General features: G+C 35.7%; 3 pseudogenes; all 3 read right to left on the bottom strand.

Moving 5' to 3' along the window:
* Positions 1 to 29445: 29445 nt before the first annotated feature.
* Positions 29446 to 30376, bottom strand: LOC149176679 (antifungal protein ginkbilobin-like protein pseudogene; annotated as a pseudogene).
* A 12905-nt stretch (positions 30377 to 43281) lies between these two features.
* LOC149176678 (antifungal protein ginkbilobin-like protein pseudogene) lies at positions 43282 to 43789 on the bottom strand (annotated as a pseudogene).
* A 6733-nt stretch (positions 43790 to 50522) lies between these two features.
* LOC149176677 (antifungal protein ginkbilobin-like protein pseudogene) lies at positions 50523 to 51023 on the bottom strand (annotated as a pseudogene).
* Between the last annotated feature and the right edge of the window lie 21066 nt (positions 51024 to 72089).

Below are 72089 nucleotides of genomic sequence, written 5' to 3'. Positions count from 1 at the left end.
AATAGGCTACATTCCACGTAAATACCATGGGTCAATACCATGTGCCATTTTTATTTTTATTAATACTAATATTAGGGTTAATAATTCTTTTTTTCATGGTATTAATAATAATCTAGCACATGGTATTTGGCCCATAGCATTTTTCCCATAGGTTTCACCTAAATATAACACATTTTTTGAGTGTTCATAAATATAAGGTGACTTATGGAGTAAATATAAAAAAATGTTTTATTTTTTACCATACCTCTCGTTTATTTATATTTTTATTAATTTACCATACCTCTTTTACAAATATGGTATTTGGCCCATAGGATTCACTTAAATAAAAACTCTTTTTTGAGCCTTCATAAATAGAAAGAGGGTTATGGACTAAATATAAAAAAAAGTTTTATTTATTTACCATACGTCTAGCTTATTTATATATTTATTTATTTACCATTCCTTTTGACTAAGTATAAAAAAGGTTTTATTTATTTACCATACCTCCACTTTATTTATATTTTTATTTGTTTAGACCCTTGCATGTATATAAGGTGACTTATGGATAAATATAAAAAATGTTCTATTTATTTACCATACCTCTTATTTATTTATATTTTTATTAATTTACCATACCTCTTTTATAAATATGGTATTTGGTCCATAGGATTCACTTAAATAAAACCTATTCTTGAAAATTAGGGTGAATGGAAGGTTGTAACTCCTAATTTCAAGGGCTAAATTTACCTTTTTTACCCTCTCCCTTAAAATAAAGTGGGCTATTTGAGGCGATTTGTAAAAATATACTGTGATACAAATATTCGCCCACTAAAAATTTAAAACCACTTAATTTCGCCTAAGGGCGAACATTCACCCGTAAAATGTTCCATGTTTTCACCATTACTGTCCGTCGATCTGAAATATGTGATGGTTCCCATTCCTTTCTATCTACGCTATTTATCTTCTTCTTATCAATGGATTTACGCTTAAACCCCAGTTTCTCTGCCATACTCTATCTTTACACAGAACACTAGTCAGCTGTCTGCTTGTTTCTCATGGTTTGAAAGTACTCCCTATCTTTGGTAGCTTGTCTCTGACAGTCTTTGTGCAATCTCCCTTGGGTAGTCGAAATCCAATCATATCTTCTATTACTTTTTGAATAGAGTACTCCTTCATTCTCCAAACGATCTGCTAACCTGTTGGTTGTTTTGCGCACATGAACAAAATTGAGGGTTCTCAGGGCTCTCAGGTGGGATTGTATACATTGATAGACCTGCAATAACCTCCAGTGTTTCGACACTCTTTCTTATGCTGTGCCATTGCATATTTTCTTGACAGAATTAATTATCAATTCAGATTCGGCTTCAATGATAGTATTATGTAAATTTGATTCACTAAAGATTTCTAGGCATTGCTATAGGACCATGAGTTCTACCATATTATTAGTGGCCTTCCCCAAATGACTATGAAAGATGAATTTTATGTATCCCTTATCATCTCTTATGACTCCACCATAATGAGCCACCCCAGGGTTTCCTTTAGAGGCTCCATCTATATTGAATTTCAAAAAACCATGAGGAGGAGGTTGCCAGAAGTCCTTATCTGTTGTTACATGACTTACAGTGCTGCTTATGCCCTAGGGGAAGGCACCTGTAGACCCAAATTTAATAGTATTTGTGCATCGTGGTCTTGAGGTGGGTTCTTGGGGGGTTTCTTTAGAAGGTTTCCTACAGTCTCTTTGAGCTATCTAATGATCTGAGCTATGATGCTCTAGGATGAGCCAATTTTGTTCTTGAAAATCCTATTATTGTGTTCTTTCTAGACATCCCAGATTAGAAAGCCTGGAACCAGAGTCCAAGCTTTGTTGATTATTTCATTTTCAGATAAGTTTGTCCTCCAATTCTTCAAAGTGCCAGTAATGCTGAAATTTTCCCTATCCGTTTGTCTGAATATTGAAGCCACCCAATTCCACAAGGTGGAGGTGAATGGGCAGAGGTTGAGTAGATGTTCCATTGTTTCTTCTTGTAATTCGCATAACTGGCATCTAGATGGACCGGCTACACCTCTTTTTCGAAGGTTTTCCCAAGTCAGAATTTTTTTATGTTGCACCAACCACATGAATAGTTTGATTTTCATCCAGTGTTGGTTCTGCCATAGGTCCTTCCATACTTTATCAGGGTTTGGAAAGTCAAGCCCTAGGGCCATTCTCTTGTCTTCTTTGATGTTGAAGTTGCCTCCCTTATTTCTTCCCCATCTGAGTTGGTCTGATGGAGTTGATATAAAAATCTTTCTCTATTCCAAGATCACTGCAAGAGCTTCTGCCTGGGCCTTCAAAGGGGTTTCTTCAGTATATACCACGTCCTTCCATATTTTCCATTTTCCCTTGTTCCTAACCTGATCCAGGAATTCATTTACCCTTAGTAAACCTTTGTTTTTAGTGTCATTCTTGAGATTGGCGAGTTCTTCTCTTAATAGGTTAGGTTCCTGTTGCCAGTTGTCCTCCCAAAACCAACCTAGTTTTCCATCTCTGATCTCCTAGAAACTGTGTTTCTGAACTATGGCTCTATTCTCCCATCCTTTGATCGAAATGTGGGAGCCTTATATGAGCCCATACATTCGAATGTGATCCCTTTCTTGCTAATTATTTGCATACTTCTATTTCCAGACCTTGGCCCAAGGGGTTACCGATTCCTTTAGCCATCTCCACCATAGTTCTGCCTCCAAAACTTTTCTTAGGGTTTCAGGGTCGTGAAGTCCGAAACCTCTATGTGTCTTAGGTTTACAGATCTTATCCCATGCTACCAAATCCCATTTATTTTTCTCTTCCCCTTTTCCCCAAAGAAAGTCTCTTTGGATATTTTTGATGTGTTGCACAACTTGTTTAGGATCAGGAAGGGCTGAAAACATAAACATGGGAACAGTTTGTAGGACAACTTTTGTTAGCACTAGCCATCCTGTGAAATTCAAAGACCTTCTTGTCCTTTCTAGACTTCGTCCTAGAGTTTATTAGTGACTGGCTCCTAGACTGCCTTGTTCAGAGGTTTGTCTATTGGAGGTATTCCTAGATATTTGGCGGGTAGCTATTCTCTTTGAAAGTCAAGAATTCTGGTGAGGTTCCTCTGAATAGCAATGTTAAAATTAAAAAAGAAAATATTTGATTTGGTAAGGCTTACCTCTATACGAGTAGCCATAGCAAAGTCACTCAAGATTTCCTTGAAAGCTTTAGCTTCCTTGACCATGGGTGTGCCCTGTAGCATAGTTTCATCCACAAATTGTTGATGAGTCAAGGCATCCCCATTCAAGGTGAGTTTGAGACCCTGTATTTTTCCTTCTTCTATGGATGGTTTGACTGCATTGCCTAAACCTTCCATCATGAGAATAAAGAGGAAGGGGGAGAGAAAATCTCCTTGTCTAATGCCTCTTGAAGGCCTAAAGGTTTTGGATGGTGAGCCATTAAGCAGGATTGAAAAACTAGCTGTGGTGACAAGGGCCATTACCCATCTTATCCAATTATGGTCAAAGCCATACGCTTTTAGTACTTCCCTGATGTATGCCCAGCTTAGCTTATCATAAGCTTTCACTAGGTCAAGTTGTATGATCATACCTACTTTCTTATTGCTCTTGAGAGAATGAACCACCTCGTGAGCTTGAATGATGTTATTTAGAATTTTCCTTCCTTCCACATATCCAGTTTGCTCCTCAGACACAAGAGTTGGAAGAAGGGGCTTGAACCTGTTTTCAATTACTTTGGATATAATTTTGTACACCACGTTGCATAAATCTATGGGTCTAAATCTATCTAGTGTCATAGCTTTTTCTTGCTTTGGAATCAAAGTTTTGAAAGAGGAATTAAGTGCACTCAAAATAGTTTTGTTTTTCCTCGAGTCCTCCACCACATCAAGGATATCTTGTTTGACTATTTCCCAACACACTTTGAAGAAGTCTACATTGAACCCATCTAGGCCTGGAGCTTTCCAATTTTTCATCTCTTTGACTACTTCATTGACCTCCTCTTCAGTCACTGGCCTGTTAAGATTGTAATTGCCTCTCTTGTTACAAGCTTAGGAATGTGCTTTGTGAAGTTGTTGATATATTGTGATCTATCTATGAGAGTTTCCTCTGCTATGCTTTGGAAATGTTGTACCAGAGTAGATTCTATTTCTTTGTGCATGTTGAGTTGTTTTTCTTGAGTATCCCTAAGTTTTAAAATCCTGTTATGAGACCTGTGATCCATGGTTGACTTGTGAAAAAACTTTTTGTTTCTTTCTCCTTCCTTTATCCATTGCACTCTCGATTTTTGTCTCCAGAAGACCTCATCTTGCTTGAATTTTTCTTCCCATTCCTGTTGAAGAGAGTCCACTTGTATTTTCATTTGCTCGGTAAATCCATCTGTGATGAGGACCTGGTTAATTCCCTGTAGCTTCTGTTGAGCTTATTTTTTGGCTTTGAAGATATTACCAAACTCATTTTTGGTCCACTCTTTAAGCCTGAGTTGGATATGTTTTAGTCTTTGATGCAGAAGGAACATATTATTTCCCTAAACGGGCATATCTTCTGCGCACCATTTTCTAATATTGCTGATGAAGTCAGGCTGGGTGAGCCAAATATTTTCAAACCTAAAAGGTCTATTTTTCAGAGTGCTTATAAAAGAAGCTTCAAGTTGGATAGGTTAGTGATCCGAGCCTCCAAAAGGGAGGATTAAAGCAGACAAGTCAAGGCCTATGAGAATGAGGTCCTCAGAGATTATGAATCTATCTAGTTTAGAGGCAACTTGAGAAGTCCCTCCCCGCTTATTATTCCAGGTGAAGGTACCATTTTTTGTCTCTGTATCCACTAGCCTCATGTCATTTAGGAAGTTCTGAAAGGCTATGGAGTCTCTGCCTAGTGTTCTGGTCCCACCTTTTTTTCTGAAAGAGATCTGATCATATTAAAGTCCCCTCCCAGAATCCAGGGCATAACATGATATCTTTCTCTTAGCTCCTCTAGTAATCTAAGAAGCCTAAGTTTGTCTTAAAGTTTTTGAGGACCATAGACATTTCTGATCAAATAGACTTACTTATCACCCAACGGTTGGATCACCATCGATAGGTAGTTCCTGGATTCTTTAGCATCTAGGATTCCAAGTTTTAGGGGGTTTCAAATTGTGAGAATCCCTCCTGCTATGTTGTTTGCTTCATTTTCTAGATATTCATACATGATGAGCCATTTGCTGTGTATCTCTCTTATTTTATCTATTGAACATTTTGTTTCCTGGATAAACGCCATATTTGGTTTTTCTTACTTTATTCCATTACTAAGATTTATTTGTTTCCTTTTGCTTCCTAGACCCCTAATATTCTAGGTTGTAAGCTTCATTAAGAAAGGTTTGTAAATGAGTAACTAGTAAGGTCTCTCATCTTACCTGAGTTGATCATGACTTTCCCATTCTCTATTAGCAGCTCATTTTGTCTTTTTCTTCCTCTTTTCCTGCCTGGGTTCTTGGGAGCATGTCCCAAAATACAATTAATCTGCCATGAGCCACGTGAGCCCCAAGCAATTTACCCGACAAATTGATAAGTCAGGCATTACCGACCCACCGATGTTGCCTCCATCGTTTTTACCCCTGTGTTTTCATGGCTATCATGGTTTCTTTTGAATCAAGAACCCTTTGCTTGAGATATCGAAAGGAAGAGATTTTTTACTCTGTGAAACTCCTCTTGTGGTAGAGAATCAACACCTTTGGTGGTTCCCTGCTCTAGGAAATTTTCTAGATCGAGATTCTCCCTTTCAAGAATTTCCTGCAGATCATGGTCCTCTATTCCAACCTCGCTTGGGGTCATCTCATGGTCCCTTTCAAGTTCCATAGTGCTTGGCATATCCTTCTTTAGTTTGTTGTTTTCAGGTATATCCTCCATGTTGTCATTTTTTCCTTCTCTGCAGGACTATACTCCAGTACTTGGTTCATTCCATTGTTCCCATCTTCTTCTTCTAATATCTTGAATCTGTTATGACTTGGTTGCTTCTCCTCATTGATTTTCTTCTAGTTCTTTTTCCCTCCTTTCCCTCTGCCTCCCACCTTAGTAAACCCTTTAGTATCTTTTCCTGTGTTGGTCTTAATACTGTTCTCAATTTCATTTAATGGGCAGTCTCTGAAGAGGTGCTCATTTTCATGACATTTGTGACATCTGAATGGGACATGTTCATAGTCCACCACTTGCACCCATTCTTCATCATATATTTCTAGAATGATTTCGTCTAGAAGACCTCTAGATAGGTCCATTTCTACGCATATTCGGGCAAAGGAGTTGTATTTTCCTCGCAGAGTCACATCTGATATTTTTCAAAAATGACCTAGTTTATTTCCTATGGCTTTTAAGGATTTTGGCAGCCAATATTCTAAAGGTAGGGAGTAGAGTCTTATCCATACTAGCACTGATGTGAATGTCTCTTATTCAGGGAAAAGATTCATCACCCATGGTCGCATGTAGAGTCCTGCAACAACATAAAAATATGGTCCTCCTTCAAACACTTTGTCTTTGTCCTCTAAGTTTGTGAACACTACTATGAAGAAGCCCTTGGATCCAAGGTGAAGATTTATTTCTCCCTTAGGTTTCCATTGGTTTTTTATCCATGCATGAAAAGCCTTCCGTTGGCCATATCCCCATAAATTTGCATATTACTGCATACGTCGCCATGTGATCCCTATGCACCTGTAGCACTAGATCACTTAATAAAACCCGGGGTGTGATGACTAACCTAGGTTTACAGAGTCCTGTAATATTGTTGTGCTCAGCTGTCTCACTGCCTCCTCCTGTTCTCTTCTCTCTCCTAACATCCTCTTGATTCTCTTCATGTTCCTATGATCTGATGTTTTTATGTTTTTCTATGTTGATACTCCTCGTTTCTGCCTCCATTGGTTTCTTGAAGCGGTTCAAAACTACATGACTGTAGGAGGGAGTGGAACTCCCCCATCCTCACCCCTCCATGGTAACCAACACTAATGCCCTGTTGCAAACCCTAGTTCGGCTCGCTTCCCCCATAGTCGCCTTCCGTCGCTTACTCCAGTTCCAAATTCAAGACGCAATCATTATCCATATATCACTTTTCAATTGGTCATGTTCTCTTGAAAAATAAGTAATACCCATGTTAAAAATTGTAGTATTATTGTTTAAAAAACATTGTGCATTTGGGGAAATAGCACATTGTAATCTGAATATTCATATGAATGGGAAACAATACCTACTCCAAGTACAGATGAATACTTCAATGAAATCATATATTGCAGCTAGAAAATGTGCCAAAATAGGAAACTAAAGAAGCGAAGGCTTGTTGGTATCCATATATTTGACCATGGAGTTTATATAGAAGAGCTACATTATAATTAACAAATTGTTATTCTTATAATAAATTAATATGAACATTATTTAATACATTAATATTGATCATTTCATTTTATTTTTTTATTTATGAAAAGTTGTTTCTGGTTCCAAATATTCTTTAAGAACCAACGGATGATATTTATAATAGTGACTCTCAAGATGACGGATAAGACACATTTATGGATGAATCCACTTCACAAATAAATGAGTCTAGTGTCAATGAATTTATCGAAGACTTCTACACATCTTTTGAAGAAGTTGTTGATTCACCCCTAGCTCATCTGGCTAGGACACCTCTTTATGCAAATGTTGAATCTTCTATATTGGTGACACTTATGTTTTTGTTGAACTTGAAGGTTACACATGGATTGACAAACACATGCTTTACTGAAATATTAAGGTTGGATTGATATTCCTATAAATTAATGCTCTAGATGTCTTAAAAATTTTGAATATTGTGTATACTTATAAAAATAATTTGTTGCACTATGTAGACTTTTGGCAAACAAAATACTTCCAAAGGACAATAAGTTTCCTCATTCTCATAGAGAAGTATCTTCAATAATGAAAGACATTGGAATGGAGTACAAGAAATATGATGCATGTCCAAATGACCATATATCGTACTATGTAAATAATGCAAGTTTACAACAATGCCCAATGTGTTACACAAATAGGTATCGTCAAGATCAATTATCCAAGAAGGTTCCTTATAAAGTATTACGACACATTCCACTAAAGCCAAGGTTTGAGAGAATGTTCAAATGCAAGGAGTTGGAAAAATATATGGATCATCATGCACAAGGGAGGAGCCAATATGGTGTCATGCGTATGGTTGCAGATAGTAAATATTGGAAAGATATTGAGGTAAAATGGCCACATTTAAGAAATGAGCAAAGGAATGCAAGAATTTCTCTAGCAATGGATGGCGTAAATCCTTTTGGAGATCTTAGAACAACATATTCTGTTTTGCCAGTGTTAATTATAAACAACAATCTTTTCCCCTTGGTTGGTAATGAAAAAGGAACATGCAATGTTAACTCTTATCATACAGGGTACTAGAACATGTGAATGCAATGATTTCTTGAAGATTATATAAAAATATTTCAATTCAAATAATCCTAATAAAGAACTCTTTGTTCACTTAGGGAAATATCAGGTAAAGGATATGAATGTAAACAGGGAGCCCCTCATTGATGAGCTTTGTGAAATATGGGATGGTGTAAATATGTTTGATGTATCAAGACCTATCAATGATAGAAACTTCCTATTTCATGTGATTCTTATCAGGACAATTCATGATGCCCCAGGGCTCTCTATTTGTTGTGGTAATGTAAGATAAATTACATTTATAATTATTATTTTCATTTTAGAATTTAATAAATATGGGTTCCAATCTTATTTTAGGACTGCAAAGAAAGGGGAAACATGGTTGTCCATCATGTGGGCCAAAATTGTTGCGTAGGTAGTCAAGGGATCTCAATAAAACTGTCTATGATGAGTATTGACAATTCTTACCACAAAATCATCACTAATGAGTGCGAGATGAACATAAGTTCAATGGAAAGTAAGTGGAAATGAGGAAGCCAATAAAGATGAACCCTACTAGGTTGAAAGAGATGTATGACAAAAAAGAAGGGACAAGTTTTCCCCTAGGAATGAAAAGACTCTCTATTTTCTAAAAATTAGAATGTTATGAGAGCTTGCCAATAGCCCACCCATTTGATACTAGGCACATCAGGAAAAATGTGGCAGAGTGCTTGTGGAAACCTCTAAATGGAAATAACATTGAAGCACAAATAAAGTTACGAAAGGACCTTCGAGTTTCCACTATCATATCGAACATGTGGTTGCACGAAGACAACTCATATGTTCATGCTCCATGGACATTTACATCAAATGAGAAAGAAAACATTATTTCTACTATGAAAAACATAAGATTTCCCTTTGGCTTTAGTGCGACATTAAGAAAATTATTCACAAGAGATGGATCAGAGTTCCTAGGCCTAAAAACGCATGATTGGCACAATTGGATAAAGGTAACATTGTCACATGTTATATTTGTTGGAAACTTAATTAGAAAATTGCATATCCTAGTGATAATATCAGTTCATGCATATTTGAACATGGTTATTTATTAATAGTCATGCTAGTATAGTGATAAAATCAATTCATACATATTTGAACATGGTTATTTGTTAAGGTTCATGCAGTATGTGTTGCCTGTAGCAATACCAAGTACTTTTGACCACAATGTCACTTTGAATATTTACAAATTATGTAAATATCTGAGACATTTTTCAATCCATCATGCATACTCTTACATTACTCTTATCATTTGAAGTGCATCATTGGTTATGCCTTTATATGAGTTTCCAATTTTAGTTTACAAGAAATAACAAGTTGTTATTGTAATACTTGTAGGTGGGTCTCATCTAAAGAGATACATCAAGATGACTTGAAGTATTGGAAGAAGAATGTTTCACTTTTTATGTGTGATATTCAAATGTGCTTCCCTCCAAGCTTCTTTAACTCTCAAGAGCGCTACATTGTACACCTAGTAGAAGAGATTTAACAATGTTGTCCTATTCATATTCGAACTATGTGGCTTGTGGAGAGATATATGAAGGTCTTAAAGCAATTTGTGAGGCAAAAGGCTCAACTAGAAGGGTCCATAGGTTAGGGGTAAATGGTTTTCCAGGCCATGGTTCATTTGAGTGAGTACCTACCTCAACTACATCTTGAAGATTTGCAATTATGGAATTATAACCAATCTCAATCATAAGAAGGAGAAAAAATAGAGGGTGAAGGGACTTCAAATAGGATAAAAGGTATAAAAAAATGTTAGGAGATATTTTTATCATAAGTTTTATATTACATGGATTTAAATAATTATTAATTCATTGAACAAATACATTTTTCATTGTAGATGCTAAGGAGTGAGAGGCATTACATTTGTATGTTGCATACAATTCTGACTTTATGTTGGAATGGATGGAGAAGTACGCTGAAGAAAAGAAATTAGAAGATGAAAATGCATGGGCCGACATATATAATAGACATGATGAAAACACTACTCGAGGATTGCCTGCAAGCCATAAAATAAAGTTGCCAGAGAGATGCTCATCAAATTGGCTAAATACTAGTATTGAACACGAGGCAACAAAATGGAATGATAGAGTAACACAACAACAATTGAATTTCATTAAAGGATCTATAAATGGGGAGGTGATATATATTAATATATTTCATATATTTAATAAAGTTTTTGTTAGATTTCATATCCTTGAATCTAATTAGTTGATATTTATATGAATTTAGGTAAGATATTACAAAGGAATGTGGAATTTTGGTCATCATTTTCACATCAGAAAAGTTGATGAAAAGAGAAAAACTTATGATTGTGGAGTTTTAGCATCATTTGAGGTGGAATGTCATTCACATGCAAATGATAGACAACCAATCACAAGAACACTTCACTACTATGGAGTGTTGGAGGACATTATAGAGCTTGATTTTATGTCTTTCAAGAAAGTTATTTTTCATGTTGAATGGTACAAGCTTATTGAAGTGGGAGAAGAAAAAACTATCTTGCTCCATAATAATGGATTCCATATGATCAATACATCTAGGTTTGAAGCCACTTCTGAACCTTATGTGTTTCCAAGTCAATGTGACCAAAATTTTCTCATTCCAAATTTAGAACAACCTGGTTGGTCATTTGTGATTGATTATGATCCAAGAGGATGAAGAGTAACATTTGTTCAAGATGTAGAGGACCATGATTGACTTGAAGATGCAGAAGTTCCCCGTGGAGACATATATGGCCAAGATGGAAATGATGAAGAATTTATTGTCAATGATGCATATGACCAAGATGAAGACCATGATGAGTTTACTGAGGTGTCTGAAGGACATGAGAAACCACATGGGGATCAAATCCATGAAGATGATTAACTCATTGATTTTAATTTACCTGTAGTTGAAGGTGATGAAGACTATGAAAATGATGGTATTATTTTATTTGTGGATATAGGGTATATTAATGAGGGGGTATATATGGCATCAGATGAGGAGATTTCATGAGAGGATGACATTTTTTGATCACTATGTTTACTTTAAGATAGTTTTAAGGATTCACTATAATATAATTTTTCTTTACAAGTTAAGCATTGAGTTTTTAATTGCAATGAACATTAAGTAATTTGAATGTTTAATGTTTTACTTGTGAGGATGACAATTTTCGATCATTATGTTTGATTTAATATGGTTATAAGGATTCACTACAATATAATTTTTCTTTACAAGTTAAGTAATGAGTTTTTAATTGTAATGAACATCAAGTAATTTGAATGTTTAAGGTTTTACTTTAAAGACATATATATTTGGTGCTACCGATTCTATTTTCTTATCGGTTTTTTGATCAAGGTTTCTTATTTTTATGTTATTATGTGTTTTTCTAAGAATGTACCCATGGCTGTTACTGATGCTACTATGGGGGATTGAATGATCTTCACTACTTTTATGGAAATGTTAACAAATGCACGAGGGCAAGATGCTGCTATGATGATGCATGATGTAAGCTTGAATATTGTCTTTTATAGGTTCAATTATCTTATGTTCCTTATTATATTATGCTAATTTATGTTTGTGGAATGCAAGCAATCGCTAGAGTCATTCCAACCCCTATAACACCTTATAATACATCTAAGGTAATGCTAGTTGTAAAACTTGATCAATATTGTTGTGCATTTAGTTAACTTATTTCACTATATCTATTTATTAATATTTGTGTTTTTACTAAGCATGCATTTTGTTGGCATGCAGGATTCATTTATGCCCCTCAATACACCCAATATTGGCATGCGAGGATGATTAATGCCCCCATATACATCCAATGTTATGCAAAATGTAAGATTCAACCATCTATTTGTGTGAGTTTGATTATGTTATTTGTTGAGAAATCTAGGGCATATATATTTAATAATTTTTTTCCACAATGACACCATGATTTATGAGGTTACCAAGAGCTACATCATGCCTTTCAATGGATCACCCCATCCATTTTTTACTTCCTGTACCTGCAATACTATTTGAGCAAGTAACCCAAGCAATATATTATTCCAAAACATGATGTCAAGTTACTTTTCTAGGGTTTCTTAAATTCAAACCTTAGATCACACTCTTTTCCCTTTATGTCATTCTAGAGTTTATCCCATGCCCTAGAAATCAAATCATACAGAACAAATACCTTAAGATTAAGGTTTCTAAATACTATAGTATTTCTTAAATATAAACCCATAAATTCAACCCTACTACATGTTATGATGGACCCTTTAAAAGAAAATTATTATACATACCTCATGGACACCTATCTGTAGTGCTTATTATTTTGGTTGACATGATTCTTTGCAATGGTACTATACATTTCATTGATCATTTTCCATCTTCATGACCTTCTTTTAATGAGTCTTCTGAGATATCGTCATTCTATAATGGGACTTGTTTCTTCATGTGTTCATGAAACCCATGCCTCAAGCATAACAAAAATAATCTTCTTTTTCCTTTTTTTACATAAATTACATAGAATATTGATTACATATGTCATTATGAAGACCAAACCTAGTTACATATTTTAACATTATTCATCTATTATTCCATCTTATTATGTATATGTGTTCCTTGCAGGATGTTTCTAGGGTGACTCCAACAAGTATACAATCTGTTCGTATAGAGGGTCTTGTTATGCCATCTACACCTAGACCAGAACCCCATAACATGCCCTTTACATCAAATGTGGGTCCAGTCAGAATTCTCCCACCAGGACCAAAACAAGTTTCTTCTAGGAGTCTTATAGACTCACAAACAAGAATTTTAAGGCTCCTACCAGATATTCTTGCAAATGCTCAAATCAGACAATAAATAATTGAACAAATTTAGTTATGGGAAATGTCATTGTTGGAGAGTGTAGCTCCTACAAGAGATCAACAGGTAAAATTATTTTAATTTTTTATATTTTCATTTGTTATGTTTAGGATAATTATTTTAGAAATGAAAAATAGTTTCATATTTTGGTTGGGTTCTTAACAGTTCCACAATTTCGTTGTAAATGCAGGAAGTAAGTGAAAAAGTGCCTAATTTACCTATAAGGGCATCTTCCTTAATCCCCAAGACTACAACAATACCATCAGTGACCACAAAAGGAATGCAAGAAGTTACAATCTTTCTCACTTTAGAAGGAAATATCTTGAAGGATGAAATGGGGTTGAAATTTTGTCGCATTATTTTTCGTTGTGCAGAACAATTATTTGGAAATACCATCCAAATGGATTGGATGAAACAAGCCAATGCCAAAAAATAGGACCTATTTAAAGATGTAGTAATAGCATTTGGTAATCCTGGATTTGAGAAGGAACTTATTTTAGAGATTGCAAGTGAATACATGCACTCAAAGAGGTCCAATTTAAGGTCAAAGTTGACAAAATACTTGATGTATCTACGTCCAGCTTGGGTCACAAACCAACTGATGTGGGATGAAATTATGAAATATGCCAAGTTTAAGAGGAAATTTCTCAAAAATCCAAACTGTATGCCATCTGCACAAGGAGGATCTAATAGATGCCTCTAAGATACAAGAAAAGAAACCCAAGCTAGGGTGTCAAAAATTGGATCTCACAAATTAGGCTCTGGTGGATATAATAGTATTCGTGGTGGCATGGTAAGTGATATTTTCATCTATTACATTTTCTAATTTAGGTAAAGTAACCACGGTCATGTTGAGTTAATTGTATCTAATTAGTTATTTTACCTTATAGATATGATTATCTTTGTTTAAATGTAGGTTCACCAATTTCAAAAGGAAGCTTTAGAGGAAGACTTAAAATATGATTTATTACAAGGTTCCCAAGGTCTTCGCCAACACATGATAAATCGAGGGGAAAAATTAATTACTGGTTATAGATTTGAGGTTAGTTGTTTACAATATTTTATGAATAATGTAATAATTCAATTGGAGGTATAATGTTACTCTCATAAGTTAAAGTGTGTTGTGTATATGAATGAGGTGAAACATATCGGAGTGAGCATGGGGAGGAGATACAAGCACATGATGATTCGTTTGTTGCACACAATCGTTCAATTGTCATTCCTCAACCTTGGCAGGAAACCATTGTTGAATTTCATTGAATGGGAGATAGAAATAATCAGCAGGGTGTTCAATGTGATGAGAATTCCACACCCAAAATTAATGCAGCACCTCCCAAAAATAGGACAAAAAGGATTGATATGTGTTAAATTTTAATAACTTGAGCATGCATCACTCTAGCTTCTAAGCAGCGCACTAGGTTGTGAGGGTCCAAACATAATCTAATTTTGTGTGCAACAAAACAAATTTTGAAGATAATTTGTTTTTTTTATGAGTACTTAAAGATTATGGGCATCACTAAGACCGTTGCATGTCCTAACTTGTATTATTTGTTTGATTATGATCAATTTGATATGGTTATATTTGTGTTGTATGTAGATGACCTAGTCCTAACAATTAGTTTTAAAAACTCTATCCCATGGTGCAAGAAGAAACTGGCATGTGAAGCTGTCATGAAGGACATCAACCTCATGCATTATTTCGTAGTCTTGGAGGTTTGGCTGAGTTGAGGTGAGCTGGTCCTCGAACAGGGGTAAGTAAGCAATTGAGATTCCGAAGAAGTTTCAGATAATGGACAATAAACCCTAGGCTACTTTTATGATACATATTTTGAAGTTATTAGTAGATTCAGATTCAGATTTGGTTGATTCTTCAGTGTACAAAAAGTATATAGGTTCCCTAACATGTCTGGTAGAGTTTAGCAGTCAAATTGTTGTGTGGATGAGATCCCTTGTCTGACAAACAAGGGGGGCTCAGACACCAATTTAGTGTCCAGCTTGGCTACTAATATATGGTTGAGTTGAGGTTGCTACAAATTTGCTCCATTGTCTGAGGTATGTGAGGTACTTAAAGGGTAGACTGGCATAGTGCTTTGAGCTGTTGCATGCTTTAGTGGATTTTGACTGGGCCAGAGATGCAGGTGGTTGGAAGAGTGACTCATGGTTTTGTTTCAGCTTGGGTTCAGATATAATATCTTTGTTAGGATGGGATACCCATGTGTTCAAGTTGAAGAAGGCCCTTTCTAGGCTAAAGTAGCTTCCATGTGCTTGGTACTCATGGATTGATGAGTACTTACAGATTATGGGCATCACTAAGACTGTTGTAGGTCCTAACTTGTATTATTTGTTTGATTATGATAAATTTGATATGCTTATATTTGTGTTGTATGTAGATGACCTGGTCCTAACAGTTAGTTTAAAAAACTCTATCCCATGGTGCAAGAAGAAATTGGCAAGTGAAGTTGACATGAAGGACATCAACCTCATGCGTTATTTCTTGGTCTTGGAGGTTTGGCTGAGTTGAGGTGAGATGGTCCTCGAATAGGGGTAAGTAAGAAATTGAGATTCTGAAGAAGTTTCAGATAATGGACAATAAACCCTAGGATACTTTTATGATCCATTTTTTGAAGTTTTTAGTACATTTAGATTCATATTTGGTTGATTTGTCAGTGTACAAAAAGTATATAGGTTCCCTAACATGTCTGGTAGACTTTAGCAGTCAAATTGTTGTGTGGATGAGATCCCTTGTCTCGCAAACAAGTGGGGATCAAACACCAATTTAGTGTCCAACATGGCTGCTAGTATATGGTTGAGCTGAGGTTGCTGTAAATCTGCTGAAAAATGCATGTGCCAGCCTTAGATGTGTTTTTTTCTGTCAAGTTCAGTTCAAAAATTAAAATTCCATGTAGATTAGACTTAGTTAGGGCACATTATTCCATAGGTGAGGTGATCTACTATAAGCATATGTTGCATGTAGCCTGTGTACACTTCCGTAGAGTAGAATTGCGGTTTGATTAGGATGCACTATTTAAGGTGTCCCTGTTGCTTTAGCTATTCATTTAGTTTACCAAAGTTCTAAAATTAGAATGCCATGTGGATCAGGCTTATCTAGGGCACACTATTCCATAAGTGAGGTGATATATTATAAGCATCTGGTGCATGTAGCCTGGGTATACTTCCCTAGAGTAGAATTAGGGTTTGATTAGGATGCAATAGTTAAGGTGTCCCTACTATTTTTGTTATCCATTTAGTTTACCAGAGAGTGTGTGGATTGCTTTTCCTCTCCCAAGCTAATAAAGACAAATAGAGATGATTTTCTGAACTCTGTAAATTGTTTTGTTTTGCTGTCAGGTTTCAGTTAGCATTTGAGATTTTAGATCTAGCACACAGAGGTAGTTTTGAGAGTTCCTTAAGTTTGCAGGTATGTTTTCCATGTAGTGAAATTTTAACATACAGTTCTAGACATCCAAAAATTGTATGCTTCAAGTAATGTTTGGTCAAGATTTCCTAGCCTTTTGTATGCACTAGGGACGAATTTAGACAACTTGTCTTCATCTGATTTTTTTGGGGAATTGGTTTAAGTATGTAAGAGGACATAGATATTCAGTACTTTCTAGCAATTTTATTGCAATTTGGTTAGAAAGCATACTACATATCAACTGGTGCTTTAAACATGTACTTCAAGCAGATTTTTTGCTTTAGGTAGGAGCACATGGGTATTATCTGTGGTATAACAATAATTTATTGCATTCAAAATATTATAAATAAAGAGGATACTATAAGACTCTCTTTTTAACATAACTGTTTTTCCTTCTTTATACCATTTCTCTAACCATTCATGAATTCATTTTTAGTGTATGAAGAGGTTTGTGATTTGTACATGGACATGTCATTCTGGACATGTACAATTCTGACATGGAGAATACACTCTGTACCATAGTGATTTTGTTGTAGGAATAAATTGTTACATTCCTTGCAATTCAAATAGGCAGAGGTATTCATTCTATTGGTCTATCGCTAAATGGGTTTGTGCTGATAGTCTTAGCCTTTTGCTTACAGTCATTCCTTTGTTTTGTATTTTCAGAGTCCATATGGGTACACTGTTGCATTGGCTGTAGGAGATGAGAATATTAGGTTTTGGCAACTCTTTGGAGCTCCTGATACCTTAAAGAGGACAAAGATTAAAGATGCGGCTCGTGCTTTTAACATGTATCTCACGCATAGTCGTTAAGCAGCTTTTCCTCCTTTGGGAATGAGCACAAGGGTATTATATGCTCACATGGATTTAGCCAGAACCAGCTAACATTATGGAAATATCCATATATGGTTAATATAAGAGAGCTTTACAGGTCACATGTATTTAGTGCTACATCTGGCAGAGGTATTCATTGTATTGATATAACGCTAAATGGATTTTGTGTTGAAAGTCTTTGTTTTTGTGCTGACAGTCTTTCCTTTTTTTTTGTTGAGACAATGACAACCTTTCCTTTGTAATTGGTAAGTTTTTAGAGCTCTTGATACCTTAAATAGGACAAAGAGTAAAGACGCAGTTGGTGCTTTAAGCATGTATTTCAAGTAGATTCGTTAAGCAGATTTTTTGCTTTAGGTATGAGCACATGGGTATTATCTGCAGTATAAGAATAATTTCTTGCATTCAAAATATTATAAATAAAGAAGATACTATAAGCCTCTCTTGTTTAACATAACTGTTTTTCCTTCTTTATACCATTTCTCTAACCATTCATGAATTCATTTTTAGTCTATCAAGAGGTTTGTGATATGTACATGGAGATGTCATTCTGGACATGTACAAGTGTGACATGGAAAGGGTAATCTTCTCAGGTAAGAGTAGTGAATATACTTTGTACCATAGTGATTCTTTTGTAGAAATAAATTGTTGGATTCCTTGCAGTTCAAATAGGCACAGGTATTCATTCTATTGATCTATTGCTAAATGGGTTTGTGCTAATAGTCTTAGCCTTTTTTTTATAGTCTTTCCTTTTTTTTGTATTTTCAGATTCAGGATGGGTACATTGTTACATTGGCTGTAGGAGATGAGGCTCTTAGGTTTTGGCAAGCCTTTGGAGCTCCTGATACCTTAAAGAGGACAAAGAGTAAGGATGCATCTGGTGCTTGTAACAAGTATCTCATGCATATCCACTAAGCAGATTGTCCTCCTTCAGGAATGAGCACAGGGGTATTATCTACTCACATGGATTTATCCAGAACGAGTTGACCTTATAGAAATATCCATATATGGTTAAGATAATAAAGCTTTATAGGTCACACGTCTAGAGTGTTGCATCCAGCAGAGGTATTCATTGTATTGATCTAACGCTAAATGGATTTTGTGCTGAAAGTCTTTGTTTTTTTGTTGACAGTCTTTCCTTTGTTTTTGTGTTGACACAATGACAACCTCTCCTATGTATTTGGTAAGTATTTGGAGCTCTCGATAACTTAAAGAGGACCAAGAGTAAAGATGCGGCTGGTGCTTTAAACATGTATTTCAAGCAGATTCATTAAGCAGATTTTCTGCTACAAGTATGAGCGCATGGGTACTATCTACAGTATAAGAATAATTTCTTGCATTCAAAATATAATAAATAAATAAGATACTATAAGCCTCTCTCCTTTAACATAGTTGTTTTTCCTACTTTATACCATGTCTCTAACCATTCATGAATTCATTTTTAGTGTATCAAGAGGTTTGTGATTTGTACATGGAGATGCCATTCTCGACATGTACACTTTTGACATGGAAACGGTAATCTTCTGAGGTAAGAGTAGAAAATATACTTTGTACCATAGTGATTTTGTTGTAGGAATAAATTGTTACATTCCTTGCAATTCAAATAGGTAGAGGTATTCATTCTATTGATCTATCGCTAAATGCGTTTGTGCTGACAGCCTTAGCCTTTTTGCTGACAGTCTTTCCTTTTCTTTTTATTTTTAGAGTCCAGATTGGTACACTGTGTCAGTAGATGCAGGAGATGAGACTCTTAATAATTGGCAAGTATTTGGAGCTCGTGATAACTTAAAGAGGACAAAGAGTAAATATGCAGCTGGTGCTTTTAACATGTATCTCACGCATATCCCTTAAGCAGATTTTCATCCTCAGGAATGAGCACAGGGGTATTATATTATCACATGGATTTATCCAGAACCAAGTAGCCTTATGGAAATATCCATATATGGTTAATATAAGAGATCTTTACAGGTCAAATGTCTAAAGTGTTGCATCTGGCAGAGGTATTCATTGTATTGATCTGACACTAAATGGATTTTGTGTTCACAGTCTTTTTTTTTGTGCTGACAGTCCTTCCTTTGTTTTTGTGTCGACACAATGACAACCTTTCCTTTGTATTTGGTAAGTCTTTGGAGCTCTTTACACCTTAAAGAGGACCAAGAGTAAGGATGCGGTTGGTGCTTTAAACATGTATTTCAAGCAGATTCGTTAAGCAAATTTTCCACTTTATGTATGAGCACATGGTTATTATCTACAGTACAAGCATAATTTCTTGCATTCAAAATATTATAAATAAAGAAGTTATTGTAAGCCTCTCTTGTTTAACATAATTGTTTTTCCTTTTTCATACCATTTCTCTAACCATTCATGAATTCTTTTTTAGTGTATCAAGAGGTTTGTGATTTGTACATGGAGATGTTGTTCTGGACATGTACAAGTCTGACATGGAAAGGGTAATCTTCTTCGGTAAGAGTAGTGATTATACTTTGTACCATAGTGATTTATTTGTAGGAATAAATTGTTACATTTCTTGCAATTCAAATAGGTAGAGGTATTCATTGTATTGATCTATCGCTAAATGGGTTTGTGCTGACAGACTTATCCTTTTTGCTAACAGTATTTCCCTTGTTTTGTATTTTCAGAGTCGACATGGGTAAATTGTTTCATTGGCTATAGGAGATGAGACTCTTAGGTTTTGGCAAGTGTTTGGAACTTTTGATACCTTAAATAGGACAAAGAGTAAAGATGCGGCTTGTGTTTTTAACCTATATCTCAAGCATATCCGTTAAGCAGATTTTCCTCCTTTAGGAATGAGCATATGGGTATTATATGCTCGCATGGATTTAGCCAGAACCAGTTGACCTTATGGAAATATCCATATATGGTTAAGATAAGAGAGCCTTACAGGTCGCACGTCTAGAGTGCTACATCTCACAGAGGTATTCATTGTATTGATATAACGCTAAATGGAATTCGTTTTGAGAGTCTTTGTTTTTGTGCTAATAGTCTTCCTTTGTTTTTGTGTTGACAGAATGACAACCTTTCCTTTGTATTTGGTAAGTATTTGGAGCTCTCAATACCTTAAAGAGGACCAAGAGTAAATATGCCGCTGGTGCTTTAAACATGTATTTCAAGCAGATTCGTTATGCAGATTTTCCGCTTCAGGTTTGAGCACATGGTTATTATTTGCGGTATAAGAATAATTTCTTGCATCCAAAATATTATAAATTAAGAAGATACTCTAAGCATCTTTTGCTTAACATAACTGCTTTTCCTTATTTATACCATTTTTCTAACCATTCATGAGTTCATTTTTGGTGTATCAAGAGGTTTGTGATTTGTACATGGAGATATCGTTGTGGACATGTGCATGTCTGCCATGGAAAGGGTAATCTTCTCACATAAGAGTAGCGAATATACTATGTACCATAGTGATTTTGTTGTAGGAATAAATTATTACATTCCTTGCAATTCAAATCGGCAAAGGTATTCATTCTATTGATCTATCGCTAAATGGGTTTGTGATGATAGTCTTAGCCTTTTTACTAATAGTCTTTCCTTTCTTTTGTATTTTCAAAGTCCAAATGGGTACATTGTTGCATTGGCTGTAGGAGATGAGACTCTTAGGTTTTGGTAAGTCTTTGGAGCTCCCGATACCTCAAAGAAGACAAAAAGTAAGGATGGGGCTGGTGCTTTTAACATGTATGTCACGCGTATCCATTAAGCAGATTTTCCTCCTTCAGGAATGAGCACAGGGATATTATCTACTCACATGGATTTGGCCAAAACCAGCTGACCTTATGGAAATATCCATATATGGTTAAGATAAGAGAGCTTTACAGGTCACGCGTCTCGAGTGCTGCATCTGGTAGAGGTATTCATTGTATTGATCTAACGGTAAATGGATTTTGTGTTGAATGTATTTGTTTTTGTGCTAACAGACTTTCCTTTGTTTTTGTGTTGACACAATGACAACATTTCCTTTGTATTTGGTAAGTCTTCAGAGCTCTTAATACCTTATAGACAATCAAGAGTAAAGATGCGGCTAGTGCTTTAAACATGTATTTTAAGAAGATTCGTTAAGTAGATTTTCCGATGCAGGTATGAGGACATGTGTATTGTTCATGGTATAAGAATTATTTCTTGCATTGAAAATATTATAAATAAATAAGATAGTGTAAGCCTCTCTTATTTAACATAATTGTTTTTGCTTCTTTATACCATTTCTCTAACCATTCATGAATTCACTTTTAGTGTATCAAGAGGTTTGTGATTTGTACATGGAAATTCCGTTTTGGACATGTACAAGTTTGACATGGAAAGGGTAATCTTCTCAGGTAAGAGTAGCGAATATACTCTGTACCATAGTGATTTTATTGTAGGAATAAATTGTTACATTCCTTGCAATTCAAATAGGCATCGACTTATGTTATATTGAAGATGTTGCTATCTATCTTTCTTATCATATATGTTTTACCTTTTTATTCCATTTCTCTGACCATTCATGAATTCATTTAGTTTATTTACAGGTTTATACAGAGGGGCATATTAAACAACCAAAAGCATGTTAATGTATTAGGTATAGTAGTGAAGGATTGCATTGAATAATTTGACCATTTTTTATTTCCACTTGAGTAAAGGACTACTTCTCAGGTAAGAAGAGGGAATGTGATATTCTGAAAAATGTTCAGTGTTGGATAAGAAATTGTTACTACAGATATCTCTTTCCAAAGGATATGTATTTGGCTCTAACTAGAACATATAGCCTAGCCCGTATACATGGGTATGTTGAACATGTCTTTTGGAAATTTAAATCTTGATGAGGGATAGCAACAGCCTGAGTATAAATTATTTTTCACCTTACTCGAGTATAAATTATGTTACCCTTATGATCCTCGTTACAGGTATGTGACATGTGAGGTAGAGTAAAGGAAAATCTGTTCCATAATATCAATTTTATGGAAGTATAGGAAAGGTCATGGTAGTTTTTTCACTTATTATATATTTAGATATACATATAAATATACAATTAAAAAAACTATATTTAAGCAGGCTATGTTATTACTATAGAAATATTTTCAAAACTGGCAAACTACATATATCAGTAATTTTGATTTAGCAGATGCTGAGAGATCATTATTACTACAGTGGCTTTGAAGTTAAACTACAGTGAATGGAAAAATGAACCTTATCTCCAACCAACCACTAGAGCTACCAATCTAAAACAATGAATTCCAATGTATAACAGATTCAAAGAATTATTAAAGAGTCGAATAAAAAACCAAGAATATATTCACTTTCAAGTTTAGTCGCATTCATATCCTGTATTTAATCCACCTCAGTGATGCGATATGAAGATTGATATCAATATCAAATATTTGAGGTGCACCATTATCTATGTTTTCAAACATAACATGATTCATTAAGATAGAGAAATCAGGCAACAAGTTGCGGGCAGAGATCAGTTCTTGATTTTTGTGGGTTGATTTTGCCAGGTTTCATTCACTGTATTTTTGTGTATTTGAAAGGGCCATCCTCGGTAAGGAAGCCCTTAATTTTTTATGATAAAAATTTAATGAAGAGAAATTTGGAGGGCAAAATCTTTGTTGTTTTCTTGACTTTTTTTTCAGAGTATTTCTGCTGTAAAATTATCGAGTTAAAAGTACTAGAGTATTTTTGTTTTGTAGTTTTCAAAATTTATTTACTGTAGAAAATTAATTTGTTGGGTAAAATATTTTTCGGGGAGCTTCAAAGAAACAAAAAATTGAAAATGAGTCTTAGAAATTAACATTAGTTATCCCTTTTCTTGGCCTTCTTTTTCCACCCCCTGGTGTGCCTTTATTTATTTATATTTATTTGGTGCATAGCTTAGGAGGCCAAGTTTTCTTTATGCCTTTTCAATACTCCTTTATTATATAGAAGTTTCTCGTTCATCGAGGTTGGGACATTCAGGAGTTCCTTTGTTTGAGATTGAAGCACTAAATTCTTGAGTCACTAGGTGATACCTAATGAGAAGGGTGGAGATCATGCTAGGATTTGTCCGCATGCTATATCTGCCCCAACCATCTTTTGCATTTTACATTTTCTTTCCTTGTGGCTTTATGTGCTTTTATCATTCTTTTAGTTGCATCAAACTCTGGGGCCAAGTTTTATGTTGTTGACTTAACAATGTGGATATAGGGGGACAATTCCAATGACGAAAGATGGATAATTGGAAAATATGGAAAGTGGTAAGTATGGATTACCTTGGACGTGATCTATCAATCAATGTCTCCCCAATAGTGCCCTTCCTAAACCATAAGGCCTCAAAGGAGGTCTCACTGGACTAGAATCAAATACTAACCTCCCAACTGAAGTGTGGGAACAAGGATACAATCCAGATTGGTCAGTCATCCAGTTTGCCTCATGATCCATATTAATATTCCCATAACATTATTATGAAAATATATGATTGCTAGAATGGTTGAGTACCTACCAAAATATGAGCCACCTTCATTCAAGAAGAATGCTAGATGGGAGAGAGATCTGACTGGAGCAATGGGTGGAAAACTGTGGCATAATGCTATGTGCTGACCATCATTGGGCTGTCAGCTGTCTGGCTGTCAAAATGAGGAGAAGAAGTTTCACTTATGGTTTACCCATTTTTGGTGGGTAACATTCTACATGAAGAATATCACCAAACCATATAGATGTCAAATTTCTTAACAAAGTGTGTCACATATCCATCATATCAAGTTGTAGCAATCGATGAGGAAGTTGTATCCAATGTGTATGACCATCATAGTTCAACTGAGGGTAGCTAACACACTACCTCCACATCACGTGAAGCACCCTTAAGCATGGTGTAAACACTTTGGGGGTAACTGAAACCTAACATAAGGATCCACAATGTTGGTTTACTTAGACTCCCTAGTTCTAGAGAAGCTAGTATTTGGAATGGCTTTCGCAATACCCACATCTATCTCAACATTTATGGTTCTACCTCTTGTAATCTTGACCCTATCATTCATGGTTTCAACCTCTCTTCTCACTATTGAATGTTGGTTCAGTTAGGAGGTAGTAATGTTTATTGCCACCCTTGTTTTTTTACTATGAGGAGAGGGTCCTCCTCCTTTCTGCTTTTGTTCCCTACACTTGGGTGGTCTTCCTCGCATCCTCCTAGTTTTCCTCATGTTTGGGTCTTTGTGAAGCAGGCTACCAGCTTTGGTAATGTTGTAATCCATGGTGTTTAATATAATAGACCAAATTCGTGATACTCGACACTACCAACACTCCAGGGGAATGCAAACCACCAACCCTTTTGAATGAAGATTCATTCTTCTCAGCCTCTCTTCATTGAACTCGTTTTCTCATGCTTCCCAACTCATTATTGTAATAAGTTAAGGCATTTGTGGGAGAGTTCTCTTTGTGATTTACTGCAATAGCCAGAGTACCATCCAGTTGAATAGTTTGTTGGGAATGAGGACATTTATTATGTTTTGAACCAACTTTGATCTTCTCTGTTTGATGTTCTCTAGTTCCATCACCACTTGATCTCATGTCTTCTAGCTAGGTGGAAGACTTCACTTCTCTATCCCATATCTCCCCATTTAGGGAAAATCCCATATGCTTGTTGAGTATAAATGTTGATTGAGATTCTATAATTTTTAGTTAGAGATTCTATTCACTCTTCTAAGAAGAGTTTTCAAAGACTTTCCATCCCACTACTGAGAAAAATAGGTGTTTTACTTTCATTTTTAAAAGGGTTTGAAACTCACCTTGTATTTTCACTAGTATTCATGAAATTTTTTGGCTTTGAATGGAAACAAACAGTGCTACCAACCAAAAATAGAGATGGTATCATCATTAAAAATTATGTTTATATTAAATAGTATATTGATTTTGTTTTTGAGCCATTTTTATATTGAGACTTTAATAAGTTTGTAGAATTTTAATTTTATTTCAATTATTAATTATTATAAAGATGGTAGGGGTTTTTGTTATAAAAAAAGTAAAATGACTCTATTATTGCATTTGCATGTCCTTTGGGGAATCAGGCAAGGTAAGGCAAGTGATAATGAAGAAATACTAAGAGTGCACATATTTCTATTTCAGGTACGCACTACATTTATTTTATTTTATTTCAGTAAGTAGCTCTCTTCAAAATGGTTGAGCAATGGTATAAAACTTACCTTACAGGAAATTATTATTTTATTCTTCATAGGAAGAAGGATGGGTGGTTTAGTGTGCCTCCAAGAAACGATTAACTGCCTAGAAAAAAGCTAGTGATAGAGACTCCTCTGCAACTTTAGCTTGCTATGAAGTTGATCATAATAGTTCATTACTTGAATTAGATTCATTAGATATGAAGCTTACTCAGGAACTAGATCACCCTCAATTTGGATACCAATTGCAACAATTCTCAGGCTGGAAATAGGAGATGGATCCAACTCAAATTGTGAAAGCCAGTAGTGGATAATATAATTTTGTAGGTCACCAATAGATTGAGAATTGGCCTATATCATGTTGCTAGGACCTGTGTTAATTTTCCATCTTTTGTAAAACCTTCATGAAAACAAAATTTCCAATCAATTGTAGATTCAAATGCATATACATTATTACAATTCTTTGTTTTTTTTTTCCTGCATAAGACTAATTCTATTAACAAGGTAAAGGTATAATTATAGCATGATGAGAGTCAAGAACTCTACACTGACAAGAGGCAGAACTATCAAAAAAGTAGATGAAAAAATAGTCTGTTTTTAGGACCCACGTAGGGGACCGAACTTAGATTCACATGAAAATACAAAATTAACCAAAAAACTAAGAAACACCAGAGAACCCCTAAGCTGTTTTCCTTACAGTCATGCCCAATGGTGAAGGGTGCACTACAAGAAGAAGAGGCTTGGGTGAACAAGCTAGTCATCAGGAGGCTCTTCTATGATATGGCACCATCCAAAATCTGGCAAATCCCCTGCTTCAGCCGCATTTTGAACAAAGGGACCAGGGTCAGCCATCATCACATCCTGAGCTCTGCAAATCTAATCATTCACTTCCTGTCGAGGAGCATTTCCAACATTCAGCTGGAGGGAAGAAGAAGGAGCCAAGATTGCCCTCGAGCCCCTAGGATGGGTACCAGTATCTTCTATTTGGTTGTCTTCATGGAAAACCACCATGAAATGAGCAGTTATCCTGGGTCTATTCAGAGTGCTGTTAAAGGTAAAGATGGCAGAACCAGAAGTGGATGGAGGCCCGTGGCGGGAACTGGTGGCTGGAAACCGCCCTCTCCCACTTCGGGTAAAGGGGCGACGTCCTACTGACAGTTCACTAGAAAGGGAGGGTGAGTCAGAGGATGAACTGGTGGGAGCTCACCTCGGCTGGCCTCTACGACAGCCCATTCTTTGTCGTAAATGAGGCATCTGGGGTATAACAACTACGGCGGTCCAAGAATGCGGCACAACAGCACGAACTGGGCAGTGGTAGCAGCTTTGCCTGCTGAGTGAACAGCCTTTGCGAAGCTGAAACCTTTTCTCCAGGAGAGCCAAGCTTAGCTCAGAGAAATCCCTGCCTGTACCGCAAACCAGCAACCAGAAAAGGAGATGAATGACTGAGATAAGGACATGAAAGCAACAACACAAAATACCATAGGGAAACACGAAGAGGAACAGAGTTCGCTCCACCAAGAGGGCTGAGCCAAGTGACAGAGGAACCTGAATCCCCTCAGGCGACCAAAATTCCGAAATGAGATCAGAGGCAAGAGTGAAAAGCAAAATAAATAGCAATGTCGCATTCACTGCCTCCCCAGGACCTCCCCTGGCCTTATCCTCCTTTGGCATGCCTCGGGAGGCTCCTTCCATTACTTTCGCATTGATGGACCTCACCTTCTGATCCAGGCTGGAGCGTGCGGAGGGAGAAACCATAACATTGAACCTGATGTGAGAGTCGAAACCTCTGGATTGAAAGCTGGTAGTCCGAACTCTGCGCTCATGCCATGCGCCAAATGCCAATCCACTCTTTAACACCTTGTACTGAGCGGGCAGGTGGCGATCTACCTCGCCCCAACCCTGTCCTGTCGAATTAATTGCCATCTCAAGCACCCGCATCCGGGATATTACAATTCTTTGTTATCAAGGAAGCTAATTCCAATTATACAAGGGTCTTGAAATTGTGGTTTAACAATTGGATATGAATTTAATTTCCACTATTTAATGTGATTGAAGTTTTGAATTTATATGTTAGAGAGTAAACCTCTGGTAGGATGAAGAAATCTTGAACAATTTTTTTTGCCTCATAATATGTCTTAAAATGAAGTTCCAACTGAGGATCTTGCATGTTCAAATGACATGAATGCATTTTCAAAAAATATAAGTGTCTTGCCTTATTATTTTCAATGTTGTTTTCGAGAATTATTTTTTCATTTAGATTTAAAATTACTTTGTTGTTAGCTTTAAAAATAATGGATTTATTTATTTTTTATTCTATTGGTATCCATAAACAAGAGAGATTTAAGGTAATTAAAATCACTAATTGGGAACTTTGATGTCGAAACTACCTTGAAAGAACATTTAAAATGATTTTATTTATTTATTTTTTAATATCTTTTTATATTGTCTCTAGAGAGACAATAGTTTGAATTATGGATATATAGTTTCTATAGAGACAATATGTTTTTAATCTCAGTGATTGTCTCTAAAAAGACAAAATGTAATTGTCTCTAAAGAGACAAAAATGAAAGTGTCTCTACAAAGACAAATGAAATTGTCCCTAGAGAGACAAATGAAATTGTCTCTTAATAGACAATAATTCTTGTTGTATATTGTCTTTATTGAGACAAATTTTTGAGACATTAAATTTTGAGACACCGGCTTAAAGACAATATTTAAGACAATAAACAAATTTCTTTTTGTCTTAAGTTAAGACAATTGACTCAAATAATGTCTTAAAACCCCCCTACATGTAATAGTGCCAGAAATTGAATCCAATGCAAATTTACAAAATTTATCCGCTTTCATTCTAAAAAGTTATTATAATTTATATATTAAAAATATAATATATGATTATCATGATAGAGAAAGATGCAATTTCCGATTTTCATAATAATAATATAAAAAAAATCCTTTACATAAAAAGAAAAATAACAACTTTCTTCATAGCCATGTTTCACATCAATACAGCTGGAGATCAATAACTAGAGAAGAAATTATACTTTATATCCTTTTTAAAATTTGATGTTATATCGAAACAGAAAATAATTTGATATATATATACACACACGTTACAAAATTAGATGTTATATTTTGGTCGTCCTAAAATTTGTAATTCCTCCTCAAAATTACAAATTACAATATGTAGGTAAACATTACTTAAAAGCTAACTCTTATAATTTCAGCAAAAGATTATAAAAATTATATAAACTTCTTTTCTAATTAAAATTAAATTTATTAATTTAGATTAATTACATTTTAATTAATCAATTTATTATTTATTAATAGTAGATCCGCATATCACCAGACCAATAATTTTAATACTTAATAAATATATGCAAAAATGACATCAGTTACAGCATATGACTAAAAATATTAAAAACTTCGATAATTACATGGCGAAGTCGGATCAATTTGAAAAACTACAGGCAGGAATAACAGTAACATCTGACTGAACAATTCGATGTGAACGTAATTGTTCATGGTACTTAGTTTCAACCATATTTCTTTTAAAATATTCAGAAGTACAAAATGAACGGAATTATTAGCAACGACAGCGGAACGGAAAATAGAATAAGAGAATGCACGATAGTTTTATTATATTATATGAAGGATTTAGATAGCGACTGATGAGAATAAGAATAGCACAGCATCATATTCTCTTGCTCAGAGAATCACGCGCGTGAGACGTTTTATTGAAACGTAGATAGAGAAGATATGAGATCTCCTTATCTGCAGAGGTTGAATGTGTAACTATCTAGAAGCTGTACTGCTCGTAGCGGATGAAACAGTCAGTTAGCTGAACTCGAGCCACAAACGTTCCAGATGCGGCCCCCAAGGTTGTAAGGCAAGCGGTGCAATCAGACTGAGAGATTCCCTGATTGCAAACCCCACGCGCATAGGCAGTGCGTGAGCCTGCGCGCGATGCTTTGTTTTGTATTCGTAACCGCTGAAGGCAATGTTTCCTCTAGATCTACGAGGAGGGATACGAGAGTACTATAAAAGGGACTTCCACTTGGGATCTTCTGCGTGTTACACGCAGACGATATGAAGTTTGTCTTGGGCGTGCCTACAGCACTGCCCACAACCAGCGCAGCTACTACCATGACTGCCAATGCAAAAGCAAATGAGTACCACAGGCACCAGCGGCCAACGCTCTTTCCAGACCCACCACTGTTTCTCCCAAACCCTTCTCCCTAATATGTAATTATAGCAAATTCTCTTCTTGAGTTACTTATAACTCAAGACCAGAGTTGTCTTGCCTTCCTTACAGGGTCAATATTTTTCAGAGCAACTCTCTTGTTAACTTTTAAGCCTGTTATTTTTCTTGGTGTGGCAGTAATTATGTATACAGTTCACCTACTGATGTGTGATGTTTTTGTAAATTTGATTATATAATACAGTTACCTTGACTCGAAAAAAAAACAGAAAAAAGAAAGAAAAAAAGGTTAGTTATGTATACAGTTCACCTATTGATGTATGACATTTTTGAAATTTTTATAATATAATATAGTTACCTTGACGGACAAAAAAAAGGTCCAATTACATTGTTCACTTATCATAACTGATATTGATCTTCTTCCATCATATCTGTCACAACTTATATTCATTTTGTTGGTTCTTGATCAAGTATTTTATCTACCAATTCAACTACACTTCCCCACCACTTGATTGTTATAATCCTCCATGTTGATGGCTTATTTCAGTTTCTCTACTATGGTAACCATTCTTCTTGTGGCTCCCTTTATTGAAATTTTTTCAATTCATGGGTTCATTAATTTCTCTTATCAGTTTGGGCTTTATTTCCATCAATCATGCAATGTGTAGCTAGTAGTATAATTGCATTGGACATATTTATACCTAAAGTATACTATTAACATCAATATTTTTGTCTTCTTTTTTTGTGACCACTATCGATAAATACGATATCGGTTACTAATGTTTAGTTGGGTGAATCACCCACCATTGACTCATATATTTTGTAATCATTTTCTACATTCCCATTCAATTTGGACAAAATTTATCTTTAAATGTGCTAAAACCAATACCTTGGGTGTATAGGTATTATATTTTACTAGCAAAACCACATTTACCAATATGGTTGATATAGGCTGATAGGCGTATATCAAGCATATATACAACCACATTTTCCAATGTGGTTGATATACGTGGATAGGCCTATATCTACCACATTAATAATTATTATGTGCATTTTTTAAAAACGGACTATTTATGATTATTAATAACTATATAAATAATAACAACCATATTCGTATATATTTATATATTAATGATTATTATGTTAACATTATAATAATAATATTAACTGATAATAATAATATTAGTAATATTAATTAATAATAATAATAAGTGATAATAATATTATAAAAAAATATATTATTATTATTATTATTATTATATAATATAATATAATATAATAGTGTAGTATAGTATAGTTATAGTAATAATAATAATTATGTTATATTATATAGTAATAATACTATATTATTATTATTATTATTATTATTATATTAATTCATAATAATATTAGTTATATTAATTAACAAAAATAATCTTCATAACATTAATTATTTAATAATAACAATAATTATTTGAGTAAATGTGGTTGATATACCCATAAGGCTTTATTTCTACCTATGGCACAAACCATTGATATATATATAATAATAATAATAATTTTTTATTATTTTTTATATAATGTAAATAAACAATTACTTATTTTATTAAAAAAATTAAATTTTAATATTATTTTTAGAAAAAATATAAATATTTTAATTTTATTTTATTTTATAATAATAATAATATTAATTTGCTAATAAAAATTAATAAATAAAGGTTAAATATTTAATTATTGTTAAACAATAATAATATATTTTTTAATTAAATATTATTAAATAATAATAATATGAATATTAATTAATTAAATAAAAATAATAATGATTAATTCATCTTTACATAATAATAATTAATAATGATAATATTAATACTAATAATTAATTCTTTGTCACAATGTAACGTTGGACCATGGTTGATCGTAGTTGCCATGGTTGATTTTCATATTGAGACAATCATTGTCACAAAGTGACATTTGATCATGGTTGACCATGGTTGAACATGTTTGATTGTATAACACATGGTTGACCATGATCAACCATGGTTGACCATGGTTAACAAAGATTGTCCATGATTTTTATATGGAGACATTTTTTTTGTCACATTGTGACATCAAACCACGGTTGACCATGATTGATATTATAAATCGAAGGGATTGATATTATCAACCGAAGGGAAAGATAAACCCAGCGGATTAATATTAAAACCCCATGATTGATCATAGTTGACAATGGTTGAACATGATTGATATTATAAACCTAAGGGGATAATAAACCCAACTCATTGATATTATAAACCCAAAGGAATAATAAATCCAAAGGATTAATACTAAAACCCCAAGGGATTATGAATCTATAGGAATAATATTAAACCCAAGGGACTAATATTATAAAACCAAGGTATAAAACCCTAAGATAAATATTAAAAATACTAAAATAAACATTGTTGAGCATGGTTGATTTTCATATTGAGACAATCCTTGTCACAACGTGACATTGGACCATGGTTGACCATGGTTCATTATGGTTAACGCTTGTTGAATATAATTAAACCCTAGGAATATGAACCCTTCGATCAATAAACGCATGGGATTTGTATTATAAACCCAAGGGAATAATAAACCTAAGCGATAACAATTATAAAGCCAAGGTATATAAACCCTAACATCAATATTATAAACCCTAAAATGAACATGGTTGACAATGGTTGACTATGTTGATTTCCATATAGAGACAATCCTTGTCACAAATATGCAACATTGGCCCATGGTCAACCATGGTTGACCATGATTGATTTTCATATTGAGACAATCATTGTTGAACGCAATGTTAGACCATGGTTGACCATGCTTGATTTCCATATCCAACCTTGTTTGACCATTGTTGAACATGGTTGGTTATTATTGACCAAGGTTGATAATGATTAATATTTTTCACTTACTGGTTCGTGAATACCCGGGTCAATGGGTAGCCGCTACGTCCAGGGTTTTAAACAATGAGTGGACGCCACCCGAAGGGCATCAACACCCCTCGACCTATTTACTGACCTAACCCCAAGAGCTTTCGGGATTCGACCCTGTGACCTCCCATTGGTGAGGCACTTGATTTGACCGATTGAGCTAACTCTTGGGGCTCGATAATGATTAATATTATAAACCTAGTGGATTGATATTATAATCCCAAGGGATTATGAACCCAAGGGAATAATATTAAACCCAAGGGACTAATATTATAAATCAAACGTATATAAACTCTAAGATAAATATTATAAAAACTAAAATAAACATGATTGACCATCATTGATTTTCATATTGGGACATTCCTTATCACAATTCCATGTTCAATTGACATCATAATCAACCATGGTTGACCGGGGAATAATAAACCCGAGCGTTTGATATTATAAACTAGAAGGAACAATAAACCCAAGGGATTAATACTAAAACCCCAAGGGATTTTGAATCGAAGGGAATAATATTAAACCCAAGGTTCTAATATTATAAACCCAAGGTATAAAAACCCTAAGATAAATATTAAAAACACTAAGATAAACATGGTTGAGCATAGTTGCTTTTCATATTGAGAAAATACTTGTGAGAATGTGACATTGAACCATGGTTGATCATGCTTGAACATGGTTGACCATTGTTGAATAATATTAGACCCTAGGAATATAAACGCTTAGATCAATAAATCCAATGGATTGATATTATAAACCCAAGGGAATAATAAACATAACGTATAAAACTTATAGACCCTATAAACCCTAACATGAATATTATAAACGCTAAAATAATCAATGTTGACCATGGTTCACCATGATTGATTTAAATATAGAGATAATCGTTATCACCATGCAATGTTGGATCATGGTTAACCATGGTTGACCATGATTGATTTTCATATCAAGACAATTTGTGAGAAAAAACGTTGGACCATGGTTGATTTCCATATCCATGTGGTTTGACCATGGTTGAACATGGTTGCCTATGATTGACCATGGTTTACCATGATTAATATTATAGACCTAATGGATTGATATTAGAAACCCAAGGGATTAATACTAAAACCCAAGGGATAATGAACCCAAGGGAATAATATTAAACACAATGGACTAATATTATAGACCCAACGTATATAAACCCTAAGATAAATATTATAAACACTAAAGCAACCATGATTGACCGTGGTTGATTTTCATATTGAGACAATCCTTATCACAATGACATGTTGGACCATGGTTGACCATCGTTAATTTTGATATCGATACAATCTTTGTCACAATGCGACGTTGGACCATGGTTGATCATGGTTTATTTTCATGCTGAGACAATCCTTGTCACAATGCAACATTCAACCATGGTTGACCATAGTTGGCTATGATTGACAATGGTTGACCATGATTGATATTATAAACCTAAGGGAATAATAAGCCCAAGGGATTGATATTATAAACCTAAAGAAATAATAAACCCAAGGGATTATGAACCCAAGGGCGTAAAATTAAACCCATGGGACTAATATTATAATCCCAACGTATATAAACCTTAGGAAAAATAATATAAACACTAAAATAAACATGATTGACCATTGTTGATTTTCATATTGAGACAATCATTATCATAATTCCATGTTCGACCATGGTTGACATCATAATAAACCATGGTTGACTGGGGAATAATAAACCCAAGCAATTGATATTAGAAACCCAAAGGAACAATAAACCCAAGGGTTTAATATTAGAAACCCAAGGGATTATGAACCTAAGGGAATAATATTAACCCCAAGGGACTAATATTATAAACCCAAGCTATATAAACCCTAAGTGGAGATAATTTTTTTCATAATGTGAGATCCGACCATGATTGACCACAGTTGACCATCGTTGGTTATGGATGACCATGGTTGACCATCATTGATATTGTAAACCCATGTTAATAATAAACCCAAGGGATTGTTATTATGAACCCAAGAGACTAATATTATAAACCCAACATTGGTAAACCAAAATAAAATATTATAGACACTAAAATAAATATGGTTCATTTTCGTGGTGAGACAATCCTTGTCACAATGCGACATTCAATGATGGTTGACCATGGTTGGCTATGATTAAAAATGGTTGACCATGATTGATATTATAAACCTAAGGGAATAATAAACCCAAGGGAGTAATACTAAAACCCCAAAGGATAATGAACCCAAGGGAATAATATCAAACCCAAGGGACTAATATTATAAACCCAACGTATATAAACCCTAAGATAAATAGTATAAACATTATAATAAACATGATTGACCATCGTTGATTTTCATATATCACAATTCCATTTTGGACCATGGTTGACCATGGTTGCCATCATAATAAACCATGGTTGACTAGGGAATAATAAACCCAAGTGATTGATACTATAAACCCAAAGGAACAATAAACCCAAGGGATTAATACTAAAACCCCAAGGGATTATGAACCTAAGGGAATTATATTAAACCCAAGGGACTAATATTATAAACCCAAGGTATATAAACCCTAAGTAGAGACAATTTGTTTCATAATGCGAGATCGGATGATGATTGACCAAAGTTGACCATGGTTGGTTATGGTTGACCATGGTTGACCATGATTGATATTATAAGCCTAAGGAATTGATATTATGAACCCAAGGGAATAATATTAAACCCAAGGGACTAATATTATAAACCCAACATTGGTAAACCCAAATATAATCCCAAGGGATTAATACTAAAACCCCATGACTGACCATAGTTGACAATGGTTGACCTTGATTGATATTGTAAACCTAATGGAATAATAAACCCAAGGGATTGATGATAGAAACCTAAAGGAATAATAAACCAAAGGGATTAATACTAAAACCCCAAGGGATTATGAACCTAAGGGAATAATATTAAACCCAAGGGACTAATATTATAAACCCAAGGTATAAAAACCCTAAGATAAATATTAAAAATACTAAAATAAACATGGTTGAGCATGGTATTTTTTATATTGAGACAATCCTTGTCACAATGTGACAATGGACCATGGTTGACTATGGTTGATTATGGTTAACCATTGTTGAATATTATTAAACCCTAGGAATATGAACCCTTAAGTCAATAAACCCAAGGGAATGATAAACCTAAGGGATAACAATTATAAGCCCAAGGTATATAAACCCTAACATCAATATTATAAACCTTAAAATAAACATGGTTGACTATGGTTGACTATGTTGATTTACATATAGAGACAATCCTTGTCACAAATATGCAACATTGTCCCATGGTCAACCATGGTTGACCATGATTGATTTTCAGATCGAGACAATAATTGTCAAATGCAACGTTAGACCATGGTTGACACTGCTTGATCTCCATATCCAACCTTGTTTGAACATTGTTGAACATGGTTGGTTATGATTGACCATGGTTGATAATGATTGATATTATAAACCGAATGGATTGATATTATAAACCCAAGGGATTAATACTAAAATCCCAATTGATTATGAACCCAAGGGAATAATATGAAATTCAAGGGACTAATATTATAAACCCAGTGCATATAAAACCTAAGATAAATATTATAAAAACTAAAGTAAACATGATTGGCCATCTTTTATTTTCATATTCAGACAATCCTTATCACAATTCCATTTTGGGCCATGGTTAACTATGGTTGACATCATAATAAACAATGGTTGACCAGGGAATAATAAATCCAAGCGATTGATATTATAAGCGAGAAGGAACAATAAACCCAAGGGATTAATACTAAAACACCAAGGGATTATGAACCTAAGGGAATAATATTAATCCCAAGGGTCTAATATTATAAACCCAAGGTATAAAAACCCTAATATAAATATTAAAAATAATAAAATAATAAAATCCTTGTCACAATGCAACTTTGGACCATGGTTGACCATTCTTGAACATGGTTTACCATTGTTGAATAATATTAAAACCCTCGGAATATAAAAGCTTTCATCAGTAAACCCAATCGATTCGTATTATAAACCTAAGTGAATAATAAACCTAAGGTATAAGAATTATAAACCAAGGGTGTATAAACCCTAAAATAAACATGGTTGACCATGGTTGACATCGTAATAAACCATGGTTGATCGGGGAATAATAAACCCAAGAGAATGATATTATAAGCGAGAAGGAACACTAAACCCAAGGGATTATGAACACGAGGGAGTAATATTAAACTGGAGGGACAAATATTATAAACCCAAGGTATAAAACCCTAATATAAATATTAAAAATACTAAAATGAACATGGTTGAGCATAGTTGATTTTCATATTGAGACAGTCCTTATCACAATGCGACATTAGACAATGGTTGACCATTGTTGAATAATATTCAACCCTAGGAATATGAACACTTACATCAATAAACCTAAGGGATTGATATTAGAAACCGAGGGGAATAATAAACCTAAGGTATAAAAATTATAAACCCAATGTATATAAACCCTAACATGAATATTATAAACCCTTAAAAAAACACAGTTTACCATGGTTGATTTCCATATAGAGACAATTGTTGTCACAATGCAACGTTGAACCATGGTTAACCATGGTTGACCATGATTTATTTTAACATCGAGACAATCTTTGTGAGAAAAAAATGTTGGACCATGGTTGACCATGGTTGATTTCCATATCCGTGTGGTTTGACCATGGTTGAATATGGTTGGGCATGATTGACCATTGTTTACCGTTATTAATATTATAAACCTATTGGTTTGATATTATAAACCCAAGGGATTACGAACCTAAGGGAATAAGATTAAACCCAAGGGAATAATATTATAAACCCAATGTATATAAACACTAAGATAAATATTATAAAAACTAAAGTAAACATGATTAACCATGGTTGATATTCATACTGAGACAATCCTTATGAAAATGCCATGTCGGACCATGGTTGACCATGGTTAATTTTCAACTCAAGACAATATTTGTCACAATGGAGCATTGGACCATGGTTGATCATGGTTGATTTTCATATCGAGACAATTTTTGTTACAATGCGACGTTCAAAGGTGTTTGACCACGATTGACCATGTTTGATTCTATAAAACATGGTTGATCATCATCAACCATGGCAGACCATGATTGTCCATGGTTGACTATGTATATAAACCCTAGTGTTATAATAAGCATAAATAGTGGGGTGAAAAAAAAAATTGTATCACCTCCATATTTATATCTATGCCATTTGATGTATTTATATGATTTTCTTTACAATATTTCCCTTAAGATTTTTTTATCCTAGATTGATTTGAATGATAGAAAATCGAATATGTCAATTGTACCAAATCTCAACTTCAGACATACAATATACGAAATATTAAACATTAATATAATAATGCACTATATTATTAAAGTAATTATCCAAAAATTAATATGTTATCTAATTTTTATTAATAATAAGGTTGTTTTTCAGATTAATCACATTGTAGAGATTTCGTTGACTTTTCAAACCAACTAATGTGGTTGAACCTCATGACAAATGGTGAGAAACATCCAACAAATGTGATTTGTCATGAGGATGAACCATATTAGTTGGTTCGAAACATAGACCAAATCTCTACAATGTGATTAATCCCAAAGACAACCTTATTATCAATATGGATCACAGAAATCTAAGATCTAACATTAATTTTTATTACTAAACACATTAATTAAATTATTATTTATAACACTTATAATAGATGAATCACTATATATTCAATCACATAAATTACAAAGTAACATATAAAATCATTATATATTAAAACAATGTTTTGCATTAAATCATTTTGTATTATATTAAATTAATCATATAAAGGTAATGTACATTGAACTACACAATATTGTATTGATTATAAATTATTATGTAAAAGTAATGTATGTTAAACTACACATTATTGTATTGATGATGGTGTTAAAGACTAAAAAGGGATTCTATTAAAATGATTTGGAACCATTATAGGTTAAAGAAAAGTTTTGTATTAAAATCCATGTCCATTAAAACAATGTATTTGTTTATAAAATTGATGTATATTAAATTAAAAAATATTATTATCAAATCAATGTATATCAAATTCCACATTATTCTTTTATAACTAAAAAACTATTAAACCACTTTAATAAAAAAATTAGCACCTTAAATTAAATTTTGAAATTGTAATATATTAGATTACAAATTTTGGAATTATAAAATTAAACCTATGTTTTGTATTAAATTCAATGTCTAAAACCCTAGTTTTATAATAAGTATAAATAGTGGGGTAAAAAAAAAAAATGTATCTCCATATTTATTTCTATTTCATTTCATATATTTATATGATTTTCTTTATAATATTTTCCTTCGGATTTTTTTATCCTAGATTGATTTGAAAGATAGAAAATAGAATATGTCAATTGTACCAAATCTTAAGTTCAAACCTGCAATATATGAAATATGAAATATTAATATATTAATGCATTGTATTATTAAAGTAATTATCAAAAAATTAATATGTTATTTAATTTTTAGTGATAATAAGGTTATTTTTTCAGATTAATCACATTGTAGAGATTTGGTGGACTTTTCGAACCAACTAATGTATATCAAATCAATGTATATCAATTCCACATTATTTTTTTAAACCTAAAAAACTATGAAGCCACGGTAATAAAAAAAATAGCACCTTAAATTAAGTTTTCAAATTGCAATATATTAAATTACAAATTTTTAAATAATAAAGTTAAACCTGTCCTACTGGAAAATCTGTATTTCAACAGTTTCATAAAGTATTTTTGTACCAAATTGCACTTACATTTGAAGATCTAAATCTTAAGTAATATGAATAACCACTCTTTATCTACCTAGTGCTATATATATATATATATATATATATATATATATATATATATATATAATATATATATATATATATATATATATATATATATATATATATATATATATATATATATATATATATATATATATCTATATCTATATCTATATCTATATCTATATCTATATCTATATCTATATATATATATATATAATTTTTAATAATCAAATTTACATTATACACCTAATAATTATTAATAAGGTTGATATAAGGCTATCGATGAATATCAACCACATTTTCTAATCTCGTTGTATATGTGGCTGAAATAAGCCCATGTGGGTATATGAAGCACATTTTTTAAATGTGGTTGTACTAGTATTAAGCACAAATCAAAACGCATCCTATTAAAAAAATTAATTAAAATTTTGGTTTTATATGTGGTTGAAATAAATCTATCTATGTATATCAACCACATTAGCAGATGTAGTTATATACCACATTAGTAAATATAGTTATGTTAATATTAAGAAAAATTAAAAACACATCATATTAAAAAATTAATTATTATATAGTTCAGCTTGTAGATCAAGAGTCTTTATTCATATATATATATATATATATATATATATATATATATATATATATAGATATATAGATATATATATATAACTACTTTTATATAACATTAAAATAAACTTTAACCATTAATGTTTCCCACTAGGTACATAACTACTTTTATATAAAATTAAAATAAATTTTAACCATTAAAGTTTCCCACTAGGTCCATAACGACTTTTATATAAAATTAAAATAAACTTTAACCATTAAAGTTTCCCACTAAGTTTTCCACAAAACCCATGATTTTCCAAGTCTTTGGACTAAAATTAAATTAAATATATACGAGAGGTGTTACATTTTTAATATAAGATGAATTTCACGAATACCACGAGATGTGGCCCATGTTAAATTAATATCATATATTTATATAATCCCAAAACAAAGGCGTTTCCATGTATTCAACTCATCTGTTTCTCGCTAGATAGTCAAGGAATTCAACTAGGAGAAATACCACTCCTCTCAACCAATGAGAATGGAAATCGCGTCCAATCCCCCCCGACATCTTTTCAATTCCAAAACATAAAAATGGACAATGACCTATCAAGGTATGTTCTCAGGCATCAAGACCATCGAGTCTAGCCTAGAACTCTAAGAATGCCAAGTTTGTCTTACGGCTTCCATTGGCTCTCAGTCGAGCTTAAGAACACCGTATGTGGCATCGTCTTGCCTCATCTCAACAACATCTTAGTTCAATGTTTTGAATTTCTTTTCACTTCCTTCAAGATGCCTCCAACCTTTCTCTCTTGCCTTACTTGCCTTCCTTTCCCACTAAAATGTTTTATCTCTAGGAAGAGAGGAAGTAATGGTCTTGTAAGCGTAAGTGCATCGTAAATGAAAATTTTCATCTAGAGTGTTTTGCTTTTTTTTGTGAATTCCAAGACTGCCATAACTACTTTTATATAAAATTAAAATAAACTTTAACTATTAAAGTTTCCCACTAGGTCCATAACTACTTTTATATAAAATTAAAATAAACTTCAACCATTAAAGTTTCCCACAAAATTTTCCACATAGCCCATGATTTTCCAAGCCTTTGGGGAATAAATAAATCAAATATGTACTTAAATTAAAATAAGCTTTAAACATTAATATTTCCTTCCACATAACCCATGATTTTCCAAGTCTTTAGACTAAAAGTAAATTAAATATATACGAGAGGTGTTACATTTTTAATATAAGATGAATTTCACGAATACCACGAGATGTGGCCCATTTTAAATTAATATCATATATTTATATAATCCCAAAACAAACATCTAATACCCTTTGAGCTTGGCGTTTCCATGTATTCAACTCATCTGATTCTCGCTAGATAGTCAAGGAATTCAACTAGGAGAAATACCACTCCTCTCAACCAATGAGAATGGAAATCGCGTCTAATACCCCCCGAAACATTTTCAATTCCAAAACATGAGAATGGACAGTGACCTATCAAGGTATGTTCTCAGGCATCAAGACCATCAAGTCTAGCCTAGAACTCTAAGAATGCCAAGTCTGTCTTACGGCTTCCATTGGCTCCCAGTCGAGCTTAAGAACACCCTATGTGGCATCGTCGTGCCTCATCTCAACAACATCTTAGTTCAATGTTTTGAATTTCTTTTCGCTTCCTTAAAGATGCCTCCAACCTTTCTCTCTTGCCTTGCTTGCCTTCCTTTCCCACTAAAATGTTTTATCTCTAGGAAGAGAGAAAGTAATGGTCTTGTCAGTGTAAGTGCGTCGTAAATGAAAATTTTCATCTAGAGTGTTTTGCGTTTTTTTGTGAATTCCAAGACTTCCCTAACTACTTTTATATAAAATTAAAATAAACTTTAACCATTAAACTTTCACACTCGGTCCATAACTACTTTTATATAAAATTAAAATAAACTTTAACTATAACTACTTTTATATAAAATTAAAATAAACTTTAACTATTAAAGTTTCCCACTAGGTCCATAACTACTTTTATATAAAATTAAAATAAACTTTAACCATTAAAGTTTCCCACAAAATTTTCTACATAGCTCATGATTTTCCAAGTCTTTGGGGAATAAATAAATCAAATATATACTTAAATTAAAATAAACTTTAACATTAATATTTCCTTCCACATAACCCATGATTTTCCAAGTCTTTACACTAAAAGTAAATTAAATATATTCGAGAGGTGTTACATTTTTAATATAAAATGAATTTCACGAATACCACGAGATGTGGACCATGTTAAATTAATATGATATATTTATATAATCCCAAAACAAACATCTAATACCCTTTGAGCTTGGTGTTTCCATGTATTATAAATATTTATGGCTCGTCAAATTTTCTGAAGTCTAGCTTTGACTGAAAAGGATAGATGACCAGAAGCTATTTTTATCACGTTCATGTACAATGCGAAGGGAAGCCATTTCAGTTGAAGGCACAGAAATCTCAAACTTTCGTTGCGGCTTCGAGAACGGGTTTTGGCTTATTGGTTGCTCCACGAATAACCAGAGATTTTTGTATTTCCACGGTTGACACCGGAAGTTGGAAATTTACAATACTTGGCAAAAATGTATTATTTTGCTTGGGAGAGATAGCGTTAAATTTGTAATTCCAACGTTTTCCTCCTCAAAATTACAAATCACAATATGCAGGTAAACATTACTTAAAACTAACTCTCTATAATTTCAACCAGAAATTATAAAAATTATATTAACTTCTTTTCCAATTAAATTTATTTAATTTACATTTTAATTAATCAATTTATCACTATTATATCCGGATATCACTAGACCAATAATTTTAATACTTAATAATATATGCAAAATCATATAAAAAACATCAGTTACAGCATATGAATAAAAATATTAAAAACTTCGATAATTACTTTGTGAAGTCGGATCAATTTAAGAGTACCGAAACTAAAAAAGTATAACATCTCACTAAACAATTCGATGTGAACGTAATTGTTCATGGTACTTAGTTTCAACCAGATTTCTATTAAAATATTCAAAAGTACAAAATGAATGGAATTATTGGCAGCGACAGCGGAACGGAAAATAAAATAATTTAGATAGTGACTGCTCGTATTCGATGAAACAGTCAGTTAGCTGAACTCGAGCACCGATGGCGTTGCCGCAAATGTTCCAGATGCGGCCCCCAAGGTTTTGAAGGCAGGCGGTGCGATCAGACTGAGAGATTCCCTGATTGCAAACCCCACGCCCATAGGCGGTGGGTGAGCCTGCTTGCGATGATTTGTAGTCGTAACCGCTGAAGGCAGTGTTTCCCTCTAGATCTGCGAGGAGGGATCCGAGAGTACTGTAAAAGGAACTTCCGCTTGGGATTTTCTGCGTGTTACACGCAGACGATACGAAGTTTAAGTTGGGAGTGGCTACAGCACTGCCCACAACCAGTGTTACTACCATTACTGCCAATGCAAAAGCAAATGAGTACCTCGTCGACATGGCTGGCTGGGTGGAATGATATATATATATAAATTGTACTCCGACAATGGGAAATGGTGGGTGGAATGATATATAACCTCTAATAATAATGCTGGCTCTTGCGATGCTTAACAATGTGTGTTGGAAGCCTCCATTTATAGGCTTAGGCTTGGTGGGGATGGGTGTGGGTAGCATTATAGATAACATCTGTGTGTGCTGGACACCGGTGGATGGGGACGCATGTGGTTAGTATAATACAAAGAAGGAAATGCACGACTCATTTTAGCCGCCTGTCCTGACTAGACCGTTTCCCCCTCATGAGTAGCCGCAGTCCATCACAGACCGTTCCCTCTGTAGAGAAAACCAACGAATAAGTAGCTCAGCTACTAAGTGGCTGGTTTATTGGGTTCTTAATAATTATTAAAAAACTAAGTGATTGGCTTATTGGGTTCTTAATAATTATGGCTTATTGGGTTCTTAATAATTATTAAAAAGCTAAGTGGCTGGTTTATTGGGTTCTTCATAATTATTAAAAAACTAAGTGTTTGGTTTGTTGGGATTCAGAGTATGGGAGAGTTTTTATATAATAAGAGAGATTTGTAATTTTTTCTCTACAAATGTTATAAAAATTATTAATAATTAAAGAGTTAATTTAAATATATAGACATATTTTATATAACATATCAAAGAAATATAAAATAATTACAAATTGCATTGTTTAAGAGAAGTTATTTTTTCATAATTAATTAATATTCCATATTCTAACAAAAAGATATAAAACATAAGGAAGAGATATAAAATATATTTGGTACTTAAATTATATTAAATTTACGATTGATAAGAAACTACATTAATGGTGGGCCTCTAGTTAGCCCCATCAAGTATGATCCACAACTTACGTAAATGAGACTACAAATCACCAACATTAAGATCACCATGTAGATGGATGGCATATTGATTAAGGTTCGTAAATGTTCAAAACACATGATATATATCTCCCATGTATATGGATGTCGTATTGATTAATGTTTGTAAATGTTCAATTCACATGATATATATCTCCCATGTAATCCTGATGTTCAATTGACATGATATATATCTCCCATGTAATCCGGATTAGGAAGAGATGGACCCAAATGTCAGATCAGAAAATTGTGCTAGTTGAACTACATTGCAGTCACATTAATTTATGGTAGGTGAGATATCACCATACTCCAAAACTGAACTGACAAAAAGGTTGAAAATTGATCCTCAGAAGTCTTTTTATCAATTAGGACTCTATTTTCTTCATTTTCCATTATGTTCATTCATTATCTTCCTCACATGAGACCTGTGACCTTTCACCTTCCTTTTCTGCTAATCTCCATTATTTTAATAGATAAATGTGCCAAAAATGCCATTTTGCATTTCCAAATCCTTAAACATTGCCTTTGGCAATTTCCTTAACCATATTAACCAAAATGAACACCCACAGTACGATGTTTTGCCCAACATTCAGCTTGGAATAAGTGTCCCATCGCTCGTGGTTATTATTTTGTCTTTATTAAATTTTCTTACATGGAATTTTCACGAGGGTTGTTACATTAAAGGTGTGATTCAAAAATCATCTTTCAACCCACATGCTAGAGCTGCACAAAATTATAACATTGTTGAAGACCTCGCTATGCCTCCTTCTGCAATGTTATCCCTCGAAGTGTTGCAAACATGCTCGACACAATGAAGGTTTTTATTTTTAGCGATAGCAGCTATTGATCTGTGTGATTCTAATATAATTATCTTTTGTCTTGTGAGTCATATCCTGAGACTTCCTCATCAACTAGTGTTCCAGATTCCAGTATTTTTTCAAAGCAGATTAGTGTTTCACATAGTTGCTGATGAAGGAGCTTCTACGTGTATTATGTTGATTTCTTGTTGGAAAACTTTAGGTTCTCCATCCATCAATCTGTCACCTACCACTCTAAAAGCCTTCGATGGAAGATTTTTTCATCCTTATGGAATCCTGAATGATCTGCCCATAGAACTAGAGGGTAAAACAGTCATGATCAAAGGTGGACCTACACTATTTCAATTGTGGTATCATCATTTTTTTGAATGATACAATTTCCTCACAAAGGGAAAATTGTCAAAGTAGACCATTTGTCTCACTACACTTCAGACCCGAACTCTAAGGGTACCATACCTTTTGTTGGAAAAATGAATACTCTTTAGGAGGATATTGGTGTTGGTTTACTCAAAGATGGATCACTGATGAGAACCTTTGCGCTCCCTCCACCGAATTTTCCATCTAATATTGTTGAGGTTAACATGATTACAACAAGCACTATGGAATCTTTTTATGTGTGGATAGTGCCTTTAGAGTCTGAATTAGCCTCCTATGGCAATATGCTTCCCTTGAGCCCATTTGAATTGGATTATCACGAAGGTAGATAATCTTCTGACCCATCATCTACTAATATTGATCGAGTGAATACGATCAATGATGATTGTTCTCCTTTACCTTGGTTAGAACAAGTTTCACTCCCTGATCCTCGACTGTACATTTCCTAATGATGAAGGTATTATGGAGGTCATGACTTCAAATGAAATTCCATGGAACGATTACCATCATCGTTAATCTTTTCTACCTAACCCTAATAAACTTGATAATGAGTTTTCAACTATGTTTTCACCTGTGTTATGCTCTTAACCCGCAAGATGATACCAAAATACCAAATATGCGAAGAAATATACCCAGAACATAGAAAAATGAGAAATAACAGCAAGTATTTTATTATTCAGGAGCCAATGTTCACTTGCCTCTTTGAGGGGGCAACCTCCAATAGAGCTGAGCTCAACTACAAAATAAGACATGATGCTCCTCGAGGGGAGTCTCTATCATTTATATAGGATTCATACATGCAATGCCATGGGGCAATACCATGGTTCTTATTAATACCATCTATCTAATACCATGGCCCATTTGCAACTAACTTTGGTCCCTTCATTAAATGCAGGTTAACCACTTACAATTATTAATATGGACATTATTTACTCTTTACTTAACTATAACTGTGACTCGATCCTATTACATAAATAAGGGGGTAAGGGTTGGACCCTAACATGCCCTCCCCCATAAGAGTAGCCTTATCCTCAAGGTTGAAGCGGTGGAAACTGCTGAAGGATAGTGGCTGGTTCACAGGTTGGATCTTCTCGAGAGGTGTCTTTCCATTTGACGAGGACTTCCTTGATCGTGCGGCCACGCAGGTGTCGTTCTCATGTGTCAAGAACCTGTGCAGGTTGGAGCTAGATTGACCCTTCTTCATCCACTTCAGGTAGACTAGTTTGAATTCTGCAATGGTTCCCAATCACTTTCTTCAGGCATGAGACATGGAAGACTGGGTGGATTTTTGCAGTGGGTTGCAAAGCCTGCTTGTAGGATTCTGACAACCCTTGTCTTTGAGTGATGTTTGCTTATATGGTTGCAGCCTCAAAAATACGTGATCCCCTTCTTGAAATTAGCATTCTAAGTGATGTTGATCTGCTTGTTGCTTCATGCGGTTTTTGGGCTTCATGAAGATTCTCTCTAAGGTGGGCCAGCATGGTTGTGCAGTTCTGTAGGAGTCTATCCACTGCTTGTACCTTCGAGCAACCCTTGATATGAGAAGTAGGGGAAGGAGGGAGTTGATCATAAACTACTTCATATGGAGTCATTTTGGTGGTCGCATGATAGTTGGTGTTATACCACCATTCGGGTAGAGGTAACCATTGTACCTAGAGATGTTGCTTTTCTGAAGTGAAACACCTAAGGTAGGTCTCCAGAAATTTGTTGACTGCTTCAGTTTGACCATCAATTTGTGGATGATAGTAAGTATTGAGTTGTAGTTGGGTACCTTGTAGCCGGAAGAGTTCTTGCCAAAAGTTATTGGTGAAGATCGGGTCATGATCAGACACAATGGAAGTGGGCATGCCATGCAATTTGAAGATCTGATACATGAAAGATTGAGCGACCGGATTCGGTGTAAAAGGGTGGGGTAGGGTGCAAAAATGAGCATACTTAGAAAGTCTGTCCACAACCACCATGATGACTGACTTGTTTCCTGACTTTGAAAGACTTGTAATGAAATCCATAGAAACCTCTGTCTAGATTGAGGTCGGTATGGGCAATGGCTATATTATCCCCGGGGATTTGATTGTTTCTCCTTTGTGGCACTAACAGACATCGCATTCAGCTACAAAAGTAAGAATGTCCTTTTTCATGCCTGTCCAAAAAAATGATCTTCGAGTGCGAGCATACGTCTTCTGAAATCCTGAATGTCCTATAGTGGGAGATGAGTGCAACGCCACCAAAATGGGGCTTTTGAGGGTGGATGTTGGTGATATTACGATTCTGTCCTTGTAGCGAAAAATCTCATCCTGCCACAAGTAGCCCGCTGTGGAATTTGGATCCGTCTGCAATTCATTAATGAGTTGGGAGAACCAGGGATGTGAAAACCAATCCTTGAGAGCCTCTTCAATCCATTCTGGAATGGGAAGGGAAATTGCGAGAAGGGTACTTTCCTCCTCAAATTGGCGGGTTAACAGATCTGCTACAACATTTTCGTGCCCTTTCTTGTAAATTATCTCATAATCATATCCCAGCATTTTGGCGAGCCATTTATTTTTTTGTGGTGTGGATAGGCGTTGCTCCAAAAAATATTTAAGGCTTTGATGGTATGTATGGATTTGGAAATGTCGCCCCAATAAGTATGGTCGCCAGGTATCTACTGCATGTAAGATGGCCATCATCTCCTTCTCATAGGTACATTGTCCCAGATTATTCCCACTTAGTTGTTGGCTCATGAAGGCCAAGGGTCGACCTTCCTAGATTAAGACTGCCCCAATACCCATACCAGAAGCATCACATTCAATCACAAAAGATTTGGTGAAGTCGAGTAGTGCTAATACTGGAGTGGAACACATGGCATGTTTGAGAGCTATAAAGGCCTATTGTGCTTCATCATTCCAAAGGAATGAATTTTTCTTGAGGAATTGAGTGAGGGGCCTAGTAATGCGACCATAATTGCAGACAAATTTGCAATAGTAGCATGTGAGACCCAAAAATCCACTCAAGCTCTTCAAGGTCTTTGGTTGAAGCCAATCCTGCATTGCCTGAATCTTTTTGGTGTCCACCCTGACACCTTCACGCCCCACAATGTGGCCCAAATACTCAACCTCTTCCATGTCAAAAGAGCACTTGGACATCTTGAAAAATAATTTATGCTTGCGGAGCAGTTGCAAGAGCATATCTACATGGTGAAGATGTGTGGCCTAGGGGCCACTGTAGATGATGATGTCATCAAAGAAAACAAGGAAATTTTTTCTGAGATATGGTCTGAGCAGGTGGTTCATAAGGCTCTGAAAAGTGGATGGAGCATTACAAAGACCAAATGGCATGACCAGGAACTCATAATGGCCTTCATGAGTTCGGAAAGCAGTCTTTAGAATGTCTACTTCTTTCATGTGAATTTGGTGGTAGCCTGAGTGAAGGTCGAGCTTAGTAAAGAATTGAGCCCCATTTAGTTCATCCAGCAAATCATCGATAACCAGGATGGAAAATTTATCTTTGACTGTCAACGTATTGAGGGCCTTGAAGTCTGGACACATACGCCATTCCCCATCTTTCTTGAGAACCATGGCCACCGGCGATGAAGGACTAATGCTGGGACAAATGACAACTGCTTCCAAGAGTTCTTTGATTATTTTTTCAATTTCATTCTTTTGGGCGAACAGATATCTATACGGGTGCACATTTGGTAATTGGGCCCTTAGGACCAAAGTAATGCTATGATCATGTTCCCCTCTCAAGGGTGGAAGCTCATGAGGCTTGTCAAAGATTGGAAGATGGTTGTTTAAGATCTGTTGCATCTCAGGATGAATATGAAGAGAATTGGGTTCGAAGGCCTGGATGGCATTAAATTGGAATATAACTCCATGGTGGCCCTTTTTTAACAATTTTTCCATCCGATGTGAGTTGATGATAGAGGGAGCTTCTAACTGGAGTCCCTGGAGGGTATGTGTGTGGTTGTTCTGCTTAAAACTCATATATAACTCCTAGAAATCTATTGTGATTGGGCCAAGTGTACAAAGCCATTCAGCACCTGGCACAATGTCACACCCTCCATTTCAGTTGAAGGCACAGAAATCTCAAACTTTCGTTGCGGCTTCGAGAAGAAGTAAAATAAGGTAACCAAAATCCAAAGAACGGGTTTTGGATTATTGGTTGCTTCACGAATAACGAAGAAATGGTTGAGTGATTCATTGCACGAATCCATAACACGGTTGAACACCGGAAGTTCGATCCCATGGAAATTTAAAATACTTCGCAAAAATGTATTATAATTTATATATATATACTTATTTTGCTTGGGAGAGATAGCGTTAAATTTGTAATTCCAACGTTTTCCTCCTCAAAATTACAAATCACAATATGCAGGTAAACATTACTTAAAACTAACTCTCTATAATTTCAACCAGAAATTATAAAAATTATATTAACTTCTTTTCTAATTAAATTTATTTAATTTACATTTTAATTAATCAATTTATCACTATTATATCCGGATATCACTAGACCAATAATTTTAATACTTAATAAATATATGCAAAATCATATAAAAAACATCAGTTACAGCATATGAATAAAAATATTAAAAACTTCGATAATTACTTTGTGAAGTCGGATCAATTTAAGAGTACCGAAACTAAAAAAGTATAACATCTCACTAAACAATTCGATGTGAACGTAATTGTTCATGGTACTTAGTTTCAACCAGATTTCTATTAAAATATTCAAAAGTACAAAATGAATGGAATTATTGGCAGCGACAGCGGAACGGAAAATAAAATAATTTAGATAGTGACTGCTCGTATTCGATGAAACAGTCAGTTAGCTGAAGTCGAGCACCGATGGCGTTGCCGCAAATGTTCCAGATGCGGCCCCCAAGGTTTTGAAGGCAGGCGGTGCAATCAGACTGAGAGATTCCCTGATTGCAAACCCCACGCCCATAGGCGGTGGGTGAGCCTGCTTGCGATGATTTGTAGTCGTAACTGCTGAAGGCAGTGTTTCCCTCTAGATCTGCGAGGAGGGATCCGAGAGTACTATAAAAGGAACTTCCGCTTGGGATTTTCTCCGTGTTACACGCAGACGATACGAAGTTTAAGTTGGGAGTGGCTACAGCACTGCCCACAACCAGTGTTACTACCATTACTGCCAATGCAAAAGCAAATGAGTACCTTGTCCACATGGCTAGGTGGGAAATTCGACTAATATGAATAAACTCCGACAATGGGAAACGGGAAATGGTGGGTGGAAGCCTCTAATAATAATGCTGGCTCTTTCGATGCTTATCAATGTGTGGTGGAAGCCTCCATTTATAGGCTTAGGCTTGGTGGGATGGGTGTGGATAGCATTATAGATAACATCTGTGTGTGCTGGACACCGGTGGATGGGGACGCATGTGGTTAGTATAATACAAAGAAGGAAATGCACGACTCATTTTAGGCGCCTGTCCTGACTAGACCGTTTCCCGCTCATGAGTAGCCGCAGTCCATCACAGACCGTTTCCTCTGTAGAGAAAACCAACGAATAAGTAGCTCAGCTAAGTGGCTGGTTTATTGGGTTCTTAATAATTATTAAAAAACTAAGTGGCTGGTTTATTGGGTTCTCCATAATTATTAAAAAACTAAATGGTTGGTTTGTTGGGATTTAGAGTATGGGAGAGTTTTTATATAATAAGAGAGATTTGTAATTTCTTCGTTACAAATGTTATAAAAATTATTAATAATTAAAGAGTTAATCTAAATATATAGACATATTTTATATAACATATCAAAGAAATATAAAATAATTACAAATTGCATTGTTTAAAAAAAGTTATTTTTTTCATAATTAATTAATATTCCATATTCTAAGAAAAAGATATAAAACACAAGGAAGAGATATAAAATATATTTGGTACTTAAATTATATTAAATTTACCATTGATAAGAAACTACATTAATGGTGGGCCTCTAGTTAACCCCATCAAATATGATCCAGAACTTATATTAATGAGAGTACAAATCACGAACATTAAGATCACCATGTAGATGGATGGCGTATTGATTAAGGTTCGTAAATGTTCAATTCACATGATATATATCTCCCATGTATATGGATGGCATATTGATTAAGGTTTGTAAATTTTCAATTCACATGATATATATCTCCCATAATCCTCATGTTCAATTGACATGATATATATCTCCCATGTAATCCGGGTTAGGAAGAGATGGACCCAAATGTCAGATCAGAAAATTGTGCTAGTTGAACTACTTTGCAGTCACATTAATTTATGGTAGGTGAGATATCACCATACTCCAAAACTGAACTAACAAAAGGTTACAAATTGATCCTTATGGTAGGTGAGATATCACCATACTCCAAAACTGAACTAACAAAAGGTTACAAATTGATCCGCAGAAGTCTTCTTATCAATTAGGACACTATTTTCTTCATTTTCCATTATTTTCGTTCATTTTCTTCCTCACATCAGACCTGTGACCTTTCACCTTCCTTTTTTGCTAATCTCCGTTATTTTAAGAAATAAATGTGCCAAAAATGCCATTTTGCATTTCCAAATCCTTAGTCATTGCCTTTGGCAATGTCCTTAACCATATTAACCAAAATGAACACCAACACTAAGATGTTTTGCCCAACATTCAGCTTGGAATAAGTGTCCCATCACTCGTGGTTATTATTTTGTCTTTATTAAATTTTATTACATGGAATTTTCACCAGGGTTGTTACATTAAAGGTGTGCTTCAAGAATCATCTTTCAACCCACATGCTAGATCTGCACAAAATTATAACATTGTTGAAGAACTGGCTATGCCTCCTTCTGCAATGTTATCTCTCGAAGTGTTGCAAACATGCTCGACACAATGAAAGTTTTTATTTTTAGCGATAGGAGCTATTGATCTGCATGATTCTAATATAATTATCTTTGATCTTGTGAGTCATATCCCGAGACTTCCTCATCAACTAGTGTTCCAGATTCTAGTATTTTTTCAAACCAGATTAGTGTTTCACATAGTTGCTGATGAAGGAGCTTCTACGTGTATTATGTTGATTGCTTGTTGGAAAACTTTAGGTTCTCCAACCATCAATTTGTCACCTACCACTCTAAAAGCCTTCGATGGAAGATTTTTTCATCCTTATGGAATCCTGAATGATTTGCCCATAGAGCTAGAGGGTAAAACGGTCATGATCAAAGGTGGACCTACACTATTTCAATTGTGGTATCATCATTTTTTTGAATGATACAATTTCCTCACAAAGGGAAAATTGTGAAAGTAGACCATTTGTCTCAATACACTTCAGACCCTAACTCTAAGGGTACCATACCTTTTGTTGGAAAAATGAATACTGTTTAGGAGGATATTGGTGTTGGTTTACTCAAAGATGCATCACTGATGAGAACCTTTGCGCTCTCTCCACCGAATTTTCCATCTAACATTGTTGAGGTTAACATGATTATAACAAGCACTATGGAATCTTTTTATCTATGGATAATGCCTTTAGAGTCTGAATTAGCCTCCTATGGCAATAAGCTTCCCCTGAGCCCATTTGAATTGGATTATCACGAAGGTAGATAATCTTCCGACCCATCATCTACTAATATTGATCGAGTGAATACGATCAATGATGATTGTTCTCCTTTACCTTGGTTAAAACAAGTTTCACTCCCTGATCCTCGACTATACATTTCCTAATGATGAAGGTATTATGGAGGTCATGACTTCAGATGAAATTCCATGGAACGATTATCATCATCGTTAATCATTTCTACCTAACCCTAATAAACTTGATAATGAGTTTTCAACTATGTTTTCACCTGTGTTATGCTCTTAACCTGCAAGATGATACTAGAATACCAAATATGCGAAGAAATATACCCAGAACATAGAAAAATGAGAAATAACAGCAAGTATTTTATTATTCAGGAACCAATGTTCACTTGCCTCTTCGAGGGGGCAACCTCCAATAGAGCTGAGCTCAACTACAAAATAAGACATGATGCTCCTCGAGGGGAGTCTCTATCATTTATATAGGATTCATACATGCAATACCATTGGGAAATACCATGGTTCTTATTAATACCATCTATCCAATACCATGGCCCATTTGCAACTAATTGTGGTCCCTTCATTAAATGCAGGTTAACCACTTACAATTATTAATATGGGCTTTATTGACTCTTTACTTAACTATAACTGTGACTCGATCCTATTACATAAATAAGGGGGTTAGGGTTGGACCCTAACATGCCCTCCCCCATAAGAGTAGCCTTATCCTCAAGGTTGAAGTAGCAGAAACTGCTGAAGGATAGTGGCTGGTTCCTAGGTTGGATCTTCTCGAGAGGTGTCTTTCCATTTGACGAGGACTTCCTTGATCGTGCGGCCACGCAGGTGTCGTTCTCATGTGTCAAGAACCTGTGCAGGTTGGAGCTAGATTGACCCTTCTTCATCCACTTCAGGTAGACTAGTTTGAATTCTGCAATGGTTCCCAATCACTTTCTTGAGGCATGAGACATGGAAGACTGGGTGGATTTTTGCAGTGGGTTGCAAAGCCTGCTTGTAGGATTCTGACAACCCTTGTCTTTGAGTGATGTTTGCTTATATGGTTGCACCATCAAAAATACGTGATCCCCTTCTTGAAATTGGCGTTCTAAGGGATGCTGATCTGCTTGTTTCTTCATGCGGTTTTTGGGCTTGATGAAGATTCTCTCTAAGGTGGGCCAACATGGTTGTGCAGTTCTGTAGGAGTCTATCCGCTGCTTGTACCTTCGAGGATCCCTTGACATAAGAAGTAGGGGAAGGAGGGAGTTGATCATAAACTGCTTCATATGGAGTCATTTTGGTGGTGGCATGATAGTTGGTGTTATACCACCATTCGGGTAGCGGTAACCATTGTACCTAGAGATTTCTTTTCTGAAGTGATACACCTAAGGTAGGTCTCCAGACATTTGTTGACTGCTTCAGTTTGACCATCAGTTTGTGGATGATAGGAAGTATTGAGTTGTAGTTGGGTACCTTGTAGCCAGAAGAGTTCCTGCCAAAAGTTATTGGTGAAGATCGGGTCATGATCAGACACAATGGAAGTGGGCATGCCATGCAATTTGTAGATCTAATACATGAAAGATTGAGCGACCAAATTCGGTGTAAAAGGGTGGGGTAGGGCGCAAAAATGAGCATACTTAGAAAGTCTGTCCACAACCACCATGATGACTGACTTGTTTCCTGACTTTGAAAGACCCGTAATGAAATTGATAGAAACCTCCATCCAGATTGAGGTCGGTATGGGCAATGGTTGTAATGTCCCTGGGGATTTGACTATTTCTCCTTTGTGGCACTGACAGACGTCGCATTCAACTACAAAAGTAAGAATTTCCTTTTTCATGCCTGTCCAAAAAAATGATCTTCGAGTGCGAGCATACGTCTTCTGAAATCCTGAATGTCCTACAGTGAGAGATGAGTGCAACTCCACTAAAAGGGTGCTTTTGAGGGTGGATGTTGGTGATATTATGACTCTGTCCTTGTAGCGAAGAATCTCATCCTGCCATGAGTATCCCACTGTGGAATTTGGATCCGTCTGCAATTGATTAATGAGTTGGGAGAGCCAGGGATGTGAAAACCATTCCTTGAGAGCCTCTTCAATCCATTCTGCAATGGGAAGGGAAATTGCGAGCAGGCTACTTTCCTCCTCAAATTGGCGGGATAACGCATCTGCTACAACATTTTTGCGCCCTTTCTTGTAAATTATCTCATAACCATATCCCAGCATTTTGGCGAGCCATCTAATTTTTTGTGGTGAGGATAGGCATTGCTCCAAAAAATATTTAAGGCTTTGATGGTCTATGCGGATTTGGAAATGTCACCCTAATAAGTATGGTTGCCAGGTATCTACTGCATGTAAGATGGCCATCATCTCCTTCTCATAGGTAGATTGTCCTAGATTCTTCCAACTTAGTTGTTGGCTCATGAAGGCCAAGGGTCGACCTTCCTGGATTAAGACTTCCCCAATACCCGTACCAGAAGCATCACATTCAATCACAAAGGATTTGGTGAAGTCAGGTAGTGCTAATACTGGAGTGGAACACATGGCATGTTTGAGAGCTATAAAGGCCTGTTGTGCTTCATCATTCCAGAGGAATGAATTTTTCTTGAGGAATTGAGTGAGGGGCCTAGTAATGCAACCATAATTGCGGGCAAATTTGCGATAGTAGCATATGAGACCCAAAAATCCTCTCAAGCTCTTCAAGGTCTTTGGTTGAGGCCAATCCTGCATTGACTGAATCTTTTTGGGGTCCACCTTGACACCTTTACGCCCCACAATGTGGCCCAAATACTCAACTTCTTCCATGCCAGAAGAGCACTTGGACATCTTGACAAATAATTTATGCTTGCGGAGCAGTTGCAAGAGCATATCTACATGCTGAAGATGTGTGGCCCAGGGGTGACTGTAGATGACGATGTCATCAAAGAAGACAAGGAAAAATTTTCTGAGATATGGTCTGAGCAGGTGGTTCATAAGGCTCTGAAAAGTGGATGGGGCATTACAAAGACCAAATGGCATGACCAGGAACTCATAATGGCCTTCATGAGTTCAGAAAGTAGTCTTTGGAATGTCTACTTCTTTCATGCGAATTTGGTGGTAGCTTGAGCGAAGGTCGAGCTTGGTAAAGAATTGAGGCCCATTTAGTTCATCCAGCAAATCATCGATAACCAGGATGGGAAATTTATCTTTGACTGTCAACTTATTGAGGGCCCTAAAGTCTGGACACATACGCCATTCCCCATCTTTCTTGAGCATCATGACCACCGGTGATGAATAAGGACTAATGTTGGGATGAATGATGCCTGCTTCCAAGAGTTCTTTGATTATTTTTTCAATTTCATTCCTTTGGGCGAACGGATATCTATATGGGTGTACATTTGGTGGTTGGGCCCTTGGGACCAAAGTAATGCTATGATCATGTTCCCCTCTCGAGGGTGGAAGCTCATGAGGCTTGTCAAAGATTGGCAGATGGTTGTTTAAGATCTGTTGCATCTCAGGATGAATATGTAGAGAATTGGGTTCAAAGGCGTGGATGGCATTAAATTGGGATATTACTCCATGGTGGCCCTTTTTTAACAAATTTTCCATCGGATGTGAGTTGATGATAGGGGGAGCTTCTGCCTGGATTCCGTGGAGGGTATGTGTGTGGTTGTTCTGCTTAAATCTCATATATAACTCCTAGAAATCCATTGTGATTGGGCCAAGTGTGCGAAGCCATTCAGCACCTAGGACAATGTCACACCCTCCCATGTGTATGGAAAACATGTGGGTCTTTAACTAATAAATCCCCCATTTGAAGCCATCAAATTTATACATGTCCAGCTTGGGTGGTCGTGGATGGGGTTGTTGATGGGTGCCAAAGAGGTGAAGAGACTGGCTCGATTCGCCCTCATTATTTTCATTACTAATATATGCCTCTGCGCGTTCCTCCACCTTGCCCTTAGAGAGTGTTTCCTTTAAGTTCATCAGCTGCAACACGACATCTTTCAATTGTGCTTTAAGGCTGTCAATCCTCTCATTGGCCATAGCTTGAGCTCTAGTTTGTACCATGCACCGATCTGATGTACTTAAAATTTAGGACCGCCCGAAATTTTTGGCACTAACAATTGAATCGAATCACCTTTCTCAGCTCATCGACCTGATTCTTATGGGCTGAGTCACCAATAAGCACCCCGGGGGGTCTCAGACTCCATTTTTTTTATTTATTTTTTACTCTGGACGTAGTTTTACTCCTTGCCTAGGAACATTGTAGTAGCCAAATCCCAGAAATGTCAGTGCTGCCCAAAGTCCTGTGAAAATCATGCCCAGCTATAGGAACCCACACAATTAGTCAGATCTAAATGGTGGATCTGATTGTTGTGACTGCTACAGAGCCCAAACTGCTAGATCTAGATGGCCAATTTGAGAGATCCGATTGGATTATCTGATAGATCTGGATGACGGAACTGATTGTTGCTGCTGTGACAAAACCCCACTTGCGAGATCTGATCTGGCAAAGATTATACGTGACACAGAGATAGAGAAGGGAACTATGGTCTCTAGGAGTGTTAGGTGCTATAGATCGCAATATACATAACGGTCTGACAGTAATACTCAGCCCAATTTTTCAGGGCATCAACCAAGGAGGATCAACCGTGCCCCTAGCCATACAACCCGACTACCCTATCGTACGCTCGAGCAATCTCTCCGAGTGTTGTTCTCGGTGTACTATAGCGGCAAGATGGCCGACAATTTATCTATGGTGAGGTTTCAAGGGAGCTAGGGCGCTTCCAATATACCTAGAGGGGTTATAAGGGAGTCCAACAAGCATGACCACCTCTTGTATTTCCTGCGTGCATGCCTCCCCAAATCCATAGCTTTATGTGCTCAATGACAGATAATGTTGTTTAAAGATGCGAGAACACATCTGTAGCCAATTTTTTTTTTTCTTAAAGTTGGACATCCCATCAGCCCTGGAAAGTGCTCTGATACCAATTGTTATGCTCTTAACCTGCAAGACAATACCAAAATACCAAATATGTGAAGAAATATACCTAGAACATAGAACAATGAGAAGGAACAACAAGTATTTTATTATTCAGGAAGCAGTGTTCACTTGCCTCTTCAAGGGGCAACCTCCAATAAAGCTGAGCTCAATTACAAAATAAGACACGATGCTCCTCGAGGGGAGTCTCTATCCTTTATATAGGATTCATACATGCAATACCATGGGGTAATACCGTGGTTCTTATTAATACCATCTATCTAATACCATGGACCATTTGCAACTAACTGTGGTCCCTTCATTAAATGCAAGTTAACCACTTACAATTATTAATATGGGCTTTATTGACTCTTTACTTAACTATAACTATGACTTGATCCTATTACATAAATAAGGGGGTTAGGGTTGGACCCTAACAACCTGAGATAATGGATAGTCTAGAATTGCCCATTTTAGTTTTTCAAGATGAGTCCGTAAGGAATTTGGGAAACTTATCTACAATGATTATCACCTAGATGGATGGCGTATTGATGGGTTTGAAGAATGTGGGTGCAACCTTTCAATAGGCTATGTCTTATGTGTTTTACAATATCAAGCATATTGTACAACCTTATTTAGATGACTTGCCAACTCATTCACTAAGACAAGATGACTATCTAATGCATTTGAGAGCAATATTTATCAGATGTTGTCATTACAATATTTGCTTGAATCCGCACAAGTGTGTTTTTTGTGTGCAATTTGGTCAATTGCTAAGATTTATCATTTAAAATGAAGCCATTCATGTCGATTTGCTAAAGGTTGATGCTATTCTGTATTTTCATTCTCCTTCCAATATTCACCAACTCCAAAGTTTGCAAGGGAAAGAAAACTTTCTGCGTCGATTCATCCAGAACTACGACGAGTTGACTAAAGGTTTTACTTGACTATTTAAAAAGGGCATCTCATTCATTTGGGATGAAGGGGCTAAAAAATCCTTTGATGCAATTAAACATGTGTTTACCCATACACCATTGTTGCATCCTCCCGATTATCATCGAGACTACTTTTTATACTTAGTTGCATCTAATGTCACTATTAGCATCATTTTAGTTCAGGAAGACAAATTGAACAAAGAGCATGTGATATATTACTTAAGTAGGAATTTGACCAAAATTCAAGCAAAATATGCACATGTGGAGAAATAGGCCTTGGTAGCCATTCAAGTTGTCCAATGTTTTTCTCACTACATTATATTGCACAAAACTACTGTGATTTCTTAATGGAACCCCATGGTTTACATTCTTACCAGAAAAATGCTAGGGGGAAAGTATTCCAAATGGGTAGTTATCCTATAGTAATTGGATTTGGAATTCATTAAATCGACATCTAAGAAATCATTAGTATTTGTTGAATTATTATGTGACTTTCCCTATGCTGAGATGGGAAATGTGGTAGAGGATTCTCTTCTAGATGAATTAATCTTTATGATCAATACTTTAGATCCCTAGTATGGATATATCATTATTTATCTTCAAACCGAGACATTTCTTCCAGATCTGTGTCAAACTGATTGTCGTCGTATCTGGTATCAATCCCAACAATACAATATTATTGGTGATACACTTTATCGTCGTAGTGCTAATTCTATCTTTAGATGATGTTTAAATCATAAGGAAGTCGAAAAGGCATTAAATGAATACCATTCTAGAGCTTTTGGCGATCATATGTTAGGGTTTTCCACTCCTAAAAAGATCATGCGCGTAAGGTATTTATGGCCTTCTACGTTTAAATATTATATAACTGCGGTCCGAAAATTCCATAATTGTCAAATCTATGATCGAAAAATGTCTTCACACCCAACTCCTCTTCACCCAATCATTGTTTTCGGTCCTTTCACTAAATGGGGCATCGCTTTCCTAACATGTAACCTTCACTGTTCCAAGGGGCATGGGTACATTATTCTTGAGGTAGATTAATTTACGACATGACACGAGGTGATTCCTATGTATAAGGATGATGGTGGAACATCATCCATTTTCATGTTCAATCATATATTGCTCAGTTTAGAGTTCTACAAGCCATTTCCATAGACCATGGTAGCCATTTTTTAAACTTTATGATGATTGATCTTACCACGAAGCTAGGCCTGCATCATGACAGTTCTAATCCATATTACCCGCAAGAGAACAACCAAGTAGAAGTCGTTAATAAGGTTTTAACCACCATGATTAAATGGATTATGAGGACTCATAAATGAGATTGGCATCTAATGCTTTATCCAGCCTTATTCGCATACTCCTTTACAGCTTGTTTACGGCATGGAAGTAGTTATACCAATTGAATGTGAGATACCATCTTTGAAGCTAGCAATTGAATTATTACCAGCCACTTCTATTAAATAAGAATGTTTCCCATACTTAGCATGTCTTGATGAGACTCACAGTGATGCTGCATTAGATAGTGAGGCCCAAAATAAACGAGTTAAAGCACAATATGATCAAAATGTGAAACCTCATTCGTATGTAGAGGGTGATTTAGACTTGGTCTATGTTCAAGAGAACGATAAGCTAGGTGCTAGTAAATTTGAGCACATGTGGCAAGACCCTTATGTTGTAAAATGTGCATTACAAAAAGGGACCTATGAACTAGTTAATTATGTCACAATTCCTTTGGGAAAGCCTAGAAATGGTCTTTACCTAAAGAGATATTATGCTTAGATTGTTCGGTGAAAAAATTGTATATTGTTGTACTATAGTTTACATGTGGAAATTTTTAGCATCTTTTTATGATTTTATGCTACTTCTCATGCTTAGCTTGTGTTACATGCATCTTGTAGATGTCGACGCTCCCTCGAGCTTACATTGGCTTTGTTGATGGTGCTAGTCCTAGTACTCAGAATTTATCTTTCGTAGCCTGGGTCATTTATTCGCCCACATATGAGTTAGTTTATATTCATGGGATATTCCTTGGTCGAACAACAAATAATATTGCAGAGTATAGCGTAGTGATTTCAGCTACTCCTCCTTATCTTTTGTTACACTTGATTTGTAGATGTCGACACTCCCTCGAGCTTAAATTGGCTGCGTTGATGGCGCTAGTCGTAGTACTCAGAATTTACCTTTCGTAGCCTGGGTCATTTATTCACCCAGATATGAGTTAGTTTCTATTCATGGGATATGCCTTGGTTGAACAACAAATAGTATTGCAGCGTATATCTAGTGATTGAGCTATTATCTTATGCCATTTCATTTGGAATTCATTGATTGATCGTTATGTTACATTCACAGCTCATAGTATTACATTTGAATGGTATTTATTTAGTTGGAATTGCTTCCATGTAAAGGATGTTTTTGCGGGTTCATCTCTTGGAAAGAGAATTTGATTATATTGAGTATCAATATATTCTGAGAAATTGAAAACATTTGTAATGAAATCAATGCAATATTCATCCATATATTGTACAAGATAGAATAAAATAGAAGTGGTATCTTTCATTAGATAAGTGTCTATAAAAACAGTGGCTTTTACAAAAATGTTATCCAAAGACATGAGGCCACGTGACCTTTATTTCCTAAACATGCCAGTACATCATCAAAAAATAAAAATCTAGCCCTCAAACTAGTGACTACATATGATGATGATCATGGAAGCATACAATAATGCATGCTACTCATCATAGAAAACAACTAATATATTCAGGAACCCCCACAGTGTGCCTCTAATAGCGGAGTGGCAGGTCATCTATCTTGCATCTCGGATGTCCAAGGTCAACCTCTGAAAGTTGTGCTCTATCTCTATCAATGCCTTTGTTGCATCTGAGTTTGGCTCTATTAGATATATTGGTTTCTCCCCAAACCTACCATATCTATGTAATCTAGATGGTCTCAATGGGGCCACATCTGCATGATCATTTTAGACAATTAGTTTTGAATACCAAAAAAAAACAAAAAATAAAAGGAAATAAAAAATCAACCAAAGTGTGAATTTTTACCTATGTTGCCCCACTACATCCCAGGTGTCAGTGGCCTGTGCATGGGAAATATTCAATCATAATGGTTTGGTTTTCCAACCCATCGATAAAGTCGGGATTATATCATCATGTCAGGGTGTCGATGTCCTCCTCCCTCTATAGCTACCCGTGGAGCGAGAAGAGGGAGCTGCTCTATAGCAAATGATATAACAAATGCACCTTACCCAAAGTTTTTTAGTCTATCTATTCTTACTCTAGTCAGTTCCACTTACAAATTGGCAACTATAAACTCTCTCCAGTTGAATATAGTACGCTTTAAACACTCTACGACGGTTTGCATTTAAGCCTTTATGAGTAAATGCGGAGTTGTACTACCACATATCCATGCAACAGTGAACCTGATATCTTTCAAAGGAAGCTGTGAGATGATATTAATGTCAATTCTCCCATATTTGAGAGTAGCTCTATAAGTACAATGTTGTATCACATAGGTGACAGTGGTTTCGTCACCTCGCCTATTCCCAGACAGATTGATTTCAACCCCACAACATAGAATTCCCATCAAGAAGTACATTTCATCCGCATCAATGACAAGTCTATGGTCAACAACTATGAAAAATTCTTCTAAAACGTTCCACTTACCCAACATCCATTCTAGCAAGTCTAATTGGGTTTTCATTCCCGGAATGGTGAAACACTTTGTACAAGCCACAATTTGTCAATGCACGTATCATTTCTGCATGGCTTAGATTAGCTATTTATTCTTATTCATGTTCACACTCTCACCAATCCATATTTGCAGCAAAAAACCTAACAAACAAGCATAAGAGATTATTAGAGGCAATCATGGAAAAAATTAGCAAGAAATTTGGGTGTTTTTCATATTATGTTTGCTGCCCTCAATGCTGTGCGCATCCAACTGTGCTAAACAGTGGGAATGTGCATGGTTATCTTCTTAGAAGCCAAACACATCGCATTTTTTATTGTAAAAATATCGACTGATCTGCAGAGGCCTAATAAGGGCCACTTGCGCACATCGAGGGAAAATTTCATTTGAAAACCCTCTGCAAAAAATACAAAACATTTGGTTAAATGTTAAATAAAAGATATGAAAATGAATATCTCAGAGAGGTAGTCTACTTGAAAAAGATGGCTCACAATTTTGCCCAACAATTTGCCCGGAATTCGCCTTTGAAGGTTTTGGTGAAAATGACCTCTATCACTCTCAAAATGTTAAAACAAAAATGGTAAAAACTATTTTACTTTTTGGGTTATTATAATTTTTGTAGGCCTATTTTAATATCATTTTTTTCCTATAAACCTTTAAAATCCAAATTTTTTATTTTTTTTCTTTATTTTTCAACGAAGATAATTATATCAAGTTTAAGTGTGTCGGTTACAAGCTATTTACAGGAAATGATAATTTTTTTTTGATTATATTTTTATGACTTTTTCGAACTCATTAGAACTTACAAAAAAATTGAAACCCTGGATTTCTCTTTACGCCCTTTTCAGACTCCCTAAAAAAGAAAAGATCATCGAGTACTTGATTGTTCGAGCTTGTAAAAGTAAGTGAACAACCGACTGTTCAGTATAATTTTACCCTTTTTATGGACTAAACCAAACTATTTAGGAAAGAGGTATAGGTTGACTAATCATGGTCAATAGAGTTCTCTCCCGCATTCTTTTACCCTTTTCCGAGCTTGAGAGACTAAATTTATGAAAAAGGACATTGTGGAGTTTACTTATGTTTTTCTCTTGTCTCCCTAAAACTAAAAACAATTAGATTTACTTTCCCTCAGCTCGTTAAAATTTATGTTGAAAGAACTGCCTGATTTTTATTTTTGTGTGTTTTCAAACTCTTTATATATGAAAAAGAAATCGAGTTACCCCTTCACTCGACTCGTAAAATCTAAACAGTATAGGACTTGTTAAGCATGACGAGACTGAACAACTCATTTATTAGGGTTTGTTAAAAATACTTTGATGGACTCATCCAAAGGATGAAATTACATGGCAAGAATATGTTATCCTCCTCAACATTGTAATACCATAAAGAGGTACTTTCCAGTAATGGTGGGGGAAAGGTGAGAAATAATCTTTGTTTTCTATTTGTAAAAGGAAATATGTCACTCTTGAACATGACACTCCGTCACATTCGTGTCCAAGTTTTGAAATCCATTTGTCTCGTAATTTAGCATACCTTATTGAAAGTCTTTAGTTGGTTTGGGTTTTATTTTTTGAGTCAAATGTTTCGAATTAATCATGTCATGTATCTAATATCTTCAAGAGAAGTCCAACTTCAGTCAAATTACTTTGTCAGTCATAGCCTTCATTTGCATTGACCACCGTAAGTCAGTCCTGGATTACTCCAAACTATTATTGTTAAAAACTTGGCATGAGTTTTGTGACATGGGCCCTCTTGCGATGAGTCACTTCCTATCTACTTGAAAAAATTATCTACGAAGTTGATCTAGAAGCCTTCAGTACCTTAAGGATAGCATGCCTTAATGGCAGGTTTGTCTCCTTCGATGATAGGTTCTAATCATTGACCTTCGATCAAATGATTTTATGGGTGTTTGACATCAGCACATCTTTTTGCACTTTGTAGATTGCATAGGATGTACCTTGAGAACCATTGTCATTATTTGTGGTTTCTATTGCACTTGTTAATGGTGCACACCATTGGCCGGTAATCAAGTGGTCTCTACCATGTTCGACTACAAGGCATTTATTCGCATGCCTAGATTCATACTATGGATTGTGAAATGGAGATCAAGACCTCGATCTAGTTTCATCCATCCAAGCTGCATGGAGTTATTAATATTCCTAATTGTAAACATAGATCCATTGATGGCTGTGTCCATAATATCTTGCCTATTGATATGGATCTTTGGATGTATTTCCTTACTGTTATTTGAGACGTTTATGTTTTGAGTATGGGAATGCCTACATCAGCGACAATATTATATATTGCATTGTAACATTTGTTTGATTGTTTCAGGGCTCCAACTACAGTCTCTAACCCAAACCTTTGCATAATAAAGTGCTTGAGTCATCGGATTTATTTTAACTTCTCAATTTAGGGGGAAATATGTTACATGTCATTTTGTCGAATTAAGAAAATCACCATCTTTTTGGATATTTCTTTGTCCACAAATGTGTCCCAAAGCATTCACCTGTAAACTTAGCATCCAAATTACCCCAAAGAAAGTGGAGTTCTTGGATCCCATGGTACAAAACCATGTTTTTGGCTTCCTACATAGTTCCCTTGTCAATATCTGCACATACATATAGGTGTCCCTTAGGAACTATGCATAAGTATGCATTGCCTTACACTATGACCTGCGAACATTACTTATCACATGCAAAAATAAAAATTAAAGTCTAGAAGCAATGTTAGTATCATCTATCCCAACTAACAATCTTCAAATGATTTCCTATTCAGTCTTGATCCCTCTCATCATAGAGCAACTCCCTCTCTATGGAATCCCTATCCCACCATTAATGAATCTCGTCCCTTGGAAAATGGATCCCAAACTTCCCACCCTTGGCCTATAAAGCTGACACAAGCCAAAGGATTGAGGAGGATTGTTGGAAGTAGGCTTATGTTGCAGGAATAAGTTTGGAAGGCTATTCATTCAAGTATAGGGTTGGATATTGTGGGAAGGGACTCGCAACATCAAGGCTACATGGTTGTAAGGGTATTCTCTATTTGATTAATACAAAGTCAATTGTTATTTCTCAATTACATATTTGTTGATATAGTTTGTAGGATTCCTTGATCACCTACATAGGTTTTGATTTCGTATTGATCAATTTATGATACATGATTTCTTAATTAGTTCATTTATCTTATGATTATATATGAGATACTTTGATCTCCTATTTGTCTCCATCTATGCAGATGTCCTTCAACACACCATGGAGAAGCTATGGGGACCAAAGGGAAGCACTCTAAAGCTTCGAGGAGAAGATGGTCGAGAGATATAAAGGTGTCTTCATAAATCATTTTGTTTAAATGGTAAGTGGTCGTTATTGTAGTATTTGTTTCAGTCAATCATAGTATAGAGAAAGGTAATAGCTCTTGGTTGTTTATTAGAAGGCTTCTTTGAAGTCTAGGGAGATTGCTCTTGTCCGCAAGAGGGATAAGTCCACATAACACTTGGAATATTAATTAATTATAAAAGGAATAACCTATTTTCCTCATCATAAACAAGACACTAATGAAATATTTAATTTAATTTGTAATTATTTTGCATTTGTTTTATATATTATATAAAATATGTCTATATATATTTACATTAACTTATTAATTATTAATAATTCTTATAACATCTTATATATACTTCTTCCTATTAAATAATTTAATGAAATAATTACAAATATCTCTTATTATATAAAACTCTCCCATACTCTTACTCCCAACAAACCACATACTCTAAACCCCAACTAACCACTTAATTTTTTAAGAATTATGAAAAAACTATCTCAAAATAGGATGCCTATCCCGAAGTTAGTTTTATTGTAGAAGTTGTCACATATCCTCTTTAACGTTTCTACCCATATTCACTATAATGGTGTTACAAGGATGTCCAAGTGAGTTACTTATTGATTGTACTTCTCTAAAAAGGACGAGGTGGTCGTCGTTTATGACCGACGTGGACTGAACCCAGTCATGAGGGGGGAAACGATATAGTCAAGACTTGTGGCTAAAATGTCTCACTACAAGAAAAGGGGTCATTGGTGAGGGTCATGCCTATGACAAACCTTTAAGGTCCATCACCAATGTCGCATATGGTGATGGTCCTTAAAAAAGCATCATTGTAAGTGTATATAGTGATGGTCCTTGAAGGTTTTTCATCGAAGCCATTTTCAATGACACTTTTGGTGAGGGTCGTTAAAGGTCTGTCACTAATTCTCTCTTTGGTGACACTTTTGGTGAGGGTCGTTAAAGGCCCATCACTAATTCTCTCTTTGGTGACACTTCTAGTGACGATCTTTTATTGACCCTCACAAATTCTCTTTTTGGTTACTTTTGGTGACGGTCAAAAAATGTTCGTCATCATTGATCATTCCAATTAGTTTTTGATGACACTATGTACCTGTTACTATATTTTTTGTCAAAAGATAACAATTTAAGACCATTTTTGTGGAGTTACTTTCATTATGTGTCCAAGGCCACAGTGGTTAGAGTCAGTCAATTTGTTAAGAAGTAATTAGTGTGTATCATTCCCTCAAGTAGTAAGAGTATAGTTTTCATATGAGTCAACGCATGATTCATCTCTATTATGTTTATTATCTAGCAAATTCCATTTAGATAAAGTTCCACTAGTGTGTGTAGGAATTATATTATTTAATACATAATCAAGATTTGTCAATTCTATTAATGAGAGAAAGCTAGCACTCCTCAACACTCATGGCATGCCTTAACATGATTTGGTACACACTAATATTCCTTGGCACTTAGCATGTCTTGGAACATCTCTGTACCTAGAACATATTTCCATGAGTAGGAAAATCAAGCACATGTTGGCATGACCTAGCATATCATAGCACTCCCCTAACATGCATTGGCATGCCCTGTAGTCCCTAGCATTCCCTAGAAAACCTTTGCATAATATTGCATTGACATAGATTAGCACTTGGCACACATTGGCTCTTGGCATGGATTGGAACCTAGTATTAGTGTGCCTAGCATGCCCCTTTTGAAAAAGATAAAGTTCTGAATTATTAACCCTCTTATGTGTTCATTTAATTGAATTTTGGATTGGTTATTCCTTTTGCTTCCTTAAAACTCCTTGACGCATATTGGCATACTCTGGAACCTTGCACATCGTAGTGTGTCTTAGCACCTGGCATGTCTTAGCATGTCTTGGCATCCCTTGGCACTATTTGGCACATGTTAGAAGACCCCAGAACTACCTAGCACACTCTATCACTTCCTGACATGCCCTGGTATTCCATGACATGCCTTACCATTTCTTAGCATACCTTGTCACTCCCTCCTTGGCATCATAGTTAACACTCATTGACACTCCTTGAAACACCCTCATATTCATTCACTTCCATCCATTTTGTCCTAGTGATCCCTTGTGTTGTCCTAGTACTTTGTAACACCCCTCAGCATGCATTTGCACTCTCTAGCACACCTTAGCACTCTTTGACATGTTCTGCCACTTTATAGCATGCATCAAACTCCCTGACACACATTGGCACTTTGCATGTGTTGGCACTTGGAAAGTCTTAGCATGTTTGGCATGCATTGAGATTACTTGGTATGATTTGGAATGGTTTAATATTAAATTTATTTGAGATCAATTATTGCAAAGTCGGTGAGAAGCAATGGAGGAAGATTTGGCACTTAGAATGCACTAACACATGAGACTTGGCACCTATTGGCACCTAGTGTTGGTGTGTGTTGCATGTCCCTCATGGAAAAGGTAAATTGATGACTTATTAACCCTATTATGTGTTCATTTTCTGGTAGTTTAACTTGTTTCTTCCTTTTGTTTCCTTGAGAGTCCCTAACATGCAGTGTCACACCCTTGCACATCTTCACATGCCTTAGCACTTGGCACATCTTAGCATGTTTGACATGTATTCGCACTATATAACACTTGTTAGCATGCCATAGAATTCCCTAACATACCTTGGCAGTCATGCCCTCACAACTAGCATTACATTTTTCCATGACTTGGGAAACTTACATTCCCTAGAACATCTTCGTACTCACTAGTTTTCATGCCCTCATAGATAGCATTACGTTTTATGCAACTGGGGAACCCAACCAATTCATTAGCAAAACAGTATTGTGCCCAACCCAAATTCTCCCTTTCTCTAAAATTTTTCCACGCGTTATCACAACCATAGGCTTTCATTCTAAAAGTCCCATCTTTAACTTCTCCTAAAACACTTCATCCTTGGGACACCTGGAATCCACTGACACTCCTTCGTACACACTCTTATTCATTCATATCTAAGCATTTTGACTTAGTTCTGCCTTGTGTTCCCCTGACACTCCCTAACACTTCTCAGCATCCATTGACACTATCTGCCATGTGTTAGCATGCCTTTTCATTCCTTTTCATGCCACTACACTCCTTAGATATCATGCACCCACAACTACCGTTACTTTTTTTAAGACTTGGGAACCCAACCAAGTCCTGCCTCCACTACAACAACTTACCCAAGTTATAATGACTACAACTAGAATATGCCTTGTTTACCTAAGAACTACCTAAAACACATCTTAGGCTACTCATGTCCAATCTCAACTCATCCCACTTAATAAGTTACGAAGTCAAGGCTCACGTCCAACCATGGCCATAAAACAACTAAGCAACATAGTTTACATATTCACATGCCACAGCACTTGGCACGTCTAACAATTCGTTAGCACTATGTGGCACATGTTAGCATTGCCTACATTTCTTGGCATGCTTTTCACTCCATAGCACACCCTAGCACTCCATGACATGCCCTAGCACTCTAGCATGCCTTGGAACTGCCTAGCATATAAGCTTGTCACTCCCTCCTTAGAACACTTGGAACTCACTGACACTTCCTATCACACACTCTTATCTATTCATTTCCATGCATTTTGAACTAGTTCTCCATTGTGTTTATGTGGCACTCCCTAACACTTCTTGGAACACATTGACACACCCTGGCACCTGGCACATCTCGGCATGTCTCCTTGTCACTCTAACATTCCTTCGCACTACATAACATATCTTGCAACTCCCTCCTTACCACACCTAGAACTCACTAACACTCACTGTCACACACTCTTATTCATTCATTTTCATGTATTTGAAACTAGTGATCCCTTTTGTTTCCTTGGCACTCCATAATGGTTCCTGACATGCATTAGCACACTCTAGAACCTATCACATCTAGGCATGTTTCCCTGATCTCTAGCATGCCTTAGCACTGGCTACCATACCTTGTTACTCCCTTAGCACACTTGAAACTCACTGACGCTTCCTGTCACAAAATCTTATTTGTTCATTTGCATGCATTATTTTGACCTAGTTCTCCCTTGTGTTTCCTTGGCACTCCCTAACACTTCCTAACACATGTTGACACACCCTAGCACCTAGCACATCTTGGCCGCATGTCTCCCTAGCAATCTAGCATGACTTAGTGCAACCTAGCGTACCATGTCACTCTCTCCTTAGCACACTTGGAACTTGCTGACACTCCCTATCACACACTCTTATTCATTCATTTCCATGTATTTTGACCTAGTTCTCCCTTATGTTTCCTTGGCACCCCCTAACACTCCTCAAGATGCATTGGCACACCTTGGCACTTGGCACATGATCTTCGTATGGTTCCCTATCACTCTAGCATGCCTTGGCACTACATATCATACCTTCTCACTCCCTCCTTAGCACACCTGGAACTCATTGACACTTCATTTGCATGCATTTGAAACTAGTGTTCCCTTGTGTTTCCTTGTCACTTGTCCCAAACACTCCCTAGAATGCATTCACGCCACACCTTGGCACTTGGCACATCCTGGGATGCCTTAGAAGTTGTCTTGTCCTAGCAATCTTAACATGCCTTAGAACTACCTATCATGTGTTAGCACTTCCTGACATTCCCTAGAACACGTTATCACCCCCTAATTGTCATGCCCTCATAGATAGCTTTAATATTTTTGTGACTTGGGAACCCAACCAATTCATTGGCAAAGCAGTGTTGAGCCCAACCCAAAGTATTCCTTTTTCTGAAATTGATTTGACCAACCCCTTATAATTGTAACCATAGGCTTGCCTCCTAAAATTCCTATTCTAACCTTCTCCTAACACACTTTTTCCTTTAGACACCTGGAATTCATTGGCACTCTTTGACACACAATCTTATTTGTTCACTTCCATGTATTTTGACCTAGTTCTGTCTTGTGATGCCCTAACTCTCCCTAACAATCCTAACCATGCATTGGCAATGTCTGCCATGTGTTAGAATGCCTTTTCATTCGTTGGCATGACCTGACAGTCCTTACCTGTAATGCCCTCACAACTACCCTTACTTTTTTTGGGAGTTGGGAACCCAACCAACTCTTCCTCGACTACAACAACTTGACCAAGTTATAGTTACTACAACTAGACTATGCCTTGTTCACCTAAGAACTGACTATAACTCATCTTAGGCTACTCATGTATAATTTCAACTTATCAAACTTAACGAGTTACAAGTTTCCATGTCAAGGCTCATGTCCAACCGTGGCCATAAAAAATCTGAACAACATATTTTACATATTGAAATGTCATAGCACCTCACACATCTAACCATCCCTTGGCACTATGTGGCATGTGTTAGCACCCCCTACATTCCTTGACATGCTTTGGCACTCCCTATCACTCCCTGACATGCGCTGGAAATATAGCATGCCTTGGCACTGCCTAGCATATAACCTTATCACTCCCTCCTTAACATACTTGAAACTCACTGACATTCCCTATCACACACTCCTATTCATTCATTTCCATGCATTTTGATCTAGTTCTCCCTTGTGTTTCCATGGCACTCCATAACACTCCATGGTACCTGGCACATCTTCGCATGTTGCTCTAGCACTCTAGCATTCCTTGGCACTACCTAGCATACCTTTCAACTCCCTCCTTAACACACCTATAACTCACTAACACTTCCTATCACATGCCCTTATTCATTCATTTCCATGCATTTGAAACTATCTCTCCCTTGTGTTTCCATGGCACTCCCTAACACTCCCTGGCATGCATTGACACAGCCCAGCACTTGGCACATCTTGCCATATTGTTGCCCTGGCATGTAGCATGCCTTAGCGCTACAACGAATATCTTGTAACTCCC

The sequence above is a fragment of the Pinus tabuliformis genome, chromosome 4_1, assembly GCF_031772625.1.
Source record: "Pinus tabuliformis cultivar Carrire ecotype Pingquan chromosome 4_1, CPIR1, whole genome shotgun sequence".
NCBI lineage: Eukaryota > Viridiplantae > Streptophyta > Pinopsida > Pinales > Pinaceae > Pinus > Pinus tabuliformis.
This window is presented reverse-complemented; position numbering and strand designations above follow the sequence as displayed.